General features: G+C 36.6%; 8 protein-coding genes across 12 annotated transcripts; 2 read left to right on the forward strand and 6 right to left on the reverse strand.

Annotated features, from left to right (window-relative positions):
- Window positions 1-1,207: 1,207 nt before the first annotated feature.
- Window positions 1,208-16,232, forward strand: LOC133863523 (ABC transporter G family member 24-like). Of its 3 annotated transcripts, XM_062299497.1 has the most exons (14): window positions 1,208-1,643; window positions 2,061-2,137; window positions 4,564-4,836; window positions 5,126-5,189; window positions 5,284-5,430; window positions 5,656-5,690; window positions 5,959-6,032; window positions 6,321-7,243; window positions 8,394-8,690; window positions 9,227-9,721; window positions 14,268-14,416; window positions 14,705-14,994; window positions 15,107-15,240; window positions 15,759-16,232. In XM_062299497.1, the coding sequence occupies exons 1-14, from the start codon at window positions 1,420-1,422 to the stop codon at window positions 15,913-15,915; spliced, it is 3,339 nt and encodes a 1,112-aa protein (XP_062155481.1). In that variant the 5' UTR covers window positions 1,208-1,419; the 3' UTR covers window positions 15,916-16,232. The 3 variants fall into 3 exon arrangements, 2 of the variants coding, with proteins under 2 accessions (XP_062155481.1, XP_062155482.1); XR_009899402.1 differs by lacking the exon at window positions 14,705-14,994 and having other exon boundaries at window positions 15,759-15,898; XM_062299498.1 differs by lacking the exons at window positions 1,208-1,643; window positions 2,061-2,137 and having other exon boundaries at window positions 4,742-4,836; window positions 5,045-5,189.
- An 829-nt stretch (window positions 16,233-17,061) lies between these two features.
- Window positions 17,062-22,084, reverse strand: LOC133864966 (ATPase GET3B). The gene is made up of 12 exons (XM_062301417.1): window positions 21,857-22,084; window positions 20,454-20,665; window positions 20,288-20,350; window positions 20,051-20,161; window positions 19,491-19,565; window positions 19,339-19,407; window positions 19,195-19,260; window positions 18,473-18,547; window positions 18,289-18,387; window positions 17,914-18,048; window positions 17,481-17,637; window positions 17,062-17,377 (listed from the first exon to the last, which is right to left on the reverse strand). The coding sequence occupies exons 1-11, from the start codon at window positions 22,041-22,043 to the stop codon at window positions 17,500-17,502; spliced, it is 1,230 nt and encodes a 409-aa protein (XP_062157401.1). The 5' UTR covers window positions 22,044-22,084; the 3' UTR covers window positions 17,062-17,377; window positions 17,481-17,499.
- A 692-nt stretch (window positions 22,085-22,776) lies between these two features.
- Window positions 22,777-25,370, reverse strand: LOC133863936 (uncharacterized). The gene is made up of 2 exons (XM_062300098.1): window positions 25,212-25,370; window positions 22,777-23,407 (listed from the first exon to the last, which is right to left on the reverse strand). The coding sequence occupies exons 1-2, from the start codon at window positions 25,291-25,293 to the stop codon at window positions 22,905-22,907; spliced, it is 585 nt and encodes a 194-aa protein (XP_062156082.1). The 5' UTR covers window positions 25,294-25,370; the 3' UTR covers window positions 22,777-22,904.
- Window positions 25,371-35,296: 9,926 nt separating this feature from the next.
- On the reverse strand, window positions 35,297-36,903 carry LOC133864636 (lysM domain receptor-like kinase 3). The gene has a single exon (XM_062301023.1). The coding sequence runs from the start codon at window positions 36,727-36,729 to the stop codon at window positions 35,476-35,478; it is 1,254 nt and encodes a 417-aa protein (XP_062157007.1). The 5' UTR covers window positions 36,730-36,903; the 3' UTR covers window positions 35,297-35,475.
- On the forward strand, window positions 36,900-41,659 carry LOC133864637 (protein YELLOW LEAF 1, choloroplastic-like). Of its 3 annotated transcripts, XM_062301026.1 has the most exons (6): window positions 36,900-37,134; window positions 37,774-37,841; window positions 38,348-38,568; window positions 39,101-39,179; window positions 40,057-40,250; window positions 41,370-41,659. In XM_062301026.1, the coding sequence occupies exons 2-5, from the start codon at window positions 37,790-37,792 to the stop codon at window positions 40,248-40,250; spliced, it is 546 nt and encodes a 181-aa protein (XP_062157010.1). In that variant the 5' UTR covers window positions 36,900-37,134; window positions 37,774-37,789; the 3' UTR covers window positions 41,370-41,659. The 3 variants fall into 3 exon arrangements, with proteins under 3 accessions (XP_062157010.1, XP_062157008.1, XP_062157011.1); XM_062301024.1 differs by lacking the exon at window positions 41,370-41,659 and having other exon boundaries at window positions 40,057-40,407; XM_062301027.1 differs by lacking the exon at window positions 41,370-41,659 and having other exon boundaries at window positions 38,402-38,568; window positions 40,057-40,407.
- Window positions 41,660-42,677: 1,018 nt separating this feature from the next.
- LOC133863603 (GCN5-related N-acetyltransferase 8-like) lies at window positions 42,678-43,633 on the reverse strand. Its single transcript, XM_062299627.1, has one exon. The coding sequence runs from the start codon at window positions 43,555-43,557 to the stop codon at window positions 42,856-42,858; it is 702 nt and encodes a 233-aa protein (XP_062155611.1). The 5' UTR covers window positions 43,558-43,633; the 3' UTR covers window positions 42,678-42,855.
- Window positions 43,634-44,534: 901 nt separating this feature from the next.
- On the reverse strand, window positions 44,535-55,379 carry LOC133862571 (lysine-specific demethylase ELF6). The gene is made up of 7 exons (XM_062298405.1): window positions 53,733-55,379; window positions 52,114-52,192; window positions 51,869-51,936; window positions 50,931-51,081; window positions 49,121-49,701; window positions 47,998-48,195; window positions 44,535-47,650 (listed from the first exon to the last, which is right to left on the reverse strand). The coding sequence occupies exons 1-7, from the start codon at window positions 54,880-54,882 to the stop codon at window positions 44,979-44,981; spliced, it is 4,899 nt and encodes a 1,632-aa protein (XP_062154389.1). The 5' UTR covers window positions 54,883-55,379; the 3' UTR covers window positions 44,535-44,978.
- Window positions 55,380-65,793: 10,414 nt separating this feature from the next.
- LOC133863558 (phenylalanine ammonia-lyase) lies at window positions 65,794-69,870 on the reverse strand. Its single transcript, XM_062299547.1, has 2 exons — window positions 69,322-69,870; window positions 65,794-67,688 (listed from the first exon to the last, which is right to left on the reverse strand). Exons 1-2 carry the CDS (start codon window positions 69,696-69,698, stop codon window positions 65,939-65,941), a joined length of 2,127 nt encoding a protein of 708 aa, XP_062155531.1. The 5' UTR covers window positions 69,699-69,870; the 3' UTR covers window positions 65,794-65,938.
- Window positions 69,871-70,059: the final 189 nt, after the last annotated feature.

Raw genomic sequence — 70,059 nt, forward strand, 5'->3', positions numbered from 1 at the left:
GTGTAAAGGATACTCTGGTGGCAGACCACTTGGTAGTGGTAAGTGGATCCTATCAGTGGGATGTCAGATTTTTTCGAGACGTACACGACTGGGAGGTGGATGTTATGGCTTCCTTTTTCTCCTTACTGTATTCCTCCAAGGTTGCTCAAGATGGGGGAGATCGGCTTTGGTGGTCCCTTTCTCACAAAGGGTCTTTTGATGTTAATTCTTTCTATAAGACTCTTGCTTGCAAAGAGGCTATTTTATTTCCCTGGAAAAGCATTTGGAGGACCAAGGCTCCATTGAAAGTGGCCTTCTTCACTTGGACGGCAGCGCTAGGGAAAATCCCCACCTTGGACAATCTGAAAAAGAAGCGTGTCATTGTGATTGATAGATGTTGCATGTGTAAAATGACCGGGGAGACTGTGGATCACCTTCTTTTTCATTGCGAGGTTGCATGCGCTCTTTGGTATGTTATTCTCAGTCGCTTCGGTCTGTCTTGGGTGATGCCTTTTCGGGTGGTAGACTTATTTGCCTGTTGGTGGCCGGGGGGACGCTCCCGAAGCGCGGTCGTGTGGAAAATGGTTCCTTGTTGTCTTATGTGGTGCTTGTGGATGGAACGCAACGATAGACAGTTTGAGGACAAAGAAAGAACTATAGAGGAGCTCATTTCCTTTTTTATTCATTCTTTGTACTCCTAGATGGCTGCGTATCTCGCACCTCTAGGGATTAGTTATAACGATTTCCTTGTATTGCTTTTTTCTTCTTCTTAATTGTCTCTCTTGTATACCCCCTGTATACTTGATTGTGCTTTGCGTTTTTTAATAAAATTCTCTTACTTATAAAAAAAAATAAAAATTGTCTCTTGAGATCAACAGTAAATTTATCTTACAGGAGTGAATACACATACACAATACCTTTCGTCGTTTTATAAAAAACAAAAACAAATGAAGTACTGGTTTAAAACCAAACAACATTCTAATTCCCCTAAATATTGTATACAGCTACAAACATTATTGACCTAAAATAGTACACAACCTTCCTTTAATTATTTTCTTTAACCTTCTTTCATCCGGAATCCGGATGCTTTACTTTATCCACTTCTAGTATTTTTAATTTAGTTCACTCTTGATTTTTGCTTTAAAAATAAAAAATAAAAAATAAATTTTTATAATCCATGTTTTATGTAAGGACAACAACTCAACAAGAACCGAACATGCGTCTGAAAGCCGGCGGAGGCAAAGTCGCCAGGACGTGTTCTTCTCGGTTGGTCCCTCCACACTCCCTTCACTTCTCTCTCTCTCTCTCTCTCTCTCTCTCTCTATGTTTGACCTCTGAAACTCCCCATTCTGCGGACTCCATTACCCTCTTGCGAGTTCAAAATATTTGTTTCATTGTCTCAATACTGGCCTCCCAATCCCCATATCTTCCATTGTCCAAATGAGCTTGAAAGAGAACCTATGGATAACTCTCGCTTTAGCCACTGTAGGCTTGAGTTTGGTGGGGTTGGTACGGTGCCAAGATGTGAATGACTACAATAACCAGTTTGACAACCCTGCGGCTCTCCGGCTTGTCACATCGCTCGTCTACAGCAAGGTTTCCAATCTGACAGCTGCCATTGGTCAGGATTTCAGCGACCGGTCCAGCTTCTGCGTTAAGGATTGGTGAGTGATTCGTTTTAACTTTGCCATATTTTTGGTTGCTCAGAAATGCATGAAAAGAAACGGAAGTAGAATGTTGAATCTTGTTATTTTGATTTCATGAACAGTCAACTCAAGTAAGCAGTTGAATTAGCTCATTTGGATGAAATTCTTGCTAATAATATCAGCTGGTAGAGAGTTGTTTGATTGATTGCATATTTATGAGTTTAAAAAGTATCAACCTTTTTAATTTCCTTTCTTCTGTTGCAATTTTTCGGCAACCTAACAAAGACTTGATTTTTTTTATTTTTTTTTTAATATGATAGAATATCGTATATCTCCATTATGTGTTTATGAAAAATAAATAAAACTAACAGTTTACAAGTACTATAGGGTTCAATTTTATTTGATTGGATTTTGAAGCTCACTTTATTGTTTCAGGGATGCTGATTGGAACCGAGCATTTAACTTTTCATCCAACTTGGAGTTCTTGGCTTCTTGCATTCAAAAGACGAATGGTATAATTAATTATTAAGAAAAAAGTTAATGCTGCTCTTTTGATTGCTGAGAAATGCAGGAAAAGGAGAGATTTTTTTTCCTTAGATTTGTGCGCTTCTAGCATTTACTCAGCTGAATAACATACAACCCATTTGACTCATCCAAACTGATATTTTCATTTTGTGGGAAAAACAACAGATCTTCAAGACCTTCTTTTATTCTCTTTTTACTTAGGCAATTGTGTACTTAGCTCCCTTAGTGATTAGCTTTAATGATTTCCTTGTACTTTTTTCTTCTCCTAATTAGGCGTTTCTCTTGTATACTTCTTGTGTACCTGAGTTGCATTTTGTGCTTTCAATGATATTTCACTTATAAAAAACAATAGATCGTCAATCGGCTCTAGATTCCTGTTTTCTTTTGTTTACCTCAGTTTTTTTGGCAACCAATTGAGGTGTTCATTTGTCAGCCAGAAGTTTCAGATTGTTAGAGCCTATTCAGGATTGTGTTGGAAAATAAAGTTTTTATATCCAAAAAGAGCTTTTAAGAAAAGCTTCATTTCAAGCTTTTTCCAAAAGTGCGTTTTGGCCATTTTTAGAGCAAAAAAGTCAAAGAAGTACTTTGAAAAAACTTCAATTATAACCCCTTAACTTTCATCACTTTTGCAATTAAGTACTCAAACAAGTGTTAATTTAGGGTGTTCATCTTTCAATTTTTTTCAATTTCAACCCCCTGTTAGAATTTTCCGTTAAATCCTATCAAAATTTTCAAAATACTCTTGTGCTTAATTTTATTTTTATTTTTTTAAAAAAAATTATAAATTTTTTCAAAGATTCAGACATGGGTGTTTTTGCAAATTATGTTAAATTCTGACGAACACCTAAATCCTTGCAATTTTTTTCCTAAAAAAAAGGAGGGTTATTTTGGGATTTTTGACAGGATTAACTGAAAATTCTAACGGAAGGTTGAAACTTAAAAAAATTGAAAGATAAACACCCTAAATTGACACTTTTTAAAGTTTGAGTACTTAATTGCAAAAGTTATGAAAGATCAGAGATTGTAAGTAAAATTTTTTCAAGTACTTTTTGAGTTTTTTTTACCTAACAAACCCAATTTTGCTTTAATAGCTTTCTATGTACTAAAAGTAATTTTTAGGGTGACGGTGACGCGAAAGGAAAAAGGGAACTTCTTAATTTGCAGAGTTCCATCAACTACGGTGACGCGAAATATCCCTCTAGGCGTAGGAATGCCGGTCGGAGGATTTGTCAGGGTTCGAACATGGGGTCGGACTTGGTTTCGGTGCCGGATCCCGTTCTTGTCACCGATTCTTCTCATTTTCCTCTCCCGGGTTCTTCTTTGGCTTCCTCAGAGGCTGGTCGGAAACTTTCTGTTCTTGAGGACTTAGGGAGTGGGTCAGAGAATTCTGCCGTGGGTCCACAAGTTTCCATTGAGATGGGCTCGCCGGTAGGGAGGTTTCTTCCTCCCTCCTCCCTGGATGATCCCACCTCCAAGCCGTTAATTCAGGACAAGTGTCAAGGAAGGAAGACAAAGCCGGTGATGGGTCAAGGAAATCAACTCCAGCCTTTAACTCCTATGGAGTTGTCTATGGCATGCTCTATGTATTTCGGGGATAAGGGGGATAGATCTTTGGCTTTCCTCTCTGCCCTTGATGAGGAACATAGGCGATGGGATATGATTGAAGATTGTGAGATTTAGGGGCTTAGGGGATTAGGGGCTTAGGGTTGGGTGGTTTTTGTGGTTTGTTCCTTGTCGGGTCGGTTGTGAGGCTGTTGCTTCTTGTATACTCCGTGTGTACTAGGGGCGCCTTACGCTGTTTTTAATAAAATTACAATTACTTATCAAAAAAAAAAAAAGAAGTAATTTTTAAGCTCCTTAATGCAACCCCGAATAGGCCCTTAGTGCATTGATGTGAAACTATGAAAGAATACTGATCTCATGGTCAAAAGATCACAGAGGTACAAGTTATTCATGGGTTTTGCTAGATCTCACAATTTCTTGTGAAATTTCAGTAATTATATGGCACATTGAGTTCAACATAATTGTCGTGTTGTTATTGTCATGTTTCACGCTCTCTTTAATAAATATTAACTTATCAGATAATAAAAAATGTCATGGTCAACACTCATTCAGTTTTTATATGCTACTAAAGATAGTTGATTTGCTCACCCTCAATTTCTTTTAGCTAGCAATTACTAAGGGTCTATCTGTAGCACCAGCGTGCTCCTCGTCCTGCATTGCCTTGGCAAGTTCATGCTTAGGCCAAAAGGACCATGTGCACAAGGAGGGTCTAAAAAAATCCATCATAAAAAATATGAGCAACTTTTGCAGTTTTTTCCCCTTGCTGAATGTTCTCAACCTACTACTAAATATTTTTTGGTTATAATTTATATCTTCTCATATGTTTGTGGTGGTATTCATTGTTCAACAGGAGACATTGCACAGCGGTTGTGCACAGCAGCGGAAATAAAGATTTACTTTAATAGTTTCTTTGAAGGATCTCAAAGTGCAAATTACCTAAAACCTAATAAGAACTGTAATTTAACCTCATGGGTTTCTGGTTGTGAGCCAGGATGGGCTTGTAGTGTTGGCCCAGATCAGCAGGTTGACCTTAACAATGCAAAGGTCATCCCTGCAAGAACTCTCGACTGCCATGCTTGTTGTGAGGGTTTCTTCTGTCCTCATGGTATTACGTGCATGATACGTAAGTATTTGAGAATCCTTTACATGCTTTCTTTCTTTAAAAATGATGGTAGCTTCTAAAGTGAGAAGCCTTCAAATGCTGATTCATTTCTAGACATCAATTGCCTTAATAAATTGATGATTCTAAGTTATTGAATATGAGGTTACATTTAAATTTTTACCCTTAGGATAAAGAACTTTGACATGTTAACTATTTTCCTGCTTTAAAGTGCAAGATGTTCTTGATCTTGGTTAAAAGATGTCTCTGATGTTTCTTCCGGTTGTTGCCATTTGCTATCATATTCTTGAAGCTTGCCCACTAGGTTCTTATTGTCCCCTTGCTACGCTCAACAAAACAACTAGCGTTTGTGAACCGTAAGTTTGTCTTCTAGCCCTAATATCTTTTTTTTTTTATTATCTTAAATAGTCAATGTGTATACCAATTACATATTTCTATATGTTTCTGCAGATATCTATACCAACTACCTCCAGGGAGGCCAAACCATACTTGTGGAGGAGCAAATATTTGGGCTGATGTTGGTAGTAGTAGTGAGTTATTCTGTTCAGCTGGATCATTTTGTCCAACTTCCACCAGCAGATTAACTTGCAGTAGTGGGTATAAATTTTTTCCTCAGAGTTTGTCACTTAACAACTTTGTTTAACGTTTTGCTAGTTGCAACCTTGTACCATTTGTTACATCATGTTTCGACAAGAAAGTCTGGATATACAAGAACTTTTATTTTATTTTATCTTTGAAGATCTTGTATAATAACATAATTGCTTCTTTCTGCTTCCATGATTACCTTTCTAATGCTATCAAATCGTTTTCATGAAATTGCAGACATTACTGCAGGATGGGTTCTACGTCCGAGAAAAGTAAGTTCTTTCTATTTCCCCCCCCCCCCCCCCCCCCCCGGTTGATAAAACTATGAATTAGTTACTTATGATAGTATAGTAATAATATATGCATGCAAGTGAAATAATTAAAAATATATATATTGTTCTCCGTGGTGTACAGGTGAATTTTCAGAATTTAAATATATCTTATTTTAATTATTATATCCCAATTACTGTATTTAGGAGTTCCATTTCGCTATTATGCTGGCTGCAAGGCATATTTAACACTTTACCAATTATCTTGCAGGCTGCTTCAAGTTGACTTCGTGTAATCCAAACGCTGCAAATCAAAATATTCAAGCATATGGAATTATGCTTTTAGTAAGTTGTTCACTTTACTTCTCAACTGTAAACTTGTTAATTGATCTTGGATGGCTTCATGGCTTAGACTAATTTTTTTTCTTCTTCTAACAAACTATGTAACCTTAGCTCTATATTCCCAGAAACCAAGAATATTTCTCAATTTCAGTTTTCATTCTCTTGACTTCTATCTTATATACATTCTCAGAACAAGAAGTATGCTGTTAGCTCTTAAGAAACCATGGTTAACATCAGGCCAAAAGAAAAAAAATGTCAGTAGAAATTAACGCCTTTCAATTACTTATGCAGGCTGCTTTAAGTACTCTGCTACTCATCATTTACAACTGTTCTGACCAAGTTCTAACCGCTAGGGAAAAGAGACTGGCCAAATCCAGGGAAGCAGCAGCCAGAAGTGCAAGGGAGACAGCAAAAGCACACCAGAGGTGGAACACAGCAAAAGGCGCTGCTAAGAAACACGCAAGTGGATTGCAAGCTCATCTATCACACACTTTTTCTCGTAAAAAAGAAGTAACTCATACCGAGAAACTTAAGTTTTTGGATCACGTTAAATCTGAAATGGATGATGATCCATTACCACCTCCACATCCAAGTACTTCAGGTGCATCTCTGGCTTCAAGTGCATTATCAATAGAAAACAAAACAAAACCCAATGACCTCATGCAGATGATGCACAAAATTGAACTTGAGCCTGATAGTTATCCAGGTTTCGATATTGGAACTGGAGATAAGAACAGGCAAGTACAGGTGCCACAGGGTAAACAAACTCATAGCCAAATTTTTAAGTATGCATATGCTCAACTTGAGAAAGAGAGAGCTCAGCAGCAAGAAAATGAGAAACTTTCTTTCTCAGGAGTAGTTAAACTGGCTACTAATCCCGAGATTAGGAAAAGGCCTCTAATTGAGATTTCTTTCAAAGACCTAACCCTTACCTTGAAAGCAAAAAACAAGCATTTATTGAGGTGTGTAACTGGGAAAATCAAACCTGGTCGCATTACTGCTGTCATGGGTCCATCTGGGGCTGGAAAAACAACATTTCTTTCTGCTGTAGCGGGAAAAGCAATTGGATGTAAAATGACTGGTTTAATTCTTATAAATGGAAAGAATGATTCAATCCACTCTTATAAGAAAATCATTGGTTTTGTGCCACAAGATGATATTGTGCATGGAAACTTGACAGTGGAAGAGAATCTCTGGTTCAGTGCAAAGTGCAGGTACACCTCATTTATCTCCTTGCAGATTCATACTGCATATCATATATACTCTTTATGTTATCATCTTCACTTGACTGATGGTAATTTGGTGCCAAAAATTTATCATCAAACTGCCATGGATGAAAAGTTTATCACCGAAAGGAAATAATCTTTTTTCTTTTTCCATACTAAATCCTCTGTAGTGTTACATGAAGTTGGGTGCACTTATGTTGGTGATTATGCATCATGCTTTAGGAACAGCTCTTTTGAATGGGAAATTAAAGCCAATAGCTTTACAGTTTTTAATTCAGTACGGATGCTTTTCTTCAATGTTAGAAATTTTCAGATTTTGAGTTTCTACTAACTATTTGAATTAGTTCAATCTTTTTTACTGTGTTACACAGCCGAAAATGGTGCTTGGTTTAGGAATTACAATAAAAGTGTGATTCAGATAGTAACATGTTGCCTGATGCTGCAGTCTTATTCCTTGAATTTCACATTTTATCATCACTGAAACCCAAATGGAGCATGCTGCTGTTGTTTCTGAGATTTCTGTTTGACTGGATGACTGCTTTGGGCAGTTTACATGCTTCCTACTTTTTGGAGTACTTGGATCTTTTAAATTTTTATTAAAAAGAAAAAATGCATAAATGAACACACTTTGGTATGTTACAAGCTTAGCTGTGCAATTGTCATCCCATTGCATATTATATAACTATATGAGATTGAAATCAGAAGTCACTATAAACGTTGGCAACATTTCTCAAAGCATAATCAATATCATCATTTATATAGTAGTTTCTTCTTTGCTATTTTAATTTTAGACTGAAATATGAAGTCACTTAATAGCCACATGAGTTGTTTCCTTAATCCCTTGTTATTTGAGCAAAGGTACGAGAAATAGCAGGTATCAATCCCAAAGAAGTATAACCATTACCCTATCCTACAGCATGGTAATAGAGTTGATCCAAAGTGCATTTAAATGTTTCCCTTCAGTTCTGGGTTTTAATACGGTTGCCTACTGTAGGATGTCATTTACTTGAGATTGCCTTTGCTTGTCTTGCTCTTGTGTACTCTGCTTAACAATGTTCTGCTTGATGATTTTTCTGTCAATCTTCCTGTATTAACTGCTGCAATTTTTTTTTTCTTTGTGGACTTCTGATTGTCGAAGACTATCCACTGCTTTGTCAGAAGCAGATAAAGTTCTAGTTGTTGAAAGAGTTATCGAGTTCTTGGGGCTTCAGACAGTGAGGACATCCTTGGTTGGAACGGTGGAAAAACGAGGAATCTCTGGAGGCCAGCGGAAGAGAGTAAATGTTGGATTAGAAATGGTCATGGAACCTTCACTTTTGATCTTAGATGAACCCACATCTGGTTTGGATAGTGCATCATCTCAGCAACTACTTAGAGCACTTCGACGTGAAGCTCTTGAAGGGGTAAACATCTGCATGGTGGTTCACCAACCAAGGTTGCTTCTCCAATCACAAATCTGCATATTTTGAAATCTCTTTTCAAATGTTTTTCTCAATTATCTATACAAGAACAAAAAGGCATCTTTGGTGGGCAAGGTGGGGCCCTTTGGTTAGATTCTTTCCATTAACCAATAGAGAAAATATCACCTTTGAGCACATAGCGAAGTGCTACCAGTTATTCTGATTTTTTTCACATGTTAAGCTTATTGATTTTGTAAGATTGGCTTGAAATTCACACTGGTGAGATGTCTGAATGGACGACTAAAACTGAAACCAATTTAGAACTTTTTAGAACTAGAGTCTAGGACTACTTTTACATCATAGCTCATAGAGGTACTTAAAGTATTACTTTCTACAGCTCATCAGGAGTCTGTAGGCTGAGCAGACATGACTAAATCTCATAAGCTATAACCTGGATTAAGAAAATTATATTCAAAACTCGTCTTAGATTCTATGGTATATTTTTGAGTATGGTTGATTGTAGGTTTACTCTTGTTCTGTTATTTATTAATGGGTGAAATTTTTGCTTCAGCTATGCCTTGTTCAAGATGTTTGACGATTTGATACTTCTGGCAAAAGGTGGTCTTACCGCCTATCATGGACCAGCGAAGAAAGTTGAAGAATATTTTGCTGGCCTTGGGATCAATATCCCAGAACGTGTAAATCCTCCAGACCACTTTATTGACATTTTGGAGGGTATAGTGGTACCTGGAGGCAGCTCAGGAGTGAGTTATACAGAGCTTCCAGTCAGATGGATGCTTCATAATGGGTACTCGGTACCCCCTGAAATGCAGCAGCATGCTGCTGGACTTGCTCGGTCTTTGATGGATGTAACTCCAACTAATGGAACAAATCCTGCTGGTGCTGGAATGGAGGAACAGTCTTTTGCTGGAGAGATATGGCAAGGTGTGAAAAGTAATGTGGAGCTGAAGCGGGATAAGATACAACACAATTTTTTGAAGTCCAAGGACTTAACAAGCCGGAGGACGCCAGGTGTACTCCAGCAATATAAATACTTCCTTGGGAGGTAAGCTGTAGCTACCTCCAAATATCACATATTTCAGATAATTGATTTGCTGAAAGCTCCAACATGGTTAACATTTCCAAAATTCTATGTATTTTATATGTTCTTCATCCGAATTGTTAAGTCCATAATGTGTGACATATTCTTTAGGACAAAAACACTGGTCTAACTCAGAGCCTAAGAAGTCATGTAGTTTGTGAAAGAAGAATCATTAAACATTGTTTGAGGACACCTTACATGCCACATGTTATAAATTTCAGAACTCGAAGTATTTAAGATGGTAAGTAACTTAGAAACCTAGGACTATGACCTTAGGTGGTTAGATTGGACATTGCAAAACCTAGGGTTGATTAAGTTGTGAAAATACATGAATAGTTAGTTTATAAACTTGAAAAACACTATTTTTGAAAAATTATTTATTTGCTTTTAAAAGTACTTTTTGCATTTGAATGGTAATTACAAGGTGTTGCACATATTATGTCGTTTTAAGGACATATGAAGCTTCGTTCGAATGGATAGGTAAAGTAGTTCAAACCGAGAGCACCCTTTGTAACCCATTCAATATTATGGTCGAACAAGAAGCTTTAATAGAAGTGTCCAATTGTTTCATTTGAAACATGTTTAAAAGCACGTTCCAACAGAATGCTTAGATCTTAATGACATATTGTAGCTTTCAAAGCGTTTTCGGTATGCTATTTGAACAAGACTCAAAAAATAGATCTCAACTTGGTTTTATTTGAAGCTCGTTCGAAATCCGTTCAAACCAAAACCATGTTTAACAACTACGTCCATTGGAACACTGATAAGCCATTTGATTGTGTTGGTAGGAATTTTATTCTTTTCACACAATTTTAGGATTTCTCATACTACCATAAATTCATATCATTCTCATGACTCAAATAAGGCTTTTCCGAGACCTCTCTTTACATATTCATTGAGGTTGAGTGATAAAAAGAGAGATGCTTGAGAGCTCTTGAGTGGTCTTCAAAATAGAGATGAAAGATATTATGCTATGAGAGAAAATCATTGAATGTGAGAAATGAAGAATTAATGAGTAAGATGTCATTATCACCATCATCTCTCCTAGAAAAACCTTATTAGAAACGATCCCACAAAGCCATAAGCCTTCATTGAAATTCTTTTACGCTGTTTTGTAAAGTCCAGAATACGAAATTCGAAGACTCTGTGCGGATAGCGTGGGGAGGATGTTGAGAAGTTGATATATTATAATCAACGAACAAAAAGAACGAGGATCATAGGTGCATCTATCGGTAAACAAGGGTAGGTGGTCCAGAATGTGTCTCTAGGTATTGAGTCAATCTTTAAGTCTATATACGCCTTGTAAGTCTTATACTCGTATTTTCTAGTAGTGATATCATTTGAGTTGGACTAGGTCTTGTGGTTTCTTCTATTTGGATTTTTCCACAAAAAATCTTGTGTGCATATTGTGCGATGATCTTTTAATTTCTTGTGTACATGATTATTTCCGCTCATTGATTTTGTTGAACATATGATATACTGGGCAATGATTATTCTTTATGTTGGAATATGCACATCCATCAATATATTTAATCTTATTGAATTGAATTCCACACTATAATCGTTGAAGATTAAATATCACATTGGACATTCTCGATTGTTTGGATTTTTTTATTTTTATTTTTAAATTGTATATTTTTTCAATAAGACCTATTTACCCCTCTTGTCTAGTAAATTGTATACTATCATTTTCCAGAATAACTATTTTATGGTAAATTTTGGTTCATTACATGACCTTCCAAGTGGCTTTGTTTGGTTTTGAAAGTACGAAGGAAACAAGAAAAAATGTTGAAACACGCCCAAAAACCCCAACTTATTAAAAATTACACCAATGTGAATAGGTGTTTGCAGATAAACTCAACCGGTTAAAAATTACACAACCACAATCACAATCACCAAAATTAAATAAAGCAATAAATAAATTTTACACAACAATTTTGGTGATGAAGTAGAAACATTTTGAAGAACTCTTCAAAAGTAAAACCACTCCGGGGGCAGCCAACCCCAGGAAACTTATCTATTATAGAAGAAACAATTGCAATTAGTTTATACTTGCAAAACATTTGAAGTAGAAACTTGACATTGTATCCAAACAAACTACCTATTTGTCTTTTACCGCAGTAGCTCAAGAACTCTGACCTTTCTTCTATAAAGCTTCTTCTGCAACTTGGGACTTTGGTGGCTGAAGATTTTTGTGTGGTTTAGTGAGGAACGAAGAGGGATTTGATATTCAATTTAGGAAGGTTTTGAATCTCTCCAAGAACAGAGTTTAAGTGCGTCCACACCTTATAAAAATTGTGGCTCAATGGTCTTATATCGATGTGGAGAAAACTGAGGCTTTATGAGTAAGTCGGTTAAGAAATTAAACAAGGTACGACTGTCTCGATTGAACGAGATTCAGTCTTGTTCGAACAAAACCTAGGGTTTCACAAAGATTGCATAGTGGCAATCGAATGAGGTTTGATCGAGGCTACCATCATGTGTTTTTGCTACCATCTCGATCGAACGAGGTTCGATCGTGATTGCAATTGGGGCTTTCTGTGAAACTATGTGAAACACTTCACTTCAACTTGGTTCAAATGAGGTTCGATCAAGCCTTTTTGGAACTTGAACATTAAAGCCTTGAAAACTTCGATCAACCGAGGTTCGATCAGGGCATTGTAGAACTCAATTTTGAAAAGTCTTCATGACCTCATTCTATTCCCCTTCGATCGTGCTTGTGTTCGAGACGTTCTGATTTGCATATTGAATTTTGAAAACTATCTCAATCAAATAAGCATCAATCTAGGTTGCGATCGACTGATTCTGTTTCCGCAAATTTCACCGAATCTTGAACCGCATTTTTAAGACCTATTTCAACCCCAAACCTAAACTTACAACTCAACTAGTTTTGACACTAAATTTGCCAACACTAAAAACCTAACAAATGTGATGAAATTCTTCCTTCTTAAGCATTGTAAAACAATTACAAACATTTCTCTTCCTTTTCCCTGTAGTCATGTGTCGAAAGTTTGTTGGTCATTCCATTCAATCAATATAATACAGAGAATACTTGGGCTTTTACTTCTATATTTCATAGCACAATTGTTTTCGAAGTGTAGAAATGTATAAAGTAAGAGAGAGAGTGGAAGCAGAGAGAAAAAAAGACCTACATCATTAATATATTGAAGTATATTGAATTGTATTACTATTTATAGAGGAATTAAGGATTGGTGAGCAAGAAAACCTAAACTAAATAAGGAAGGGAATTAATCATAGACCTATAAGGAAACCAATTCATAGATAATATGGAAATTATTCTAACACTACGGCCTTGTTTGTTTTAGCGTAAAATATTTTCTGGAAAATGTTTTCCGTATTTTCTAGTGTTTGGTGCGATGGAAAATGATGTTCAAAACGAAAACATTTTCGGTTTGACCAGAAAAGCTTCTTTAATCTTTGGAAAATGGTTTCCATTTTTTAATATCATAAACCATTTTTCGAGTTTAAGCTTCTCCTTTTTGCATACATTCTCTCTCATAGTTTATTCTCTGACGCCGCTGGAGGTTTCTAGAGATCGTTGGCCACTGCCCAAGGTTGCTTGAATTCGGACGGAGTTATCAGACCTGTTTTTGTAATGCAGTAAACTGCATACAAATGACAAGTCTAGAATGAAACCACAGTCCACCTGGCAGAAGATGTTAGTTTAACCTCAACACCACAGTAAGTAGAAGTTCATATCCAAACAAGAAGGGAATCAATCATCCAACACAAATGACGTTTTGGCTGAATTTCCAAATTGGTTGCAGGCGAATGCTGATCTTAAAGTCAATACAAAATTAACAAAGATGAGGCTTTACTTATATTGCAAAAAGTTTAGTCATTACAGACAGCTATATGGAGAAGCTTGATCCTCAACTGGTGAGAAATTAGTAGAACAATGAAAATAAATCCCTGATAGGCAGTATTTAATAAGTCAAAAAGAGACAAGTAAGAACTATAACGTATCCCCCAACCAAAAAAAAAAAAAGCTCAGCAAAGCTTCAAGTACTTGTATAGAAAAACATCAACTATAGATTGCTGCCTATGAGGACCATACTTTATCTGTATCCAACCTGCGCGGTTGGATCTTCAGAAACTATTTGTATGTAAAAGTAGATATATTATCATATATCATATATAAAAGCACAATGTAACTCCATATCCGGCGGGAAGAGATCGCTGGTGTTCGCCGGCTGCCGCACTGGAGGTGCCGAAAGTTGCCAGTCATTTTTGGTTGTCACCGGCCATTGTCCGCCATCGCTATTTTCCGTACGAGCCAAACGCCGAAAATATTTTTCTGTAGAAAACATTTTATGTCGAAACAAACGGAGCCGTCTTTAAAACTTAGTCACATGTCATGCTTCTTTGTCCCTCATATATCTATATAATATATATTTTTATAATATGACCATTTAGAATTACCCAACCATGATAAATTCCATTGGCTTCGAGCATCTTTTTCATCTTCTCTCTGCCCACGGCATTTCAGGGTTAGTAAACAGCGACTACGGGAAGCTAGAATACTAGCAATGGATTATCTGATCTTATTACTTGCTGGAGCTTGCTTAGGATCAGTTGTTAAAGTGAGCGATCAATCCTTTGGTGCAGCTGCTTATACTTATACCATCATTGCGGTTTGTAAGTCCAAAAAATTCTCAGTTGCTCATTCCATAAGGCTTTTTTTGAATTTGTATTTTGGTGATTTATGAACGCAAGAATTTCAATAATAGTGGTAGATACTTTTGCCTCTACAGACACTTGTTTTACTGGTACTACTAAAACAACAAACTGCAATCTTTTTTGTATGGCCTAAAATCAGCGTCAAATTTGGCATTAATGAATTAGTCTCGCTAAGTCAAATAATACCACCAAATATCCATATGCTCAAAGATACTTCCTTACTGGGATCCTTCTTGCTGTTTTCAGCTCTTCTATGCAAAATTGCGGCTTTGAGATCATTTTCTCTGGACAAATTACACTACTGGAGGGAGAGTGCCTCTGGCATGAGCAGTTTGGCTTATTTTCTCGCTAAGGATACAATTGAAAATTTTAATACAGTGATCAAACCTGCAGTATATCTCTCTATGTTTTATTTTTTCACAAACCCAAGATCTAGCTTTGCAGATAATTACACTGTCTTGTTCTGTCTAGTGTACTGTGTAACTGGTATAGCCTATGCATTGGCTATCGTTTTCGAACCAGGTACAGCCCAGCTGGTGAGTAATAGAAGTACACTTTGAAAAATTGATAGCTTACCAATTTGACTTTTCTCTTTTTTTTAATATATATTTCATTTAGTTCTTACTGAAAAGGTACCCTTTTTTGCAGTGGTCAGTTCTTCTTCCAGTTGTTTTAACTCTCATTGCAACACAGCCAAAAGATAGCGAATTTATGAAGATTTTAGCTAATTTGTGCTACTCTAAGTGGGCTTTGGAAGCATTTGTCATTGCAAATGCGGAAAGGTAAGGCAGAATCACCCTTCCTCGGAATAAAGTAACTTTCCAATGTGTATGATGTAGATGTTGCACCCATTCTATCTGCAACATGCTTGTGGTAGAGTCAAACTAAAGAAATATGCGAATTAAAGTAAAAAGTTCGGGATCAAGAAAACCTGGATTAATAATTGCAAAGAACTTAGCACACATCTCAAATAGGTTATGAATTTCTATATCAAGCCTGGGATACCAGTTAAAAATTTGTGTTTGTGGTCTGAACCTAAATAACAATAGTTTTTTTTTTCTATAAATTTTTTTTTTTTTTTTTGGGGGGGGGGGGGGGGGGGGGCGGGGTGTGGCTTTTTCTTGGATGGAGGAGTGAGATCCACAAATCTGGGAATCAAATTATGAGTAGTATTCATGAGCTTGGAACCAAATCCAGATAACAACCTTTAGATTGTTTAGTTTTCGTATTCTTTTTTTTCTTTTTCTCTCCCTAAAAGATTGCAGTTTCGATGATGTTACTTATCATCTTTGCCCTACAGGTATTATGGTGTATGGCTGATAACTCGCTGTGGTGCGCTTCTGAAAGCTGGATATAACCTTAATGATTGGACTCTTTGTATAGTCATCCTCATCCTCGCCGGGATAGTTTGTCGTGTGATAGCATTTTTTTGTATGTTGATCTTCCAAAAGAAGTGAGATTAGGCTAATAACAATTCTTTTGCTGTACTACTTATACACACATAGCCACTGAATGCTGCTTTGAGAGGATTGTAGTACCAAAATGTCTCGTGAAAATGAGATGAAGATCCTCGAAGTTATCAGTTTAATCTTGGCTCACATTGAGAGAAGAAGAAATCATGTAAAAGGCGTTTTACCAAATCATTTTGAATGTATATAATGTAATTTAATGGTGCAATGAGGTTTTGTAACTAGTAATATTATGAATTTGTTGCATCTCTAGAGAGTGCTTTCTGTGGGAAGTTCTGCATTGAAATCCAGTTATGTTTCTGTTTTGTGTTTGTAGAGATAATGGTTTGAATTCTCTATTGAAAATTTGAAACATGGCAAGGGAGTGTGACTGCTATTGGCTGCGAGACCTTATTATACAAAAACAATTTTGAGTCAACTCAAAATAACTTGCATAATTTGCATTATGCTATTGCTATTATATTCCACCTTCTTCCATTATTAATAAAAGCTATTTTATTTTTTCGCGTACCAAACGTATCCTAAATGTTAAGTTTTCTTCCCGAGTGAGAACTGCAATAATAACCGGTTCACAAGAGTAAAATAAAAAAGTGGATAATGGTGCATATTGTAGCCTTAGTATGAACACTAGGCTGGAAATTTTTGGGTAGTTTCCCTGAAAAAGGAATACTTAATCCATAATTGAATAGGCATTTCTAATGAGCATTCACATGAAGCAGGGGGAATCAAATTTCACATGCTTTACATGAAGTATTTTCTTTGCTTTTTACGTAATAATGAGATTGTAATCCCTCACAAGAACCAGGACAAAGTATATGTTCAAGCCTTTGAAGAATAATTAAAGCTTATAACTCTAATTCTATGATGCATTTTAACAAGCATTTGATGTGCAAAAAAATAATCACACTTCAATTACCAATTGATGTTGATCGGGAGCTTTCAGCCATTTGCTCAGCATGTATTACCTCTTTCTCAGGATGACTATAATTAAGATGGTTTAAGCAGAAATAGAAACTACTTTCATGACAATTTCAAAATCATGAAGTACTAATATTAATAATGTAATCGACTTCACCTTTTTTTTTTGTGTGTGTGTGGATACGTGCAAGCCTTACTAGTTATTAGCCTCATTTGCCCACACAAATACATGCAAATTGATTGAAAAAAGAGAAAGAAAAAGTATATCCAAGGCTAAATAGGAAAAGAAACCCGTTCTATACACGTCTCAAAAGATTTTTGGGGCAAGAATGGTGAGACCCCATCCAAATTTATACTCTGGGTGGGGGGGTACAACCCAGTTTTCTGGCATCTCTAACTCTAGATTTCTTGTAAACTGACAGCTTTTGTATAAGTTGAGTCCTCACTACATGAACTTGCCAAGGCACACAATCATGAGTGATCAAACGTGCATTGTCATTGCAGCTGGCCATGTAGCAATTCTTCAGTTTCACTGTAGGGGGAAAAAGAAGTTCACTGAAATGTGGTTCTCCCAATTTCTAAAGATTAAGTTGGATCTTAAATGAAGGCTAACAAAAGATTAGAGGAAAGGTTACCTAATCATTGTGCAGATGGTCATTTCCAAACAATATCTCCCAAAAATTTAAGAGCTGGAACACCTCTGATCTCCACATCAACTAGTGGTGCCTGTACCAGTGTCAAGCTGGAGAGTTCTGGATCACTCCGAATCATATCAAGAGAGCGCATCTGATCCTGAAATATTTGAAAAAAAAAACATTTATATACTTTTCCAATCCTGAAATATTTGGAAAAAAAAAAAAAAAAACATTTACATACTTTTCCTTTCCGCTCCCACCAGAAGATATAGCTAAATATAGAAAGAAAATATGTTTCTTCTTGTGTTAATGACAAATGTTCACAGTTTAGATTGTTCATTCAACAGGTCACTGAACTCAATGAATAAGAGTTATGCTCATGGTGCAACTGAAAGCATATGATCTGCCAATAAGAGAGTATACTGATTGATACCTTTCTTTTCATGGCACAAAACTTGCAGTCTGAGGCAGAAGGAGGAAGAATCTGATTAACAATAAGCCTCTTCACAGGAACATTTTCCTTCTTCAAGGAGGCACGCAACCTAGACGACTCACTAACCGCCATCACCTGGTAAAAATACAAAAAATGTGAATAATTAAGATAAGAGGCATGTAGCCCAAACTATTTTTTGCCACCCATGGTCAATCATAACAAGCTAATCAACTATCCTATAGCCATATCAATTATCAACCAACATTGCTCTCATTTAAGGTAAACTCAAAGTAAATGGAAGTACAGCAAAGCGCTAATATACCATTTAGAGGACAAACAAACAATTGGTATAAAAATACTTCCAAATGTTTTTACCGTGGGGATTGTTACTATAACAAACTCTGTTGAATCTGCATCACGAAAAAGCTCACGCACTTTTACCATCCTCTCCCGCAGTCGCTCTAACTTGTCACCCTGTATCAAAAGGCAACATCAGAATATTTTGGAAATCTATATCAAAAGAGAGCACAACACCAATTCCAAGTGATATCAGGCTTACAGCATCCTGCTGTGTTTGTTCTTGCCCAAAAACAGATTTGATGGCTGAGGTGGCTGATGCTATTTTCTGTTTAAGCTGCAACAGCCAATGTGAGTGTAAGAACAATGTTAATGGAAATGGAGAACACCACTAGAAGCACTGCACCGAGTAGTTTAGAGAAGTGGTTTCAAAATATACTTATGACTTCGTAAGGATGCTCACTTTTAGATAAGAATAGCCATGATTTTACTGGCAGTCTAATCCAATCCAATATGGCACAATCAAGTGATGCAAGCAAATACAGAACATAAGTGAGTATCTACACAGTTATGGTCAGACCTTTGAAAAGCAAAAGAAAACAATACCTAGGGATCAGCATTTTAACTGTAAAGTCCTCATATTCTTTTAAAATAAGTAATCAAAAGCTATAAAAGCTGAAAACGAGTTGTTTTGTTGCTTTGCCATGACAAGGAGAGCCTGAAACAATCCTTTGTCAAGCAATATAGTCAAGTTGAATATAAAACTTTTAATGATGGGTCAAAATCCGACTATGAAAGTAATAGAATTATGTACAAAGACATTGTATACACAATCTATTCTGCTGAAAGAATTAAGACACTGCAGAAAATTTGCATTTCTTTCTGTTAGTGATAATTAGACTTTATAGTTGTATCATGCATTAATTTCTAAGGGGGGACAAAAACATTTCTGTACGTTTTCTTACTCTCCATTCACATCCCCACCTTCAATATTTTTCCTATGGATGCATCCAAGAAGTCTGGCAAAGACAAAAGCCGCAAAGTGTGACCCTGCCAAAAACAGCTCATCAAGTTCAATGGATAATCTAAAGACTTTAGTAACATAATACCATTTCATTGTGTGCTCACCGTGGGTGCAGTATCAAATACTATACGAGTAAACATGCTATACTCTTGTAATTCAAGAAATTGGATCACCTGACAAAAGGATTGTAGTTAGTAAGGAAGCAGGGAACCAAAAAGACGTAATCTGCAAAATAAGAGCAGCACATAATACATACCTTGGATATTGCAATAGCTTCATCCAAACCAGGAGGAGGTGTGTCCAGCAGCTCTCCTAGTTTTAACTCTCCTAACTTCATCAATCAAAGAAACTAGGGTTCGGTCAGTACATTCTCAGATTTCCACTTTTTTCCGCTTTCTTTCTTTTTGTCTTTCCTTCTTTTCTAATATTAATTTTACGGACAGATAGATCCTAAATTGCTAGGAGGAAATTTCTGAAGGAGAAAAAAAAAAAAAAAAAAGAGGTGAGGGAGAAGAAAAGGACTTTTCTGGCTTCTATGCGGCTCTAAACCCAATCTAATTTTGCACCGTAAGTGAGCAACTCCAGTAGTGCATGTGCGTGCAACCAACCACTTAGGCAGTTAAAAAAATTAAAAAAACTTGGAACAACCAATCAGTTCAATACTGGATAAATGCAATTCTGAAGTTGTTTATGACTGTTATACAGGCTCAACCATTGATTTGAGAACATCCATGGTGCATTGTTATGTTACTTTTACCAGGGGAAGATAACTGTTAGTTCAAGTTGCAATGTCAAGAATTGTAGAAAAAGCTTTACCTGTTCTGCAAGCAGTCCGAGGCCCATACCATCCATGAGATCTTTTACTCCAGTTCCACCATTTTTCTGAGTTGCAGTGCGGAATTCTTCTCTAGCCTTCTCAGGGTTTATCTGTCATAAAACTAATGAATTTAACTTACTAAGCATAGGAGACCACAAAATCATCAACACAAACACCAACAAACGTGAATCACAAGAGAGAGAAAAGAGTAATCACACAGGAAGCTTTTTATATACCTCAAGAGCAAACAATGGAGAATCAGGTCCTTCAACTGGTACCAGAGTCCCTCCAGTCAAATCCTGGGATAAATAACAGACAAACGCACACTCGATACAATTAGTTCAGTGCTACTTGGTTGGCAGATATTTCAATGCAGAACAAGCAAAAAAAAATCTTTTAAACCTGCGCAAAAGAATCACTCAAGGAATGTGCCGGATCAGTGGAAACCACTAGAGTGGGATGCCCATTATTAGCAAATTTAACTGCAAGTGAGGCAGCACAACTCGTCTTCCCTACACCTCCCTTTCCACCTAGCATGTAATACTTCCGCTCAGTCCCAGAAACCATGTCATCAAACACAGAAACACCTTCTGCAGCAGCAGCCACCGATCTCACTGCCAAAAAGTTGTATACATTAAATATTCAAGACACACAACTTATGTCCTCCAAAGTTGCACAAATAGCATCAAATTATTTTCTCTTCAAAACATTATCCTTTCAAACTCCTGAGGCTCATAAGATGAAGCAAAACTTGACCCATCACATTTATTGCCTTCTAAACAATAATAACGGTTGGACTTCCAGCAAGGAAAGCAGAACATTTCATTTCCTTCATTTCATCTTTATACAGAAACCAAAAGTATGACTTCTTTCTGTTTGTACAGAACCTTTTTTTTTTTTTTTTTGATAAGTCTGTTTGTACAGAACCATGAACTTAAATCATGGTGTAAACTTCATATGCCAGTGATTAATCCAGGTAGAGTAGCCAACAACTTTCATTCAGGTTTAAGAGAAAAAGAAGAGGTGATCAGTTTGAATGCTATGTTTCTCTAATTATATCTGAATCAATAATATATTGTGCCCATCTCAATGAAAATTGTTTGAAAAAAATGAAATTTTATATTCAAAACTCAGTTTTTCTGCCTTTCCATATATTGTCTCAATAACGGACTGAGTGTTAAGAGGAAAAAAAAAATCGAAACAGGCTACCACCCCTCCCCCAATTCAAAAAATTCAGTTTTTTCCCCCCTTCTCCTATATTTTCTCAACAAAAGACTGAGCGTTAAGAGCAGAAAGAGATCGAAGAACAAACCCCAAACCCATGGAAAAAGTTGTTCCCTGACTCGCATTCCATCAAAACGTTATTTTAGCATAAATGAGACCGTTGTGGTCTCGCGGACGAAAATAAAAAAACACACCAAAACCTCAACGAGCATACTGCATAGCAAACAAAAGAAAAGTTTGCAGTTCATAACAATCTTCCATTCTATATTTTATTCTCTCTTTTCCCATTAACCATTAGTTTCCACATTTCTTTCTCCATCTGCTTTGTGCTTAAACAATCCACTAATCACAACCAAACATAGTTGTGGTTGAAAACAGACAATTGGGTGCCCATCAAAACTGTCAAATTTCATAATCAAACCCCTGGAAAACTCATACCCAGTTAAAATCTCAGAGAAAGTTTCAATCTTGGTATTAGTATACACTCATATATGTTAGTATTTTACAAAGATTTAAAAACCAAAACAAAACCGATGAAATAAATCAAATAAGTTAAAAGAACTAGCATTGAAAAAGATTACCCTGGAGTGATTTTGTGAGAGATTTTCTTGTGGCGGAAAGAGAGATGGAACTGAAACTTTTGGAGATAGAGAGTGGCTTGAGGCTCTTGGGTGAGCAAGAGACCAAACCCACCGTTGCCATGGAAATTCTGGCGGCTAAGCCGTGAAGAGGAGGTGAAAAAGTGGAAGCAACACAACGACTCGCCATTAGTTTCTGGTAGAGAAAAATGCCTTTGCCCCTTTGGGATGGATTGATTGATTTATACTAGTAAAGAGAACACTAGCTACAAATTTTACTCCATGGAGCTCACATACCCATGTCCGACCCATTAACCCGTTGCCAACTTCATGTTCATTGTGTATGCTATAAGCCGGTATACGACCATCGCTGTGGACAACTCTCCCTTGTACGACAGTCGTTTAATGCATTAGGCTGCCCTCTCAAGCTCCGTAGCTTTTTCCACGTGCAATCTAATCAACACGTTTTTGTCTAATCACTTTAAGCAATGTGGCCTATCGAATGAAACGTTTCCTGTCATTTTTAAAATATTTAAATTCCCACGTGGTAGTAAGAAGTGTAAGAATATTAATTAAATTATTAAGTTAATTATTTCATATCAATTTAACATTTTAAAATAAGTAGTGATTTAACACTAATTATCATGTAATCATATGTAGAGGCCTTTCGCGCTAACACAAGAGTACCATCAAGGTAATTAGCAATAAGGTTTACTTGGAAAAGATATCTATTGGCAATTGCTGCAAACTTGTAGGGTTCTTATTTGCAGTATCTTCAAGACTTCTCAAGTAGATTTCAAGAAAGCAATTAGTGTGGCATTAAGTGTAATCCTCAAGTTGACATTTTCCATCTCTGTTCAACATTTGCAATAGGTACCCAAGTGGAAAATGCTGCGCATAGAGCATTTTTAAGTGCTTTGGAATGCATGAATATGTCACTTGATTAAAGAAAAAAAAAACCCTTTTAACAAAACAAAATAAGAATAAGGTTCACAGATAATAGTAATACATAACTCATCAACCTCATCTGAAATGTTGCTACATAAATATTTCAACATTTGCTACCAGCTAAATCTTCAAGCGTCAGATTCAGGGTATCAACAGAACCTTTCTTCACTTCTTCGCCACGAGCAGCCAGGTATTCTTCAACACTTCCTGGTTCTCCAAACCATCCGAGACGATCTGCAATCAGGTGTAGATTATTACATCCGCCACACCGTGCCACCACCACCCCTTTCTCATATGATTCCCGACACACTGTTTTGACAGATCTTGTTTCACAGACCTTGCAAGTAAAGATCATGGCAAGATCATGCCTTAAGGATGCTTTCAGGTTGGAAATAGCAGAATACTTCACAGATGAGCTGTCATTACTGTTTGTATTGGAGGGAACATTAGCTGCGTTGCAATCAGGCTTCAAAGTGCCAGCTTCATGATTTTCCAAATCCTCATTAGCATGGCTGGTAGGATTTGTTTGCGTCTGAATCGCTCTTTTACAAAATTCGGATCTGCTCAAGGGTGCATTTGCATAAGGAAGAAATTGCCAAAAAGGTTCTGCCACCAATAAGCACACACATGCACACATGACTAAGATACCAAGCAAAAATGATCAACATTCAAGCAGGAAAATATGTAACCAGAGGAAGACATCCATGTGAAACATATGAATGACAAAAGGAAACTTGGCTCAACCAGTAAAGTCAGAACAAAGTCTTGTGCAGAGAGCTAATATACATATCAATAAAAAAAACTTTCAACATTCTTGAAGTGCTCATTTCCACTTTAACTTCTATACCTCCTAGGTCTCAACATCGTCGTCACTATTAAGAGTCTCACATTACTAAGGTATACTTGAATTGTGGGCTTTATAAACCTTGAACAAACCTCTTCCCTTAAGGTACCTTTTGTGGAAGAGTAAGGCCCAATGGACTTTATCATAGTATCAGAGCTTCAGGGCCTTGGACAATATTGAGTCTTCCCTCCCGTTGTACACGTGTTTGGACAATAGTGCCACACGTGAGGGGGCGTGTTAAGAGTCCCGCATTGCCAAGGTATACTTGGGTTGTGAGCTTTATAAGTCTTGAGCAAACCTCTTCCTTTAAGGTGCATTTTGTGGAAGAGTAAGGCTCAATAGACTTTATCAGTCACCACTCTATATTTACTAATTTTAAGTAAAATGCTTCCTTAATGCGGTAGTCACCAAGTATTATGAACTTACTACATGACCATAGGACAACACGTGGCTACTATAATTGATATCAAGTAATATGTTTCTTAGTATGACGGTAACACAAAACCTAATACTAACATCAATACTTCATCCATCCACTCCAAGTTCAGAGCAGCATCTCAGATTTAAGGCTATAAACAGAGAAATCAAAGATTAGTTCTAATTGCAATACAAACGACGATCAGAACATATTCAAGCATATCCTTGACATTAATACAAGGATATGTCTTTCTTGACCATCACAATTGATTGGTAATTGCTGCTAGACTGATTATGGTAAGCAGTCAAATAACTGCTAAAAGGGTCCAATCAACCCCCTCAAGAACATCACTATTTATTACCTCAGAACTTCAAGATCCATGACCATAGCATATCTAAATTTAAAAATTTTTTAAAAAATGTGAAAGCATGTCATCCAATCTTCAGAGCATTCACATAGATTAATAATGTCAAAAGAATAATAAGCTAATATTCCATAGTTTGCTCTCCAAAATTCAAATAAGATGTGCTATGTCTGATTCTCCTAGTTGGCCTAATCCATCAATGAAAAATGGATCTTACAACCTAGCAAATGCTAAAGACAAAACATTGAAATGAAAAAGATATTGCCAATAAACCTAGAAAATGCCAACAATGATCAAAAACCGCAGGATAGTCCCGCTTCCATTTCAGGTAAGAAAATACCCTTCGAGTCTGCTCATTAAGGAAATTATCAATACATGCCTCAGAAAACAAGAATAGGAGTTTATGAATACCTAGGAAAAATGCAAACTTGAAGACTAGTTTTACATTCAATCTTCAGTTCCATTCTACTCAAAAGTTAAAATTAGGTAGAATATTGGCACTGATAACACTTCTGAGCAGAACCAAACACAACCGACAACTTAGCTACATGTTCGCAACATTCCAACTCAATAAAGAAAGTGCAAAGCCTTCAAAATTTTAGTATACACGTTTCAATTTCCTCAGTTTTCTTGGAAATCCAACATAGCATACGAGTCTTCAACTCACCAAGACCCATAATCCCCAAAGACCAAGATAAAAGAACATCATGGTTCCAAACACATCAATCATAGCGAGTATAATTTCTTGGGTTTTTGCATGAGGGGTAGAGACAGTGAGACGCACCTTTAAGGAAACCGGTCTGAGGCTGAGTCTGGTTACGGACGAGGAGTGAGAGTAGTCGTTTCGGCAACATCCTCGCCGCCATGGTCGGTCACAGCCCAAGTTCGCAGGTTAGAGACGCAGATAAAATCCGAAAATACCACTTGTGTCTTAGATATAGAGAAAATTACAGTGTGCCCCTTAATTTTTGGGATTTATATATTTCAAGCCAAGCCTGTGTTTTTTACCAGCCGGGCACAATTTATCCTTTTCCTGCGATCCCATTCTGCTTGGTAAATTTTCTCTACACTTTACCTATTTCTTTATTCTTTTTTGGGTTAAATACATATTTGCCCCCGGTGCTTTACGACCTTTATTTTTTGTCCCTTCAGTTTCATTTTTTATCAAATTTGGTACCTGTGGTATATGAAAAGACGGAAATGGTACCTCTTTCTGATTTCATGTCCAAAACTAACGTCCACCCACGTCATTGGGTACCTAAAAATTTGAAGCCTAGAACCCAATTCTTTACACATCGTTTCCAATAATATCCAAACAACATGACAGAAAATGCCATGGGTGGACGTTAGTTTTGGACTGGAAATCAGACGGAGGTACCATTTCCGTCTTTTCATATACCACAGGTACCAAAATTGATAAAAAGTGAAATTGAGGGGGCAAAAAATAAAGGTCGTAAAGCACATGGGGCAAATATGTATTTAACCCTTTTTTTTAGCTATTTGCTTTTTTAAAACATATACATCTCCTTTTGTATTTTAATTACTTACTTTTACTATTTTATGTAAATATTCTTTATTTTATAAAGCACCTATATTTTAAAATCATGTGCCATGTGTATATATATATATATATATATATATATATATGATGAGCTACAACTCCCTAAGTTTTTGGTTAAAATAGCTAACCAGATGAAACTGTGCGCATTTTCACTCAAATTTACATCTCGACTAGATAAAATAACATTTGACTAACAAAATGTAAATGTTATTATTGCAGCTCTTCTGTGCTCGAATAGGGGTGGAGCCCACTTACCTTCTCACATTAGCCTCTCTTAGTAAGAAAAAAAAACTAATGGATAGGTAACGGCAGTTTGCGGAAGAATGTCGTCAACGAAACAGGTATTCGCTCATGGTGTAAATTGTGAGTGCTAACAAGAGAACCTATAAAATTTAGTTCTTGATCAGCTTCTGAGAGACTAAGAGGTATGTATATTTACATCAGATGATGAATCTCCTTATAAGGTGGTGAACCGGATTAGACGTTGAAGCTCGTGTTTACTATTTGGATTTGAGAAATCTAAATTGACCAAAAGGACTCTTCGGAAGGAGCTCGATCTCCGAGAAAGAGCCCCAATATAGACTAAAGATCTGTTGTAAAATATCCATAATAACAGTGGCGCGTGAGAGTTTTACGGAGGAAGCTGGTTTCAAAATGGGAGACAGTATTAAAGCCTCTGTTTTGGATTATAATATTTAGAGATACAAACAAATATGATAAATGTTGGTAGTATTTCAAACAGTCAAATTCCTACCAATATCGATGAATTAATGTCATACATGAACATCGGTGGTTTAATTCTAGCCAAATTAATCTACAAGTTTGCTAATGTCTTGGGGAGAGAATCATTACCGATAGAGTAATATTACATATTACACAAATATTTAGTAAATTGTAAGAGAATGCTTTTAATAAGGATGAACGGTAAATTCTTCATTTTACATCAATTAATTATAAGTAGACTAGTCGTCAAAAACCAAAAAATACAATAAAAATAGAATAAACATGAAAACGCCATATCTTTTCCCAACTCATATTTGTTCTTCTCTTAATCTCCCATGGAGGAAGCTACTAATACTACCAAAGTTACAAATATTGGTTTTCTGAGGGTAGGCAGTTTTAGTGGGTCTTGGGTGATTCATGAACCAACCCACAAACCAGTGGGTCATCGCCGGAGGGGAGGAAAACACCAAGAAAAGGTCGGTAAACCGAGAGAGAGAGACTAACCAACTGAGAAAATAGAGGACCCGATCCTCTATGGGTCATCTTCGGCTGAACAAAAGGCGACCTCTAGTGGATCTCAAGCCCGATTTCCGGCCGATCGTTGGTGGGTCAACGCCGACAAAGCTGAGGGTGTGATTTTCGGCGATTCATCTCATGACCAATCTCATTGTTTTTCCAATGGATTTTTTGGATTCCTATGATTTAGTGATTTATGGCTGATCGGATGTTTTGATTATTGAATTGGTGGTTTTGGTTGTGTGGTTTTGGATTTGGTGCCCCTATGTTGGCTGAGTTTCTATGTGTGGGTGTTTCGATGCGTTGCCAGCGACTTTGGGTTTGGTTGGTCTGGTCGGAAACCACCCCACCACGTGGCCGTCCTAGTTGAAGCGAGATCTGCCGGCTAAAGTCATGGTCGGCGAGATTTGACGAGCTGTCGGACTGTGGTAGTGGGAGGACGGAGATGGTGAAATAGTGGTAGTGGGATTGGCTGCTTTTATTCCTATTCTATTTGGTATGTGTAGCTGATATGTCAAAGTTTTATTAGAGGCTGTAAATAGGGTTTTTATGGTTGGCCCGTATAGAAGGGGCTCTCAAATTGTAAATATTTTACAAAACTAATATGGTAAAGTTTAGTAGTCATTGAATATATACTTTTGTTTAAGAATGGTTGATCTAAGGGCTACTAAATCTAACATGGTCAGTAGCATTACTCTTTAAAATACGGTCTACAACTATAGCTTCCTATGGATAGAGATACCCTACAGTTTATTTGAAATGCAAGGCAATTCTTCTAATCCAAACAATTTGTTATAAATGAACAACTTAAATTGAGCCACGTTAATAATAAAATAAAATCAAAAAAATCAAAAGAAGGTAATGGGTGGTCAGACCACCCTTTAAAATTTGCCTACCCCAAGTATGATTGGGGTGGACAAACTGTTCCCCCAACCTTTGAAGGTGATTACTAGCCACCCCGAAACTTTAGGGGTAGTGTGACATCTACCCATTGAATGACCAAACACCACCCTCAAAAGGTGAGAGGCGGCTAACCACCTTCAAAGAGTGGAGTGGTTGCTAACCCCTTAAGTGGTTGACTGCCTTAATAAATAGATATATGTTAGCTGCACAACAATGTTAATATTTCTAACATTTTTAATTTTTAATTTTTTTAAAAAATATTGAATACGTTAATATTATTATGCAAATAATATATCTCTAAGGAATAGAATGATTACAGGGTGATCAACCACTTGGGGGTGCAGACCACCTTTAAAAAATATTTTCTAAAAAAAAAAAAAAGGAAGAATATTAGATCCGCTTCCTACTTTATAACGTGCAGACTGCGCGTGGTACAAGGATTATTCGATACGTCATTAGTTGTCGAAGCCTATTACGTCATTCACCACATCTTTTTCCGTGTCTGATGATTATTTTGATGAGCAAAGTTGGAAAATATGAATCAAAAGAGAAAAAAACTAAACATGACACTGATCGTCCGATGAAAAGTCCATGATGATTTTTGCTTCTGTACGTTATGACATTGACCATTTATTCAAAGATATTTTGATTTCTTCTAAAAATATCGACCAGGATAAGGTAAGCATTATCCTAGGCATTAATAATTACCCGATGAAAGAGGAAGAGGGTGTTACAATCTAGTCTATTGTTTCTTGGGCATCATTTTCTTAGTGCATTTCTACCTGTTTTTTAATCATTTTTCTTAAATATATATAGGAAAGAAGACCAGCTTCTTTTTTTCTAAAAAAAAACTATTATTTTTTGTAACATTAAAATATTATTTTTAATTTTTTTCGTTTGTCTTTTTATTAATTTCTTTTCTTCTCTCTCGTTGTCTCCGTCTCTCGAATGGTGGAAGAAGAAATCCTGAGCTCCAAAGAGGGAGACACAGATCAAACCCATCCAAGAATGCAGACTAAAAGAAATTAGCCAAGATCCATCGTCCTCCTGAAACTTTGTCCAAATCCCAAAAACCCCATATGCCAAAGCCACTCCTTGAAGACACAAATGCACAGATTTCTTGGAGTACTGGAACCAGGCAACCATGTATTTACCAGAATCGCTAGAAACAGAAAATACAGCATCAAGCAAGCCCCATTACCTAAATTTACTCTTCATGCTCTAATTTCTGGGTTTCTAATACTGAGTAAGGTTTCTAATTTTTGGGTTCTTTCACTACCTTCTCCACTGACGAGAATAAAACCAATCACCAGAAAATGACCAGCACTGCTACCGCAAGCCTTGAGACTCAGGCGAAGAAGAGGCGTGGGCAGGGCCGGCTCTTCCATTAGGCGACTAAGGCCCCCATTGGAAAAAGGCCCCCAAAAATAGTATTGCTCTATAGATATAGATATGAAAAAATTAAGACAGATTTGTTTTTCTTTTTAAAAAGGCCCAATTATAGTGAACAACGATTTTACTAAAGAAAGGGAAAAAAAAAAATGCATTAACTCTAAATCTCATGGATAAGTCAACCGTAAGGCCCAGGAACACAAGATTTTGCCAAAGAAAAATAAATACAGTTCCTTTGATAGATTAAAGAACCCTCACATAGAAAAACCAACTGTCAGATGCCTAGGAACACAAAAGGTTCGTAAAAAAAAGAGCAATCTCTCCATTTGAGACTCTATAACTCCCGCACAGAAAAATCAATAGAAGAAGCAAATAACACTTTCTTTGTTTTGAAAAAAAAATACAAAACAATCTCTCTCAGTAAATTACCAAAATCACTCTCTAAAATGTGCTGCAATTTCCTCCGGCAGCCAAGAAGTAGGAGCCTAGGAGGTGCAGGACACTGCTACAAGCTTGCCCGCTCGACCACCAGCCAACTCTAACCTCCAGCCTCTCTCCTACGCTCCATTCGTCAATCTCTTGCACACAGTGGTCCGCTATCTCTTCTCCACTCGGACCACTCCACTCTGGCTCTAAGAGCATTCACAGTGGGTTATGTATAACCCACTGTGAATCTATAATAGCTAACAAGACTCAAAAAATGATGCTCCATTGGATTACCCATCTGCACGCTAGGATAGATTGAGGCTGCATTGGTGAACAGTACAACGCTATCTGTAGCGTTATACTGTTCACCCATCTATCTTTTTTTTTATTGATTATTTTCGGCGCCAAGTTGCTTCTTTTTCTTTCTCTTTTTTTTTTTTTTTTTTTCCTTTTCCCTCTCTTCTCTCGTCTCTGCGTCTCTCTGTCTCTCAAGGTCTGCTCCTTCCCTCATCTTCTCTCTATCTCTCAAGGTCTTCTCTCTGTCTCTCTCTCTCTCGCATTATGGTCTCTCTTCTCTGTTTTCATCCAAGACTCGTGAGGAAATCGTCAAAATCAGCTGAGTTTTGTCAAAATCATGTTGGTCGCAGAGAGTGAACCTAGTTTTTAGCCGTATTACCCATCCCCTTCCCCGCCCCTGCTTCCCGTCGCACCAGAGAGAGAGGGAGAGAGAGAGCCAAGAGTCTGAGAAGAAGAAGAAGAAGAAGAAGAAGGTGAAAGGAGTTTCAACCCCTCTCTGTTCGTTTGCATCTTATGTAAGTTTTTGTGATAAATGTTTTCTTTTTTAAGATTAGTCCATTTCTTTTTTGGCTTATTTTTGATCTATTTACCAACAAGCATATAATTTTTATTCTGGGTACTACTTCGATGCTTATTTGCTTTGCTGAGGAAATGTGATGGAAAATAACAGAAAAGTTGCGTATGAATTTTAGTTTCATTGCGAATAAATGATGGTATATTAAATGGTTGATACAAAGAGATCAAAGAGGCCTGTTATCTGTTTGATAGTATGTCATAGAGAATTTTGTGAAAAAGAGAGCTGAGTATGAAAAATATTGGCCTGGTTTTAGAAAAGGAATACAAAAATGCACCGAATTTGTTCATATTGGTTTACCGTCGTGAGAGGAGATAGGTAAGTTTTGCGTCCTTGCGTCTGAAGAGGCTCTTGGTTGACTGAAGAACCCCAAGATAGGATTAGTAATGGCATGCTGCTCTCTCATTCGATTGCTCGTGCTGTTTTTCACTCTTTCAGGTTTGTTGATATTTCGTTTTCTTCACTGCTTTGTTGTATTAGACCGTTTGGTTCCTGAGAAAGTTCGGGGAAGAAAGAACGGATAAAAGGACGCAAAGGATAGTTTAAGTTCTTGGGTGTTTATTTGCTAAAGATTATGCCCATCTGGGTGCAATTTTTTTTTTTGGTTGAAACACAAGCAAGTATAAGCAGAGTGGGTGTTCTGCTTTTCTATCTTTGCCTCTGTTTTTCATTTTAATTAACAACTTTTTTTTTTTTTTCTTGAAAGGGAGTTTATAGTTTATATAATTGGTTTTACGTTTGTTTATTTGTTAATTTTCTGTCAGTTGGCTTGTGTGCTTGTTATTTCTTTTTGGAATACATTCTGAATATATATTTCGATTTCTGATCTGGTGATGTATTGCTTATTGTCACAGTTTCTTGAGAATTTTTCCTTTTAATGCAACAAAATTTACTCTACTGGAGATTAATGCAGCTCTTTAAGAAATAGGATGTCATCTTTTCAGTTGGAAATTTTGTCATCTTCACTAATTCAAGCCAACCATTTAAATAGTCATTTAATAATTTTATGAACATAAAAACAAAGGTATGAAAAGTGAAACAGCCACACGGTCCACATCTTTGACAAGAGATGAAAAGGTGAAAAGGTGTGGCTGTTTCATATAGCCACATCTTTTCTTTGTTTTTACTTTTTCTTTTTCGGTCATTTTTCCATGCGAAAAAGTAACCTCTTTTTTTTTTTTCTTTTTTTTTTTTTAAGAAAAAAACAATAAGGGAAAGGAGTTACTCTACTTATAAAATAGTATTATTATTTTTTTCAACAAAAACTTTTATTAATAAACTAATATTAGGCATATGAAATTATGAAAGGATGCCGGTTTATTATTTTGTCTGTATAAATTAGTTACTAATTATTAAAAAAAAAAATGTCTTATACAGGTTAAAATTGTTACATGATTTTATTACAGAGCGAAGCATCTTTGATAAATCAGGTTCTATTTTATTATTCTTTTATGTCACATTTTTATTTATAATATTTTTTAGTTATAAATGTATGCTAAAAATATGATTAGTTATGACTTATGAAAAGCTTTAAACATAGAAGAATAAAAAAATAATAATTGAATCTAAAAAAATTCTACAAACAAAAAAAAAATTATTACTAGCAATAAAATGTTAAATCTTAAAAGCAAGAAAATAATTACTAAATATATATATATAAATTAAATATAAAAAAGGCCCCATCTAAAATTGTCGCCTTAGGCTCCACAATATATCGAGCCGACCCTGGATGTGGGGCTAGCCATGAGTGTTTGAAAGATTCTGAGAGCAGAAACGAAGAGGGAGATGTGAGTTTTGAGAGATGGGAGTCTTCTCACCTTCACTCTCTTTCCTTCGACTCTCTCTCTCTCTCTTCCTTTGTCTTCAGATTTTGTTTTTCCTTAACAGAACTCGATTTTTCTTGTTTATTGTTTTTTCTCTGCAACAGAAAATTTTAGGAAGGTGCTGTGAGTTACTTTTTCTAACTTTCTTAAATTTTAAGAAAAAATTTAAGTAACAGATTCTCTTTAGAGAAGCCGTTGGGAATGCTCTTACGAATCGTTTCAATCATAAATTTTACATCATATTTGTATAATTTAGTACTAGGGTCCATCTTCATATTTAATATGAGATCGGGCTCAATTCATTAATTTTGAAATTAAATGAATTGCAATTTTTGTAGTCGAGTCATGCAAGAGAATAAGAGATGATCTATAGGCTGTATTAAAATTTGTTGGTATTATATATGAGCATAATATTAAGTTATTAAATATTGATAGATGAGTGAAACCGCAAAAAAATAAATTATTATCATCGGGTCAGCATTGATAGAGTTGGTCGCCGTGAACGTCGGATACGGAATGTGATAGTCCCAAGTTCACCATTTAATGATGATTAATTTAAAATTCAATAATTTTTTTACTGTCACATCAAAGAAAATAGCATATGCCTAAGAACGTGAATTCGTTGAGTGCTTTTTTTGGTGTTCATTGTTGTAAATGTCATACTCAAATCAATAGGTACATCATGCCGGTCGTTTCCCAAACACTCATGGCTTGTTTGGCAAAAACTTTTTTTTTTTTTTTTTTTTTCCAAAAAAAAAGGAAAAATTAATTTCAAAACATTTTATTTTTTCTATTACATCAATTACTTGTTAACAATTGTTTTTTTTCACTTTTTATTTCACTCTAATTACTATTTAACAACTTTTCTTCACTTTTCCTCGCAAAATTTTAATTTTTTTTTTTCTACTTTATATCGTATCAATAAATTCTTATTACTCTTCTTGTGTTTTTTTTTTTTTTTTTTTAAAAAAAAAAAATCTCAAAAAACTCTATGAACGACCTTCCATCTCATATCTTCATTGGTTGGAATGGAATAAATTTCTCTTTGACTTCAACAATCAATCATTCTTTGGTCAAGTCTGAATTCAATTATTGTTCCTTAATTTGTCATCCTTCCAAATTTTCCCCAAGACAGTCAGTCAACACATAGATCTATACCAGACTGGTCGAAAGATTGTGCATGTTAGGAATTCTCGACTTATCATTTATCCAACAAATTATTGGGATTTGTGGGGGGAATCGGATCAGAATCGTATATAATTATTTACTAAAATTTTGAAGAATTTAAGTAGGTGATAGTGAGATATCACTTATAAAACTCACATAACCGGATAAGTGGTTAGACAACCTAATTTTTATTTTGCCAGGTGAATTTTATAAATGGTCTATCACATTATCTGTCTGAATCTTTTTCAAATTCGAACAAATAATTTGAAAAAATTCTAATCCAATTTGTGGTTCTAACTTCGCAAAGAAAATTTGGTTCATTCAAACTAGTCAAATTGGGCAAATGCATGGCTTGGGTGCTTTAATGGTAGTCTTCACATTCAAACGTGTTTTTGTTTTTGTTCTGAAAATAAAGGTTTGAGGTGATATTAAGGTTTTGAAAAATAGTCTTCACATTCAACATTGGACCAACTCTCTCTAATTTTTTTTCCTATATTTTTTAAATTAATAAGTTAGCCTCTACAATTAAAAAATTAATTAGTTTCTTAAAATATTCCTATAAAAAAATGTGCAAATTGTTGAAAGTATTTAAAGTTTTAAAAAGTATTTTATCTTTTGAATTATTTGTTAATAATTTTGAGAAAATTGTGTTTTCAATTTTGAAGATTTTTTAAAACCATTACAAACTGAGGCCGTAAATTTATCATTAGACACTCAATATCTAATCTTGGCAATCGAGATGTATTGCTCGTCACCTTCGCACGGCCGGATAAAGGTGCATCACAATTTGATGGGAGTGGGTCTCCTTGCCTGTGATCACCTGATTCGGGTAACAGCGGCCATGTGTTATTCGCAGAAGTACTTACTGGACCCAACAGTGGCAGAAGCTTTTGGCGCTCGATCTGCTGCTGAATTTGCTTGTTTCACGGGGTTCACATCAATTTCGTTGGAGGGCAATGCAATTGGATAACGGAGGCAGCTGTCCTTTTGGAAGTCTCATTTTCGATGCTAGGGAAATCTTGAAGCCTTTTATATCTTAGGATATTAGTTATGTACCGAGAGGAAGGAATGTAGCTGCTCATCAACTTGTGAAACTTGCTTGCTCAAAGCAGTTAAACAAGATATGGGTTGACTCCTATTCTTCTTGTCTAGTGGAAATTATAAAGAGAAATACTAGATAGTTTAATATCATTACAAGTTCTTTTTAAAAAAAAAAAAAAATTTGTATTGCTCTTGATAGTTTTCCTGTAACGTTACAAAAGAATATATATATATATTTTTTTAAAAAAAAAATAGTATATGCTCTGGGAAAATCAAATTATTAAATTTTTAAATAGTTTTTCTATTATTTCAAGGTTTTGAAAAAATAGAAGTATTAAAAAAATATTTCTTTGCTTGTATTCTCTAAGAACTGTTTTCAAAAACAATTTTTAGAAATCACAACCGAAATAACAAAATAAAAAGAGCACCAAAAAAAATAACAAATGTACGCCTCAAAAACAGTTCTCGTTTAGTGTTATTATATACAACATTCGTAAGCTTCTGTCAACATCCTTAAAGTGTATTTAAAAAGAATTAACAAAAAACTCTAAAACCTATAAAATAATATTTCAAAAAAAATCAAAACAAAAAATTAATTCTACCAGTCTGTGACAATCAACGGACGTCATCGAGGGGCCATCGAAACCGAGAAGTCCGTGGGGATGCCGATCCGCTCCGCCCATTGCTGAGATTCCATATACAACTTGGAAACCAAAAGCGCGACCCGACCCATATCGGGCCGCTTATCCGGATCCTCCTCCACGCAGTCCAGCCCCAACCGCACCATCCTCTCCGCCACCTCCACCGGGTACGAGTCCCTCAGCCTCCTATCCACCCACCTCCTCACCACCCCATCACCACCGCCATCCACCATCACCTCACGAGCCGTGTCAATCACGCTCACCCTCCTATACCCACCACCCTCCTCCTCAAAGCTATACTTGAGCGCCTCCTCTCCCGACAAGAGCTCCAATACCACCACACCAAACGCGTACACATCGCTCTTCTGCGAGGCGATGCCAGTGGACTGAAACTCCGGCGCCATGTACCCTCTCGTCCCCTCGACCTTCATTCCTCGACTGTTCGATCTTTTCAATTTTGCTGAATCGGAGCTCTGGCTTTCGGAAATTTCTCCGCACAGCTCCGCGGTGCCGAAGTGGCAGATCTTCGCGTTTAGAGACTCGCCCGTGACGATGACGCTGGAGCTCTTGATGTGGTTGTGGACGAAGCCTGAGCTCAGCCCCGTGCAATGTTGGATGTACTCGAGGCCGTGCGCGAGGTCCGTGGCGACCTGCATGCGCGAGAGCCAGGTGGAGAGGACTGTGAAGCTAGGGTTTTTTGGGTTCCGGAGGCACTCCGCGAGGTTCGCGCCGTCGACAAATTCGTACACGAGGTAAATGTAATTCCCGGAGATCGACGCGCCGAGGAGCTTGACCAAGCTGCTGTGGTGGCTCCGGCCGATCATTAACACCCGGTCCTGCAGCTCTGGCAATTCCATTGGACGGCGGAGCTTCCGCTGGAAGACGATGACCTCCTTGCTCCGAAGGGAGCAGCGCCATCGGGAGGAGGACGAGGAGGAGAATTTATTGGCCTTGAAGTTGTTGGTGGCGGCGCGGATTTCGGAGAGCTCGTAGACGTGAGGGTTTTCAGGAAGCGAGTCCTTGAGGCTAGACAGAGACGCTCGGCTTGAGACCGAGGACTTGGAGGAGTAGTTCTTGATATTGTCGCTGGAACCGGTGTTGGGGAAGTTGGTGGTGCTAGTGGAATTGTTGGCGGGCAGGTCTGGGATCGAAGAGAACGAGGAATTAAAGGACTTGCGGGGTTTGGAATCCGCTCTCTTGGGTTCGATCGCGTCTGTGCTCTTCTTCGTTTTGCACATTGGAATTGCGAACGAATTGGTGCTCCGGGCCGGAATTGATGGCTGAGCTAAAGTGCGCTGGGCGGTGCTGGCGTACCATAGCAGATAATACCTGCTCGTCTTCTCTCTTCTGTTTTGGAATTGCAGCAGTTGGGCTCCTTCCTTGTCAATGTTGCCAATGACTCTGTCACTTGCCACCGGTGACCTCAAATAAAAAAAGACAAATAATAAAAGAGAGCATCAAGGACAAATCCGGAAATCCAATTTTTTTTAAGTCGGTCTTTCCACATTGCGTCTATTTCCTTTCTTCGGCTCACCGACCCTCTGCCTCTCCAAAAATAACAAAAAAAAAATCGATATTTTCGCATTCCAGAGCGTCCGAGAAACCCTATTTCTCTTCCACCCAGCGATCACCACCACTAGCAGGTGCTCTCTCTCTCTCTCTCTCTCTCTCTCTCTCTCTCTCTCTCTCTCTCTGTGTATGTCTGTCTCCCATGTAAAGGCAAATATACATAGATATGTATGAGTGTGTATGTATTTATATGTACATGTATACGTGAATTTATGCGTTGTTCGTGCATTTTAATATAAAGGTGAGAAATGAGAATGATAATGTTGCGGAAATTCGGTGAAAGATTTGATTGGTACTTTATGCGTTAATTCATTAGATGTTAGCATTTGTTGCAATTCCTGTGGCGCGACCTGTTTGGCTTTTCGGTTTTGTGATTGAATTATAAGGCGGTGCGTTCGATTTTTGAGAAAATAGGAATTGGAACTTTGGATATCTTATCTCATCACTAAAGAAAATACGAGATAAAAAGATTCACTCAATTTTCTTTGCTTTTTGAGAGGGAAATACGTCAGATTTCTAGATAAATACAGTGTAATCAGATGTGCAACGAATATCTCTGTTTATTATCATTTTTTTTTTCTTCTAATTTTTCCTTGGCTTTTGAATTTATTGGACTGCTTTAAACGCATCATGTTACTCTTTAGTTTAAAAATTTAATTTATTCTTCTCATTATATATATATTATTGTTTAATGCAAACAGCTTATCTTGTAGGTCAATTTCCATAAAAATGTCGATCATGATGGCTAGGAACCTTGCCACATTACCTCTATTAGCACCAGGTATATGGCTATTGATCACTACTTTGAGTTTAGCAGTGATGAATAAGATTATATGTCCTTAATTTGATTCCCATCACTACAAAATAGAATTTCTTAGCGGTCACTAGAAATGAACATGAAATATGATTTTAGATTTTTTTAATTAATGTGGTGATGGGCAAATGAATTGACACACCCAAGATGTGTGAAGTGCCTGTATATTGGACATACCATGGCTTGGTTATGGGTGTGAGGTATATTTATAAGACTTATCGCTGATTGGTGGTCCAAAAATATGTTCTACTAAGGAAGACAAAACATTGGTTTTAGCTCACTTGAAGTTCTCTGAAGAGGTGTAAAACTTGAGAGACATGATGCAGTTTGGTTGAAGAGATTATTTAGATTTTGACACTAATGAAGTTGCTTAACAACTTCTATACATGGAAAGCGCATTGTCAGTGCAGATTTTGATTTTGATAATGCTACTTGACGGGGCTTTTTTTTTTTTTTTTTTTTTTGTAATACAGTTAAAACAAATGGTCAGTCCATGGAGCGAAGTAAGCTAACAAGATCTAATCTAGGTGGGGCCTGCATGCGGTTTCAACCTTCAGATTATAGCAGGGCACGTCTTCAAATTGCTAAATCTGGAATCAGGCTTTCCAAGCCATTCTCACATATTGATAGAAGAAGGCCCAGCACGTGTTCCACTCAAATGCAGTCTACTTCTGTTATTTGTCAAGCTGCTTCGGTATGTTTGTTTCTGCATGTTACCTTTATATGTGTTTCTTTTCTTCATACTTAAAGATGTGATTCTTTTATTCATATCTTCGACTGTAAATCTTGTAGATTAGTCTTCTGTCACAATGTCTAAAGAAAGTGTTTTTTGCAAGTAAGTTTTGATTGCATGTTACTTCTATTTATGAGATTTCATACATTTTTCTTATGCTATTGGTTAGAATATAACCTTTTGCATTAGGTGATTAATTGCCTCTTATAGCTGTATAACTAAAATTTGCTGTGGCAAGCCCAAGTTCAGAGCTTTATCAGATTCTATCTGGATGTTTATTTTCTAATTTTAATGTACTAAGTTGGTTGAGATTGATTAGTTTTAGCATTCGAAGAAAGAGTTGGTGAAGACATTAGTCAATTGGCCATCTGATTTAGGAGCTAAACTCTGATGCATAGGAATTCTGTTATTTTAGTATTACTGCTACAGCATATTGTCTAGCAATTGGTACGTGAGTCTCTAATGTCTTGTTCTCTCATTCTTCTATCTGCAGAATGCAAGAAACGCTGCTGCTACTGCAGGCCAAACCCAAACTGTTACACGGAAGGCTCCAACAATTACTAGGATTCCTGGTAATTGCTATTTCTCAATATTATTTACTTGCCAAATATACAGTTTAGTCAATGCATTGCTGTCCTAGCCAGACCACTAAATGTGCCCTTCTCTCGTGCGTGAGATTAGCTTTGTAGGGAGGCCTCATATAGCAATACTTATTTGTATTTCAATTGTACTTTCGATTGCCATCCACTTCGACTCCTAGTCTTGTCTCCTTTTCCATTTCTAAGTTTATTATTTGTGAGATGTTGTTCTGATGGTTGTACTTTTCGCTCCACAAAGTGTATTCTAGAATCTCACGTACTCTATCCATCAATATATATATGTATGTGCGTGCGTGCATGGTTTTGAAGTTTTATTTTGTGGCATTTGTTGAATTGTGTTTATATTGCATGATTAAGTCAGCTCTGCATTGGATATGTTTTATGGAAATTTAACGAAGATAGTTATTAAGACCTATGTCATAGACAGACGATATGCCCAATAAGGAGCCTTTTATTATACAGGAAAATTTTCTAATTAATGAGGAGATTATCATTGAAGGAATAATCTACTAATGTGTCTCAAGTAAATTGGTTTGGATGGTTAAATTTTTCCACCAATTGATTGCGAGAATGATGCAGCTAATAGACCTCTGTTTTTCTTGGATATATCGTGGTTTGAATTTTTGCTCGTGCCCTTGGGATAGATGTTTGCTACAAATGAATTAGAGCCATATTTCTCCTTATTTTGTAGAATCCTCTTTTATTGGTTTTTGATATCTCTGTTTGTTTAAGAATTTACTTGGAGTTATTGGGACAAATACAGCTTTATTTTATTTTAAAATTCTAATTTTCCTCTTTAAATTTTATGAGATAATTTCAAATGACATATAGTTGTTAAATAAAATTTCAGGCAAGGAGAAGTCACCAAAACTCTATGATGGTGGATCTGGTTTCCCACCCTATCATGACGGTGGTAGTGGCGGAGGCGGCGGTGGTGGCGGAGATAAACCATCAGGTGGATGGATCCTTTTTGCTTTACTTGGCGTCCTAGGCTTTTTAAAAGATAAAGAAATTCAGTGGCGTAATCGCAAAGATGAAGGATGAGTAAGGATTATCATCAATTGCTAAATTCTTGTTCTGTTGATGAATAAATTTTAGTACTTAGAAAAGGTCAGCTTGAGCCGTGTTTATTGACATTGAATTTTGTTTAGGGTTAAATACATATATATAATTGCAACTTGTGGTTTACTTCTTTGATAAAGCTGCTTGAGTTTTAAAAAAAGCGACAAAATTGGTACTTGTGTTTTATAAGTTCATCAATTTGACCATTCGTCCATCAGCCATCTGAAAAGCTAACAACTTTTTTGCCACGTGTATAAAAAGCTTTGTAAGACCAATAACGTGTTATCGGGCTTGTTTGATGGGTTAAGGATCAGAACACCATAGTGTTGTTACTGTTTATATAATTTTATTTTTTTTTTCTTCACTTTTTTATATTTTCTATCACCAATCAATATTAAAACATTATCACTTTTTATATCACATCAATAATTTTTTATTACTATTCAAATAAAAAAATTTATTACAATATAAATTTCTTTTCACTTTTTTATACAAATTCTTTTTATTTTATATTCCATCATTATTTTTTACTAATTTCAAAATTAACAACCCACTACTCTGTTCTGTATATGTCTTTGCCAAACAAGCCCATCATTTGTGTGAGGGCTGGTCTTCCCTCTGCCATTTGGGGTGATTACACCATTCCATGACCTTGCGTCGGGGAAGGGGCTTGGCCACCCTTGAAGGACGTTTCCATGTTTAACCATTCACTTGTTGTATATTGAATTCGTGTCAGATTTTCTATTTTCTATTTGAGTATCGATTCAACACCATTTAAAGATACAATTTTTTACTGCCTTGTTTATGTGGTAAGGTAATTTCTCATCACCTTGTTCTAATGTTTTTTATTTATTTTTAAGTGAAAAATCACCGTTCTATATGGATAAAATAGTAAAAAGTAATATTTTGAATGATGGTGAATCATTACTCTATTCATTTATTGTGCTAAGCCATACAATGCATGTCATGATTTGCCGACAGAGCTTTGGGTCATATCCATGTCTTTCAAATACAACCTTTTATTTATTTTTTATTTTTTTTGTCGTTTCACCGATTGTGTCCTCTTTTTCTATGCATTGGAACGAACATGGGCCTCTCTAGTTGTCAAGAATTGGCTGCATTCAATAGGGGAGGGGGAGCTCCTGGCCTTCTCGTGTTGGGCCTTAGCAGGACGCCTTGTCCTCCTCATCCTCACTCACGGACTCAACTATTGGTTTTGCAAGGGCATTCATGACAATATGCCTGACTTCAAACGCCCAAGTTGGATCGTCGGACTTATTGGTGCCTTTCAAGAGGCCAAAGGTCTTTTTGATCACACACTGGGCGATCGTCCATTCGATAGCTTGCCGAAACTTATAGTCATGTTCTGGCTACCGTTATGCACTGTTGGGTAGGAGTGCATGGTCACATACTAACCAATTGCCCGATGTGACTTGGAATGAGTGTTAAATTATTAAATTTACTTGTTTGTATAAGTTTAAGCTTTTTTTTTTTAAAAAAAAAGGTTAATTTAACATGATATCAAAGTTAGAAGTGATGAAATCGAACCTCAATTTCATTATTTACTCATCATTTTAATTAATTATTTTACGTGTTTAATTTTATCTATTAAAAAAGAGTTTTAAGCTTAAATGCCATATACGAGAGTTAAAAGTATTAATTGGATTCCCAAAAAAGCAACTCTCAACATCGGGTAAAACTATAATTTTACAGTAGGTCAACTTATCTCGATTGATTGTGACAGTTTTCATCAAACGGCTAAGGACAAGAGACCGTTTTCAACAAGTAATTTAACCCGAGAATCTTTAAGATATTTTTGTTATCCAAATGATTAATTTGATACAACCGTAAACCCTATAAAATAAAAACTAATTACATGTTTCAGCCCTCATTAGTGAAGAAAGAAACAAGGTTAATAACATTGGATTTGTTGGCCCAAACCATGACCCACACTTTTGGACTTTGACTGACTGGTCACCACTGTCCCATATTCAAGTCGGTTTCAGAGCAGTTTGGAAGCCTTTGGACCTCCCGAGAAAGCTCAATTTAGAACCCTCAAGATGGTTCCACGGAATCTGAATTATGCCTTGACCTTTTTCTAGGCAGTTCCATTTAATGGAGTAGGCCTTTTAATTGTTGTAGAAAAATAAAATAAAATAAAATTGGATCCAAAAAATTTCTTCCAATTTCAGTCCTTAAAACTTTCTCATATATTTTTTAAGCAGGGAAAAACCCCACACACACACATGTATATGAAATCATTTTATTTAAAAATCATATGCTTAGAACCCATGAAAATTTTCCAGTTTAAAGGAAATTACAAAGGTGTAACCCCAATTTAACTAGTTCTAAATCTTCTTTTCCCAATCAATGATTTATTCCACCATATCAGAAGGAAAAGATCATCTCTATCAAGGAGCAAGACATAGGAAATTTATTATAAAGCCTAAATATGCTTAAAAAAAGAGAACCAGAACAGTGAAGACACCCAGAATTAGAAGAACTTGACAGGCATAGCAGTGAAATTACTTTGTAGAAAACATCAGGAAATTAAAAAAGAAAAAAGAAAAAGGGCAGGCCTTTTCAGTTAATTATGAGCATTTCCATAGGCTTGGAGAGCTTCACCAGTGAGCCGGCAAATCCTCCATTCCTGCAAGATCTTAGCACCCATTTCCTCGTAGAAACTGATAGCGTTCAGGTTCCAGTCCAGCACCACCCATTCCACCCTCCCGTACCCCATCTTCACCGCCTGCGCCGCCACGGCCGAGAGCAGCATTTTCCCAAGCCCCTTCCTTCTATAACAATCCCTCACAAACAGGTCCTCCACATAGAACCCCGGTTTCCCCAAGAAAGTCGAGAAATTAGGGAAAAACAAAACAAACCCAGCAATCACAACGTCGAGGCCGTCGCTGCTGTGGGATCTGAAAGTTTCCTTTTCTGGGTCGTCGATGGGGACGTCGAGAGGGGCCATTCGAGTAATGGGTGAGAAGAGAGGGTGGGAAGGGAGAGCGGGTGGGAATGGGTTCGGGGAGACCTCGAGGATGAAGATGGTGAAGGACTGGAAGGGAGGGGAGGTGAAGAGGGTGGAGGAGAGGGAGGCCTCGGTGGCGGAGAAGTGGTCGGTGAGGCGCTCGAAGACGGCCATCTGGTGGATCAGCTTGTGGATGTGAGGGACGTCCGATGCTGTGCCCAGGCGCACGCGGGCGAACAAGGGGTACCTCGTTGGGGTTGGGTCTGGCAGCGTTATGGCCGCTGGGGTCGGTGGCGGCGGTGGCGCGGCGGCGGCCATTTTTGTTTTCTTAAGAGAATTGGGTTTCTAGTTTGTAGTGCGAGTTTGGGTGAGTATGGGAACTATCTGAGCCTGAGCCTCCGAGGGGTGGGATTTTATAATTAGAATTCTTATGTGGAAATTCAGGGTAATTCCGTAAGTTGGAAGAGTGTGTATTTTTCTTAATTATGTAAAAATATGTAAATATTTAACTGAGATAAAATATTGTCCTATCAAAATATGAACAAATTTTTTTTTCGAACCGGATAGTAAGAAATTTCATACAACCCATATACAAAAGTAATATGTATTATTTAAGAGAAGCACATATTTTTTTTATTAATGCTATTAAAAAAGCATGTGACAAGTACACACTATTAAAATAATATATGTTTCTCACATGTTAAAAAATACATGTTAATCTTATAAGTAGGTCGTATAAAATTTCTTAGAAAATCAATTTGTAAAAAATTTATATCATGAAAATATTTTAACAAATTGGGCTAATCTTTATTCCAGATTTGACTTTAAGAAATTGTGCTTTAAACAACCATGTCAACCAAGGCAAAAATGATTTGTCCTTATCCCGTAGTTGTCTCTGAAATATCAAAATCATTCAATGAATTTGGTGCTAATCTTTGTTCAAGATTTGACTTAAGAAATTGCGTTTGAAGCAGGGAGGCAAAAGTGATTTGTCATTCTCTAAGACTAAGGGTAATCCTATAAACAAGGCCTATAATTTTTTACACCGGCGGCGAACTCTATAAAAACTCAACACGAAATTAGCGAATTAAAATTAAAAAATTTGACTCGTTTAATTAAATAGTTCAGATTAAAGTTTAACTTATATAGTCTTATACCTATGCGTCAACATAACCAGAATCCAACACGTGACATTAAAAGCCGACGATTTTTTACACGACTCGCAAACCCGAAATGGAATTAATAAATTAAGATTGAAGGGTCTGACTCGTTTAATTAAATTAGTGTGACCAAAGTTTAGCACATTGAGAAGCTTGAACCCGCTCAATAACGCTGATTGATCATTACAATCAAAATTAAACAATGTAATTCCAGTTCTCATCTACTTCATCCGTCTATCCATTTACCGAGGGAAAACAGAGAGCATCTCAGTATCTATCTTCACTTAATTTGGCCACAAACGTGTGGCATCCTTTTGGAGAGCTTCCTCTCCCGATGATAATGCTGCTGGATCCTACCACGAAGAATCCAGAGAGATCAAAACTGAGAGTTTTCAACTATCAGTGCATTCCAAAGAATAGAGAATGCTCACCTACAAAAAGATCACTCTATATCCTACCCCTACACCTAACCAGAACATTGTAAATTACACATGATACTCGAGGCCCCTTTGGCCTCAGAAACACCCACTTGCTCCTACGCATATATTACAAAATCAGCGTGATCAAGAGTTCATATCTTCAGGCGGGTGGGTTCACATAATGCCCGGTTTTCCGTCTGTGCCGGCTGAAATCTGATACGAATCTGAAAGAAAGGCCACAGCCCTCGACTTTGCACTTGTATGGGCGCTCACCGGTGTGCACCCGTATGTGCTCAGTCCTAGCCCATGCCCACTTGAATGACATGGAGCAACCTTTCCACGGGCACTTAAGGGGCCTGTCATCGTCATGGACACGTTGGTGAAGCATTGCATACTTGTGGGAGCTGAACCTCTTCCCACACCCTTCATGTGGGCACCTGTTGCGTTTGTGCAAGAAAAGTTCTGCCTTCGTTTTGAAACTCATGCGGCAGCCTTCAAGGTCACACCTGTGAGACTCCTTTGTGTTTTTATTCTTAGGAGGAAGAGAAACACCCGAATGTTTCCTCACCTTCTTTCTCACCGACTTTTCGTCAACTGTTTTACTGATGTCAATCCCACATCCACTGGTTGCATCCTTCCCAGCCCTAGGCCTCAACCCTTCACATGGACCTCTGATAAAGCCACTGCAACTGAACTTGTTTTCTGTTATATATTCGACTTCCCTTTTTCTTTTTCTTATTTTTTCTTTGTTTGGCCCAGGGTCTACCATAGTGGACTCAATGCTCTCCAGCTCTATATCATCCTGTGATGAACAAACTTCACTGCCAAGTAGGGGTTCTGCAGCAAGGGTCTCTCTTTGAATTGTCGAACATTTCTGGATTGAGGCAGGATGAAGTGGATTTACATGTGTATCATGCCCAGAAAGCTCCTCATTATTTTCATTTGTCGGTGGCTTTTTTTGTTCCACTTCATTATCTACAGTTGCTCCACCACTCACGTTTTCCTCAGCATAGGTCCCCCGTGGAACTTCAGAGCATTCTACCCCTGAAACAGTTACAGGCTCATTTTCCACTTGCGTATTGAATCTAGAGATGGGTTCCCCCTCATCAGTTCCATTTCTAGTCTGGATTGCTTGCTGCACTTCAGTGTCTAAAGTCACGCCATCATGCAAGTCTTCTTCAGCAGAGATCCCTACTGGAACTTCAGGACATTGTTCCACTGATGCACAAGAGGGCTGACTAACTTCCATTGGAGAAACAGAACTCGAGACAAGTTCCTCATTTTTTGTGTCAAGGGACTGGATTTCTATTGATGTGAGAGTAGGCTCATCTGTTGGTCTAACATAACTTGAAATTGGTTCATTCTCACTACTTCCATTTTTCGTTTTCCATTCTTGCCCCACCACATCTTCTGCAGGCACAGCAATGCTAATGTCTCCTGCAGCACAGATCACTCTAGGACCTTCAAAGCCTTCTTGAATTGAGGCAAGATTAGGCTGGTTTCTCACTGCGATGTTACAAGAAACATCTTCGGTTGAGGCAAGACTATGCTGGTTTATTGGTGCAACATTACCTGAAACAGGTCCAGCATTTTTAATTCTGCTGACGGTTTGGATCTCTTGCTGCACTTCATTATCTAAAATCACGCAAACACGATCCTCACTGTTGACACAAGATTCCTCCAGAACTACATTTAACATCTGTGCCTCACCATTTCTCACAACTGGATCAGCAACATGTATAATGGTAGGGTTAGAAAGATCAGAAACCTCATTCATCAAAGCATCCCCTTCAGCTGAGACATTGCACTGCCCTTCAGAAACCAGATGACAAGACTCAATTGTGATGCTGATTATTCCCACACTTTGATTCTGTTCCTGCATTCCAAACCTTTCATCGGTTGCAATGATAAGTGGAGAAGCACATTTTTCAACACGTGTGACCTTTTCCTCAATGGTTTCATCAGTGGCCTTGACCTCGTGTTGCATCTCAGAACTACCCCATGTTGCTAAATTACAAGCTTTGTCATCCATGTCAATACCATCCAGAGCATGATTCTCACCCTGCACTTCAGCATTTCCTACTGCTAGCGTAGGAGAGACAAGGGAATCTTCAATTCGTGAAGGAGCAGAGATCAAACTCATACCCACACTAGCTGCAAACAATCCGGTTTCATTTTGCATTTCAGACATTCCAGAAGCAGTACACAAAACCAAACCTGCAGATTCATTTTGGGAATTTCCTTTGTCAGAAGCCTTTCCACTTTGCTTATCAAGATCTCCATAAGTAGCAGCTGAAACATCTTCTGACAAATTCTTTCCATGACATCCATGAGCCATACTTTTGCATGTGGAACCACCCAGTTTTGACTTGAGCTTCCTTCTTGAATATTGAAGAAGTTTTTCTTCTTTTTTGACAATGATGCCATCTGACCTTCCCTCTAAAATTTCATCCTTCTTTAATTGAGTGCTGTCACATGTTTTACTATGGGTAGAACGATTTAACTTTTTTGAGCGTGATCTTCTGGATGGCCATTTGATGGTCAAGAATTCCAAACCGGGACTTCTGTCAGAGAACAATCCACCCAATGTCAGTGCATGCTGAACTTGCATAGACGGAGAGTTCTTTCTGACCTTGACACAGTACCGTAAATTGATACCCAGTTTTGAGGTCCAGTCTTCTCCACATTCATCATGCTCTTCATCATCAATTGCAAGATCTATCAAGTTAAGATCTCCCTGGGATGCAGTATCTAATGGAACCTCATTATAACTAAATGGTCTACCAATTTCCTCTGCAATGAACATGGCATGTGCCTTCATCTTCTGATAGTCTACATAGATCAAAAAAAATTGAAGAATAATTATTGTCATAATCTAGATGATACATGTGTACACTCATAATGGTTGGTTGACAAATAGAATGATGTGTGCGACAGATAACAGAAAATGGGTATTAAGGAACAGTTGATTGTGCTCTTTGGAAATTTTAATTTATTTCAAATTCATTCAAAAACCTGGTCTATTCTTGGGACAAAGAAAGATGAAGGGAAAATATATATATATATATATATATATATATATAAATGGATAAAGTGATTTAACTTTAAAATTTGGGGTGAGTATACAACTTATAATTTGCAGCCGCCTAAATCATGGATGGATTTAAAGCCTATCTTACCTGAATGGCAGAGCACAAGCACATTTGATCCACCTTTTGACCGCAAGAGCTCCACAATCTGTATGGCATGTTCCAGGCAGAAAATCCGTGGCCTCAGAAATTTACTAGAGGCGTTCCATCCCTTGTCAAACTTGGTTAATAATGGCATTTGCAGATCCTTTGGTGGTGGAGAAACATCAGGAACAGGAGGGAGATTCTCTGCAGAACAAAGCATAAATTGATTTATTGCAGCACTTAAAGAGGCCAAGTTTGGTGGTCAAAAGGATTGCTCCTATTCAGTTTAATGTTTCATTTGCCTTGATGAGAAACTACTAGCATCAATTGAATATAACTCTATTTTATAAAAGTCAAACTCCCCCATGGTTGTAAACTATAGCCCATGCACACGAAGATATTTCCTCATTTGGAAAATCTTGGTCTGCTAGTTCATCTACAGAATAAGATACGAACCCAACTTATATAATGTTGAGACTTAGAGACCAATTCTTTGTATTCCTCTACAATTCCATTTACTACAGTTTAATGTCCAGCATAAACATATTAGAAGCAGCAGTAAACATGTGTAGATGCAAAAACTAACAACAAATCTAGTCAACATTATGTGGCCCACAACACAATGATGAACATCAAGGCATGTAATAAAGAACATATTAGGATGATTGGCTGTAGTTATGGTAGGCATCTCCATACACCACAGTACTTCCTTGTAATTTGGCTGTCTACCAGGCATAGAACATCACCAAACTCCCAAAGATACGCACATTGAAGCCTATTATGTGGGAAAAGAGCAACTCTTTTAGGGTACTAAAACATTTTGCAATGGTCAGACCAACATATAAGAGGTGCTAAACTGGAGGGTGAGAACTTCGAAATTTCAATTATTTTTTTTTTGGTGGTGGAGAAACAATGTGATAGATTCCAGAAATAATGTGAAATAATGTGATTTATTCCAGAAATTATCATTCCTCCTTGTGTGCCATGTCCATGGCGACAGATTGAAGTTAGGCTTTAACATATAATCCACGATAATTATATGACTACTTTTGACAGAATAGGAATCAATATCAGAAGTGATTGAGAACAAGACCAAATTACCAGGTAAGAAAGTATGCAGAACAAATACCTGAAATAGAGCTCTTAACAGACCCATCAAGTTCTGGAGAGGATCGAGTATTCTCAGGTCTTGAGACTCTGGGTCCTTCTTGAACCAAAAGATGATCTGCAGGAAGAAGTTCCATTGATGCTTTTTCAGATGGTTGTATCACACACATAAATGGAAACCCAAGGATTCCACAAGCCACGCAAGCCAACGTCCCCGAATCAACTTGAAAGTCACAAGACAAATCATCACCACCCAGATATAAATCATCGAGAGTCTCCATATACAAGCTCATCTCGTGAAACAGATCATTTTGACTATTCTTGTTAGTTTCAGAACAACTATGGGAAGCATTTTCTCTTGGTGAGGTAGGATCGGTAGCAGACATGCTGGGCAATTGGGAATCTCTGCTTGGAAATGGCAGTAAATCGGCATTCCATAAAACAGTATGGCAAGTTGATACTTTTCCAAGAAGATCAGATAGCATAATGTTTTCATTTAACATATCTTCTATAAAAGCCCTCTTTACTAACAACTCTCTTTCTTCCTTTTGGCGATCTCTCAGACGAGAACTCCGCACACCTGGCAGTAAGGATCTTGGCACTCTGGCATCAAAGCAGTCCGGCAATCAAACATAAGAAATAACTATAGATTTGGAGCACACTTGATATTTTTATGGACAATGAGAAAAGATATTATATAAAAGCAGTATCTAAGTGTGGAAGTATGGGTAAAACCAAACAGACAAGGGATCAATTTTACCAGTTCATTAAATTAGTGGTGAATGTAAGCCGATTAGTCCCCTGATGGTCTCTGAAATGGATAACTTATCTGCAAGGGGATTTAACTCATAGGAAGGTTTGCAGTAGAATTCTGCCTACTTGGTGCTGGTTATTCTTCTATGACCTTAGTGATAACTGATATGCTAAATTATAACAATAATATCATGCACAGAAAAGCTCTCACAGTTTCACCCCCACCACGAACTCCGTCTAACTAAAGAAAAGAAATTGCAAAACAATTCTTTATTTTGTTTTATTATTATTATTGTTTTTTTTTTTGGGGTGTGTTTAGGGTACAAAAGGAAAATGAAGCAGTTTATACTTCTTTTGTCTTTCCCCTTTCCAACAAGTACTACACAATCCCTCAAAAGAAATGTTATATGAAAAACGAAAAGTAAAACAATCATGCTCACTTTTCAGTTTTCACATGATGTGAATTGAAACCCAACTCATTCCATTATGACTGGTCTCATTATAAAGCCCAAGTGAAGCTAGTCAAGGTATCAGGTTCCCAGCCCATATAAATTAATGCATATTTTCTTTTAAAAGTATATATAAATTAGTGCATAACTAAAACTAACAAAATCGTAACAAGAAAACCCTCTCAAAAAGTTTATGAAGCAACACATACAAAATCATAAGCACATCCATAAACGTATTTTAAAATACTCAAAGATATATTTTCAGTTTATCCTGGAAAAAATCAAATTTACGTGTAAACGTGTTTCAATTGTGAACTGCAAAGATCCTTGGCAGGAAACTATAAAGGTCACAGATGCCTAAATCTGGCCATTGAACATCAAATATTTGGGGAGAGTATCTGATCTTGTACCATAATCAAGCGAGATACTTTCATTTCACTGCAATCAGTAGACATTCAAGAGAATTATATTTTTTTCTCCCCTTTTTACATATATCATTCATGAGAATTATCTTGTATAGATCTTCATAGAGCAAGTCTATGAAGCAACATGGACAGGATTTTTCAGTCATTAGTACTGCTCAACATCTTAGGGTTAATAGAATATTTGAAGGAACTATAATAAGCTAACCTTGAGACAAAAGACATGGTCAACAGGTACAGCAGCTGCTGATGAGAGAGCATGGGAAGATAATTCATAGCAGCTCTGCGCACTGCAGCTTCCTTGGCTACTTTAAGCCATTGTGGAGTTCCAAAGTTAGCAGCTTCCCCACAATTAAAACCTAGTTTATAGAAAGAAAGGCTATAGCGATCAATTGAAAGAATCAAGATAATTTATTTATTTTTGATAAGTATGAATCAAGATAAATAAAATGCGAAAAGAAAGATTCTCCCTTATTTTTTTTATTTTTTACCTTTTATAAGTTTTGTTACTTTTTGGAAGAAGCACGGATATTTTACATACAAAGGGGGTGCCTCTGTCACTCATCTTTCTTCTTCTGTAATCTTGTCTAATGTTCTTTTCACTGTTCTTATTAAAAGGGTATATAACCCTAATAATACGTCAGCCATTACACAAATGAAAAAGGAGTATGCTTATAGCACTAGATCATTTCTCATAATCCATTCAATTAAGTCACTTGGCAGAAGACTTGGAGGGTGCCCTATTAATTCTTTTGAATATTTAAGCCCAACTAAACATTTGCAAGCCAAAATGGTCCTTGCTCATAAAGAAAGTGAACCCTCTGTTTCTTCTAGGAATAAAATAAATGGTGATTCATTTTTTTTTTTTGATAAGTAAATAAATGGTGATTCATTGACATCATATAAACCACCATTCGCTTCAAATTTTTGCAGAACTTCCCCATCTTCTAAGTTCTTTCCTATTTTGGCCATATCCATCTTCTTAGTTGAGTCTTGGATTAACATGTAATATTTCCATGTACCATACACCAGATGCTATGCCTTCAACACATTAAGAGCAGTATCTTCAGGGCATGAGTTTCTAAGTTAAAACAATCATTTACTCCAAAAAAAATCTTGAAAATATGCAAACTATAAAGCAATTACCGTGGCTGAATCCCACATGGTAAGCTCTTGGAAAAGTCACAACAAATTCACCAGGGTTCTGTATTAACCTAAAGGAACAACCAGAATAGACATGAATAGAACTTCAACAAGGAAATTAACAGAAACAACAATACCATTCTCAGCACCACAAATCAAGCCTAAACATTTTGAACTACAGAAAAATATAATCTTTACATAGATTTTTACGAGAAAGCTCTTAATGAAATAGAAAGAAAGAAACCTACCTACAACAAGGAATGCCTGATGCAACAACTACCTCAGGTGATAGAAGAGTTGTTTTCTCGCCCAATAACGAGAGAGCAGCTGGACATAAGAGAAACTGGACCAGAGTTACAAAAATGCTATGGAAGTAATCACGTCAAACTAATTCAGATTGAAAGGAAGTCAACTTAAAATAAAGTAAAAAGAAGTGCTCGTATTAAGAATTATGCCCCAAGAGCAATTCTTACATCATTGAAAATTGTCAATTTTTGGACAGTTAATCCCAACCAAATCAGGACACAATTCCAAGTAAAAGATTTTTTGAAATTTCCAAAAAATCAAAATTACTTGTGGGACCAAGTTTTGATAATGCTACACCATCTTTAATTACTTACACAATCACCTTCCCTGCAACTGGCAGGTCCAATTTGGAACAATCTAATTGAATTTTGTTTCAGCAAGGTACTTCTTTGAGGTATATTTTTGAAATTCTATTCTATATTCTCTTTATATTGATATTAATTATATTCATAAAAAAAATATTGATATTAATTATGAATAAGTAAGAATCAACAATGAATTGCTAAGACCCCAGAAGTTTACTAAATTTTTATGCATGTACAGTTTCTGTTTTTTGAGAATGCTCTCAGATAAGAGGTCAGAGCACGCTTTTGAAATGCAATGATCATCAGTTTGACTCCCATAGCCAGCTTTTCTTTATCTGTTAGCTTTTTGACATAATCCAATTCAATAAGAGAATTTACAAGTCCAGCACCATGGACAAACACACTATCATTTGGTGTGCTTTTAAGGGCAATATCCCAGCATTCAATACCACCCTAGACTAAACCTAGAGAAACATTGGTTAGAAAATTTTGGGTACTCACCAAAATAATACAAACTGGGCAAATTCTAAAAACTGAAAACCCTATTTCCACAACAGATGAGTAAAAGGGCATGAGTGAACACAATACATATTAGTAGGAACCAATAGTTAAGCAGCAGAAATCCACAAAGCAATATTTTTTAAAAGGTGAAAAAGAAAAAAAATCATTTGCCATTGTTTAAGCATCAATAAAGCTATCATACGGAATGATCAATTGAAAAAAAGAAAAAGAAAAAAAAAAGCATGGGAATATCAGTCACAGAAATAATATATTCAATGAAAAGATAACATCCTGGCTAAATGCACTATAATAAACAAAATACAATTACATTTAAAGGGGGTGAAACATGAACTAGAAATGCTTCAAAATCCTAATGGCAAAAGAAATTTCTGTTTCTGCAGTGGGTCATCATTTGAAAGCTAATGAAGTCCTCCCAAGTCAGCCACTTGTGCTTGCTGTCATATCACATGGAGATAATGTTGAGGCATACATATGCAGAATTCAGTTATATCTATTGACAGGCAGCCATGCAAGACAGGTAATGCCAGCAGAAACAAGGCCGCCTGTCACTATATAAACAGCAGACTCCTCTCCATCTTTATATAATATAGAGATACAGCCTTCTGTATTAAACTATTTTGCTTCAAGAACACCCAAAATTAACACTCTAAGAAAATATTAGGCAAGATTGAACTACAGTTTTGAACTCCCAAAACATTTTATCAAATAATCATATAATAAAAAAGTCCACATACCTAAATGATCAATACTACCACCATAAGCCTCGCAGCAAATGACTTCCTCAAACGTATGAGCATAATCTCCAGGGACAGCATACCAAGTCTTTGGCGAGCCAGTGTGAAGAAAATTCATACTGTGAAGCTCATGATCTTCAACGTGCCAAGCAAACCAGCTGAAAAGCATACCAATGTAGATCATAGGAGAAGTAACACCTGGAATATCATCCGGCATGAATCGAGTCAGAGAGCCAGGTGAGCGAGCAATGGTTTGTAAGTTCCATGGACTGTTTGAGAGCTTCCACCCCGCAGTACCTTCCATCTCATTACTAGCATTTGAACTCTTTCGCCTAGAACAATGTGAAGTTTCATCTGACAATATTGAGGAAGTAGAATATGGCTTCGGTGTCTCCAAAGACATATTTGGTTCATTTTTGGCAGAAGAATCTTTGATCTTGTCATTAGGGGAATCCGTTACATTATCTATCACATCTTTCTTGCAGTCAGAGCTCTCTTTATTCCTCTGGTAAAAATTCCTCTTCCTCCTCCTTCTGTGAAAATAGCGAACCTGGCCCTCCGGTTCTCCAAACCCAGACCCAGGAACGTCATTTGCATACTCCACATATATAGGCTTCTCAGAAGCTGCCTTCCAAAACATTGCTTCTACAACTAATGGTGAAACCTCCTTAATCATTCCCAATATGCTCCGCGCAAAAGCCTTCGACTTGGATTCAAACTGTTCCAATGTATAAATCTCTCCACTCTGCCATACTTGCTTATGAACACCCAACTGCGGACTTTGGACTGCCCCTTTTGTTCTCTTCACAGTCTGACCCAATTCTTGGTGCCTTGTAGTAAAAACAGCCCGGACCTCCCCCTCATTACCACAATCCTCAGAACTCATTTTCGGGGAAGAACAAACACCCGAAGTATTTACATCAGAACCTAGTTCTGGGCACTTTGAAAGCGACTTATTTAAGTTGCAAAATACGTATCTTTTAGAAGGTTTAGGCAATGGTGGGATAATCTTACAAATACCAAAAGCACTAGCTTCTTTCTCGATTTTCGATATATAGGCAATTGGGTCAGCAAATTCAGTGTCAGTTGGGCGAAACTCAGGTGCCAATGGCAACCCTTTTAGCCAATTGGGTATTTCAACATTACCCATTACAACCAAGATTCACAACCAATATATACTACAAATTGAATAGTATGTACCATATAGGAGTACCCAATCATATACAATTATTTTCATTCAGATTAAAAACGAGCATTAAGGTCTTGAAACCCTAGATTGAAATATTTTGGGGAAATTGCACATGGGTTTGTTGTGATTCAAACCGCATTAAGCATAGAAATTAATGAAATAGCAGAAATGTAAGGGCAATTGAGGAAAGAAATAAGCAATAGAACCTGCAACAGCGATGGGTAGTGTATATGAAATATGATTGACCTTCAAAAGCACCTCAGAGAGAGAGAGAGAGAGAGAGAGAGGGGGGGGGAGAGAGAGAGGAGGGAAAAGGTGGGGGTTTTGCCTAGGTTTTGAGCAACATTCTTAACCGGCGCAATATAGCATTCTCTGTAGCGGTGGACTTAATTTACGCTCTGAGGGGCATAGCGCACCGCTTAGGTCGCTCGGTTCCTTGGCCGTACGATTGCTGTGGGGTTTTTATAGGCGAAGCAGGTAAGCAAAGTTCGGTGTATTGTATTATTGTATACCCAGCGGAGCAGGTTAGCTCAAGCGGTATCTGAAGTACAGATAGGGACGTCTAAGGTGTGAAACAGGGGTACGTTATCTAGTGATCGATGATCAAGATCTTATTATCAGATCGCAGATATTTTAAATTTTTATGGGTTCTACAATAATTTTTCCAAAATTATTTTATTTCCCATTTTAGGTGTACGTGGCACTGTATCAACCCTTTGGATGATGCCTTCATCTCATGCTTAAGAATACACTATTGCAAGAAAAAAGACTTCTTAAGTTTGGCTTGTCCTGGAATTTCGCGGGTAAAAAGTGAGACTTTAATTATTTTATATTTGATTATATTTTTAGTTTAATTTAATAATTCAATTCTTATTATAAAATAAAATTTTGTAAATATTGACAATAGTAAAACTAGTTTGACTTGCCTTTAATAAAAAAATTATTGAAGATATTTTTGAGCAAAACTAAAGGATGAAGATTACCTCCAATAAAAAAATAAAATAAAATAACTGAAAATTAATCTTAATCTTATAATTTTTACCATTTATTTTCATTTGATAAAGAGTTTTGTGGTAAATTTTTTTTTAAAAAAAAAAAAAATACGTAGCAACAAGAAGTGACGATCTGATATATAAAAGTAAAATGTTATTTGACTTATTTTTATGAGAATTTTTTTTTTTTTTTTTAAAAAAAAAAATTGTTTGATAATAAAAAGTGAACATAAAATGTTGTCTTGGGAAGTAATGGGCCCAACAAGAAAAGTTGGTGGGGGGTTTTATGCAAACAGTAAGGATTGATTTGATGGGTCCAATATGATGATAAAAAAATAAAATAAAAGAAGAAAAGTACATGGTACACTGTTGTATCATCCTCGAGTGAAATTGGAGATACCCCCTTCATGCTTAGTCCATCCAAATCTCATAATTACTACCTACATTTCCACCTTAACGAGCATTTGCTTTCGTATCGCCACATTTGAAAAAGAGAGGAGAAATAATGGGGGAATTGGTTGATTTGATATAAAGTTAAAAAGAAAAAAAAAAAAAAAGCTTTTATAAAAAAGAAAAAGAAAGAAAGTTGTTTAATAACACTAATTTTTGTTTTTTTTATCGGGGTGACAACACCACGGGTCCAAACCTCTTTTTGCTATAACCCGTTTTGCGTATATATAAGTTCATAGACAATCCCATACACGATATCAATCGGAGTAATGCTTTTATGATTGTAACGATCCATCGTTGCTTTAGAATGATTCAACGATGCAATTTTATATCGACTAAATGCAATTTTTCACAGGCTGTGGCTTGTTATAAATCCCATTAATTAATAAGCTAATCATAGGGGTCGATCATTATATATTCTTTAATATAGAGTTGGTAATTAAAAAGCACATTATTGATTATTCCAGTTGCATAGAAATATATGGACTCATAAAAGCAAAGAAACAGGTTAATTGGTTAATTATGACCATTAATTTGACTAATGGCCTTCACTCTCGAACGGCCATGGCCATGCCATACCATCGCTGCTAGCTCCATGAACTTGTTGACATTTACCTTTGCAGGCGTCTCCACATTCAGAATTAAGGGTTGCGCCTTCCGCTTGACTCATGCATGAGAACATGCATCCTTTTGCACATTCCGATAGCGCTTTGATAAGAACTCTTGATAATTTGAACAGAATTAAAGATATTTGATAAATACTGAACTCCTTTCAGGTAGGAGAGACCACAAATGAATCTACTCAGGGTTGGATACAAACCACAAATGACAAATGTCAATACAATATTCAATAATTCCATTCTTTACAATCTAGACCTTGTTTTATACTAGAGCTACTAACACACGACCACTATATGAAATATAACTATCCATTAAGTTAATGCATGTAACTGCCCATTACTATTGAATATAACTTATACTAACCTATTACAATATAATTTTTATTAACTCACTGACACTAACTTTCCTCAACCTCCTCCACGTGAAGATCATGGGCCATGGGCTGCTTTGCTGCCACTACTAATAGCAGTTGAGACAAGTTGCTGCCACTACAACAATCAAGTAAGTGGGTTAGCTTGGGACTCAATCACGCTTCAGTACTCCCGTTTGCAAATTCCATCACACCCGACGAAGAGCAAGACGACAATCGCTTTCTCGGTGGCAGCCATCTTTAACTGTTCGATCTCTTTTGGTTCAAAAGAAAATGAAGCAAGTTAATTGGGGTACGGTGCTTTTGGATTTACATTTATATATATATATATATATATATATATATATATATATAAAATATGGAGGGATCGATTTATCATACTTTCTACATGCATTTAAATATTAGGGTTAAATACCTTTTTGAGACTTGTGGTTTGAAAATTTTATTTTTTGGTATCTCAGTTTCAATTTATTTCACAGATGGTACTTAGGTTTTGGGAAAATACGGATTTGATATCTCCGTCTATATATTTTTCAGTAAAAAATTTAACGGACTGCCACATGTTTACTCTAAGATGTTGACACGTGGCACAATCTAACAAAAATTAAAAATGTTTAAAAATTAATAAAAATAATAATAAATAATAAAACTTAAAAATATTAAAAACTTTTTTAAAAAAAATTGAAAAATAAAATAAAAAGACGGAAGTACTAAATTCGTCTTTTCCCAAAACTCAGGTACCATATGTGAAACAAATTGAAATTGAGGTATCAAAAAATAAAGTTTTCAAACCACAGGTACTAAAAAGTTATTTAACCCTAAATATTATTTTGTATGGAAAAAAGTGTGAAAGAAATAAGGAGAGAGAGAAAGATAAAGAAGGAAAGGGAGAAAAAAAAAAAAAAAAAATATCTCTTTGTAGTGTGAATAGTAAATAGCATAACACTAGAAGGAAAAAATATATTTAATTTGTCTATTTTACTGAAGATGAAAAATGGCTCATAATAATCAAATTTGATTATTATGAACCATTTCACTATTATATATGTTGGAAATGCTCAACGTCACTACAAGAATTCTATAGTACACCTATTGTTTAGTGAGTGGTGAGTATGGTTGGACAACCAACACGAAGAGAATCATGAAGACAATGCCTTGAGGGATAGCCTGGCCTGGGTGTTTATTTGGGTTTTGGAATGTTATAAATTTTTCTTATATTAGCAACTAATTAATGTCAAGTTTTCATTTAAGTTCAATGTTATTGATGTCTGGTGTATATTTCTTAAATTTTGAACAATAAGAAATTGGGTTTTGATTAAAAAAATTGTTTTAATGAATTTAATTCCTTTGCAATGATTCTGTTTAATGAATTTTCTATGCATAGGGCAGACTTGTGCGCCTTCTGTTTCCTCCTCACCATTGGCAATTGGCATTTGGCAATGTTTAAAAAAAAAAAAAAAAAATGCAAACTTATGAGTGACGACTATAATAATAATCATCATTGATATAGTCCTTAAGACATAGCTCAATTGGCTGGAGACCACACCTCATGAAGCGGAGGTTACTAGTTCGAATCTTTGCGTGAGGTTCTGTCTCTCGCTAAACATAATTAAGAGTAGCAAATTGCATGAGGTTCGACCAATTATGTAATGCTTGGAAATCGTGCTGGTGAATGAGCACCAAGAAGCCAATAAATAAATTAACCAAAATACAATATATTTTCTGTTAAAGTGTTTCACATCGCTAAGAGATATATGATCTGGGTACTTTATAAGCCATGATATCCCCTCCGCTCTCAATACGTCTTTTGAGAATGAGTAATGCACATAAACTTTTATATGGTCTCAGAGTAGGTTTCTTAGACGATGAGTGGCATTTCCTTCCGATGTTGAACACGTGTTTGACCAAAGTTGTTATACATGAGTGGGTATGTTAAAGTGTCATACATTACCAAGATATATATGACCTGAACACTTTATAAGTCATAGTGTTCCTTTATTTCTCAATGCGTCTTTGAAAGTGAATAAGGCCTGTAGACTTTACATCTTCCATAGGTTCCCATTAATAAGCCAATCAAAATTAAGGGTCGTGAATTAATATTATATTTTTTTCTAAGCCAACAAGGGAAGGATTGCAATAAGAGGCCTATATGCACTACAAATAAAGCAAATAATAAAGCAACAAACAACATTCCATTCTTGCGATCGATGTTAGCTAGCACAATAAGGGCTTCATCGATGGCGGCAGAACACAAGGCATACATGTTGTGGAAGCATGAAAATTACCATTAAAAATTCTAACAACAATAACTGCGACAAAAAGTCCTCTTTCAACTGCAACCTCAAAAACATACATGCCATGAAACCATATATATATATATCAGAGAATAATATAGAGTTGGTAATTAAGCACATTAATTATATTCCAGTAATGTTAGAAATATTGTACGAACTTGCATAGAGTGCACATATATACTTGATGAAAGCAAAGACGAGAAGAAACAGGTTTAAGTCACATTAATTAAGAATGTTGTTTAAAGATTGGGAAACCCCCATTCCCGCCGTCTCCAGAAACTTGTTTACAATAATCTTCGCAGGCTTTTCCGCATGAATCACGGGTTGCGCCGTCCTCTTTCAGGCAAACGGGCATGCAATCTTTGGCACATGGCGACAGCGCTTCACTCACGTTGGCACATCCCATCGTCACAACCAGCACGGAGACGAAGAGCACGGCAATGGTTTTGATCTTCCTGGCCATCTTAGTTTGTTATCGATCGATCTTTTATTTCTTCTTTGTAAGAAACTGCAGAAGACGAAGCAAGTTGGGTTGCTTTTGGATTTGCACGTCACGTACGTTATATACATAGCCGGGCGGCGCCTAAATGTTTGCGCCATTTATGCTTCGCCACACATTATTTTAGTGGTTTCAGGTTAGTTTGGAACAAAAATATGCGGGGACATGAGTTTGAGACGGAACCTAATCAGTTTGTGGATGCCTAGTCAAACCTCAAATCAATATTATTTTCCGTTTGTTTCGGTGTAAGATGTTTTTAAAAAGGGAAATGGTTAAAATATTCATGGTGCACAATGAGTATACTGTGTGAGATCCACTCTATTGTGCCTTGTAGTAGTGCACTTGTTGTGCACTATGAATGCATGTATCATTCCCCTTTTAAAAAATATTTTAACATTTATTGGTATTTGGTGATAACGAAAATAATGGTCGTCGACAGAAATCATTTTAGTTTGACCGTAAAAGTTTATTTAATTTTTGAAAAACGATTTATGGTTAATTTTGAAAACTGTAAATCGTTTCCTAGATTTAAATTCTTTATTCTTGCACGTACGTTTGTGAGAATCCGCCACTGCTAGGCATTCGAGTTTGTTGTTAGCCCGATTCTACTGCCGAAGATCCTTGAATTTTGGAATCAGGTTGCTAGAATTTGACAATTGCCGCCAGAATCTGACCAGTACGGCCGAAATTTGAAAAACTTCTGCTGGATTTCGGTGAACTAGATTCTTGCCAAACTAGTCAGAATTTGACAAGTACAGCCAGAATCCAACCAGTACAGCCAGAATTTGAAAATTCTTGCCAAACTAGGCTTGATTATGGAGAAACTGGTCAGAATATGGCCAAAATGACATAATTCTTGCCGTATTGATCAGATTCCGGCCAAGAATCTAGTTCGTCGGAATCCAGCAATGGGGGTCGGATGTCGCCGGATTCTGACAACGGTTGTTGGATTCTGTTTTACACCGTTGGTAATTTTTTCATACGAGCCAAACGCCGGAAAAATATTTTCAGAAAAATCATTTTTATTTTTTTTTTCCGAAAAAAATGATTTTGTTGAAAATATTTTACGACGGAAAACATTTTACGTAGAAACAAATGAAGTAATGAGCATTAAAGGAAAATATTTGGGAGATATATATATATATATATATATATATATATATATAGTATCAATTTAATTTACTATAATTATCTTACTTACAAACTCACGTGGCAATTCATTCATATATAATGAGTAAAACAATTAAGAATATATGGTTAACAAATTAGTCACTAACTAATTAAATTTATAAATCACAAATTTTACATAATCATTTCACTAATTATAAGCCGTCACAACCACTAAATTGTTAAAAAATACTTGTAGTAAAATTGATGCAATAATATCCCTAACAACACTCTAAAATAAAATATAGTCTTTCTAAGATACACATTGATTTGTAGATGATTCATTAATTGGATAACTAAACAGTTGCAAATACTTTTGAGTCCTTCCATTTTTAACTCAACCTCTCTCATACGTGATGACAAGTAAATTAAAAAAAAAAAAAAAAAAGTAAAAAATTGATTACCCATAAAATTAAAAATTGAAATTAATTGTATCTATTGGGCTTAGAAACCCAAATATTTGGCCCACTTAATATGGGGTCCAAGCTTAAAACCTATTTAATATAAAAGACCCACTAAATTAAAACAGACCACCACTGACAACCATCAAATGAATCTAAAACTGCCACGTGACAAGCATCTAAAGCATCTTATTCAGGATCTTCTTACCATAAAAGGGACTCCCTCCAAGCAAGAAAGCCTCACTCCACAAGTTCAAACGCATGACAAGAACAATTTTGCTTGATCTCAAAAGTCAGAGAGCAGAAGTACACTACTAAATCAAAAAGATAGAGCAGTCATAAGTCGGTTGAGGGGAAACCTATGGTGTGAGTATGGAGCATGGAGCATTCATATGTACGTGTACCCCTCCCAACCAATTGAAGCCACCTATCCAACAAGGTTCATTTCCCATGATCAAAGCCAATTGGTAAGTTAAAAAATCTGTGCTATATGTTATTTCCAAATCCCAAGCCTCTAATCTTCTTATACATTATTATTTTAACACATTCAATGGCAACCATCTCTCAAAAATTAGGTTCCTCCATTAAATTTCTGTGCAGACATGAGAGACTCTTTGTCAACCAAATTGCTGTTTCTCTAGATGAGACAGCATCTTCTCCAAATGGTCTTGGCACACCAGAAAGTTCTTCAAGTTCGTCCTGCATAAGTAGCAGAGCACATAGCTCAAGCAGAGACTCCAGAGCATCGGCTCTTTCCTGGCCTTGATTGTCCCACTCACTTTTTGTTTCATCACCATTGACTGTGGTAAGTGCTCTCGATGAGGTGAGAGGGATCGGAAGAATGATCTCTGGAAAGATACAGAGAGAAGAGAGGATTGAAAAAGCAAGAGTATACAGTATTCTCATTATCCAAATATGCATCGGATAAGGGAAGTGGGGGGTAATTGTTGAAAATAATCATACTCCAAGTCGAATTGGGGTATTGGGGTATTAGTCCAAATCCGGATCCAATAAGGACTCTTTGAAGAATCTGGTTAACAGTCAAATTCCTAGTTGAATGAAGATAGGACTCTCAAAACAAATCAAACTCTAGACACTTATAGTTTAAGTGAGAATAGTAAACTTAATTCAGGTTTGACTCCACTTATTTGCCTATAAATAGGCTCATACCTCAGATATAAATGACAGCTGATTATTTTATGCATTAAGCATACAGAGTGAGTATTGTTTATTTATTTTATTTATTTTTAATTTAATCACGCGAACTTTTCGTAGATGTAAAAATTAAATATTACAATGTTCATCAATTATAATGTCAAGAATACTAAGATGACCTCCTTCCATATGAACTTGTTCGTCCATAAGAAAAAAACGCTTCCTTAGTTAGCCTATAAGCTAGTCCATTTGCCTTCCTTCTAACATGATTTACTCTCCATAACTGCAAACTATTAAGCATAACTCAAGTATCTTCAATCAAAAGGCCATACATACACCAACTCTATCATTCTTTATTCGGAGTGTGTACAATCTAGATAGCATCACTTTCTAATTCTACTTTTTGATGCCCCAGCTCCTTTGCAACAATTGTTGTCCTCATAGCTCTAACTGTAGCTTCACCTGTCTATTGAGTATTATGTGTAAGATTAATTTTCAGTAATAGGATAAGCCACATTTTTATCTCATAATATTAATAGAACAGTTTTCAATCGACCTTTAATTTTTTTATTTTTTATTAATACTAATCCAATAATGGTTTAGAATTGACCTAATCTTATAAAATAAAAATATAAAACGACCACACAAAGAGGAGAAAAGTAGTGGAAGCCCCCTAATCATGTAGACATGTAGGTGAACCCCACGCTCCAAGCCGTCTGAAACAAGCGGAATCCACACTCTGGCAGCCTGGGACAGAAGGGCCCCAGTCCCCAGCCTCCAGCCTCATCTCTAGGAGGTTGGTTGCCCGGATTAACTGCAATCGCCGACCATAATCCGATTATTCTATTATACTACGATTTGCTTTTACTGCATGTGACCAGTTCAGAAAGTTAGAGCGAAGTCTGACGCCGTTCATACTGGACAGCGCATGAACCACATTCACGCGAATCACGCGATAGACCCAACAACCTGATCGGCGCACTGCCTGAGCTATTTACTGTGTCACCTACTTTCTGCCACTATCGACAAGTTGCTATTCATGATTGAGACCGTGAGCTTCGACGACCACATACCCCCCAAGAGTTTTGTCGGGGGTTGATGACAAGCTCATCACGAGTTTGTTTTTTTTTTTTTTTTTTTTTTTTTAAAAAAAAAAAACTAGAATGCTGGTTTTGTTTATGGTATTATATGATGTGAAAGTAGAATATTATCTTGAAAAATTGTGGTATATGGATTATTATTCTTTTTTTTCTTTTCTTTTTTTTTAAAGTTCAATTTTTTGAAGTTTTCTTTTATTTTATAAAATACTTCTTAATTTTAAATTTTTGCAACAAAAATGATATCTAACATTTTTCAGTTGATGCTCAATCCATCATCGTTTCCTTTTTTATTCTTAATTAAGATTGGTTTAAAGGTAAATTGAGTATGTCACGTTAATTGAAAATGCTATGAGAATGCTTGAAAAATGCTAAATAGTAATTCCATTTACAAAACACTCTTAAAAAAACTACTAAATCAATTTTTACCAAATTCATTTTCAATTTTTATGATTTTCAAAACTCAAAACACTTTTAAAAAATTTACCAAATGGTCCTCGTCGTCCTTTTTCTTTTTCTTTATTATATTTTTTTTCTTGTTGGTTTTCTCGCTTTGCCTAGAAAAAAAAAATAATAATAAAAAAAATTATTAATGCCTTAAGATAGGATGTTCTGTTTTAACAAAGTCAATAATTATTCAGCATTTTAACAAAGTCATGGGCGTAAGATAGGATTTTCTGTCCGTCCTTAATGCCACTCTAAACTCAAAGTAATTAAAGAAATATTTGCTTTGTTTGATAATATTTTCCTTTTCTTTTTCTCTTTTATTTTAGACAAAAATATTAACAAATAATTCAAAACAGGAAAAAATATTTTTTTAGTAGCATAAATTGTATAGGATAAAGATTCTCTAAATTGAATTGGAGTTGTTTTTTTTTTTTTTTTTTTAAATCGAGTTAAAAGAAATTTTCTTCGATCTAAGCTATTAAACTTGGGTGTTTTAAATGCATATAATTTTCTCATTTATTTTAAACACGTATCAGTTTAATTAATAGAGTAGATAGACCAAAATTCCTAAAACCCAACATGAAGAAAAAGTTTGTCACATACGTACAAATGAAGGGAGTTCTAGAACGAAAGTAGTTGAACTATTGCTCTGTTTGTTTGGGCGTAAAATACTTTTTCAATTTTTTTTTTTTTTTTTTTTTTTTGTATTTTTCGGTGTTTGGTGCAATTGAAAATGACGGTCAATGGAAATCATTTTCAATTTGAGCTAAAAGCCTCTTTAATTTTTTTTAAAAAAACCATAAATCGTTTTCTGGATTTAAACTCTTCATTCTTGCACGCACGTTTGTGAGAATCTTCACCGCCGGACATTGGAGTTTGTTGGTAGCCCAATCTACCGCTGAAGGTCCCCAAATTTTGGTATTTGATTACCAGAATCTGACGACATTGGCTGGGTTCTAGTAATTATCGCCGAAATTCGGCAAACCAAATTCTGGCCAAACTAGCCAGAATTTGGCTATTGGTGTCGGATTTCAGCCACCTACATTGGAACCCGGCTAACCCAGATTCCGGCTAAACTGTCCGAAATCCTGCCATTGCCGCTGGATTCCAGCCTCCATTTTCGGATTTTGGCAATAGTAATAAGAATCCGGTAAAAGTGACCGAAATCCTATCAGTCAGTAACAAAATCTCGTCACCGGTTTTTTTTTTGCCGTTCTAAGTTTTTCATAACAACCAAACGCTGAAAAATATTTTTAAAAAAATAATTTCGTTAAAAATATCTTTCCGCGAAATTTTGTTTTTATTTTAAAAACAAACAGAGAATATATAACACTTCGATGCTGTACTGAACTCAAAAGTAGAAACAAAGAGTAAATTAGAGAGAAAAAAAACAAATAGCTAGCATAGACATTTATGAGTTTGATATATTACATATACCACGTGCGTTTAAAGAAACCACAATTTACTGTAAAATCAAAAACTGAAACAAGAAAAGCAATTTTAGTTTTACAAAACAAAAGCATCTTAGTTTATAGGAAGAGGAGCACCATTCCACTCCTTCAGACAATCCAGCATAGGATCAATCAACTTCCCTGCACACATTGCCGAGAATACCTTGTCGAATTCTTCCCCCGGCGATCGGGCTTTCTCACCGGTTAGCAAACCTGTTCCCAGTTCTTCTCTCACAAACTTGTATAATGGGTAGGACCGGCAGTTCTTAATCAGGTTAGGAATGACCGCCTTTTCATTCTCCAACTCTGTTCTAGCGCTTTCCACTTCTTTTGGCAAGAGGACCTTAAGCTCCTCCTCGAAGGATCCAATCTTTTGGAAAATGGATGTGCTCAAGTTCCTCTCTTTCTCCCCGTTGTTCAACGCGTGCTCCACCAGGACTTGCCTTAGCTTCTGCATCAATGGATAGGTTGCGCTGCAAGGGTCGTCGATGTAGGCAAAAACGTACTCTCGGTCCACAACTTTGAGCAAGTCTTTTTCACAAAACCTGGATGGGTGAAGCTCACCGTTAGAGCCCATGGTCAGGACTCTTTTGGCCACCTGACTGATTGTATTCTTCACAGTGCTCTTCAAGTTCTCCTCCAAATGCCTCAGATCAATGGCTTGGCATAATGCAACCAAGAAAGTGGATGACATGAGCTTCAAAATGTCCACCGCCTCGGCTGTCTTTCTCGACGAAATCAACCCCAAGGAGTTCACATCTTGGTTATGTTGCTCAGCGCTTTGGACGTGGTTGGTCACAGGATTGGCTAGGAATTGGAGTTCGGAGCAATAAGATGCCATGGCAATTTCCGCGCCTTTGAACCCATAATCCAAGCTTGGATTGCGGCCTCCCGAGAGATTCGAAGGCAACCCATTGTTATAGAAGTCATTGACAAGCTCGGAAAATTGAGCAAACATCAATTTGCCAATTGAAGCAATGGCCAGGCGGGTGTTATCCATAGAAACACCAATTGGGGTCCCTTGGAAATTCCCACCATGTAGAGCCTTGTTCCTCGACACATCAATCAATGGGTTATCATTCACCGAGTTAATCTCCCGCTCGATCATTTTGGTTGAAGTCCTGATCACTTCAATTTGCGGTCCTAGCCATTGGGGGGAGGTGCGAAGGGCATACCGGTCTTGTTTAGGCTTCTGAAGGGGATCAGTCTCGTGCAATTTTTGAGCTGCTTTAACATAAGCACTTCCATCCAAAATGTGTTCCATTATAGCCGCCGCCTCTATTTGGCCGGGGTGGTGCTTCAGTTTATGCGTCAAGTGGTCTGTAAATTCAGGCTTTCCTTGCATGACTTCAGCAAAAATTGCTGATATGATTTCGGAGAGAACTGCTTGTATGTTGGCCTCGAAAAGAACCATGGAAGCTAGGCCGGACCCAACTGCTGTGCCGTTGACGAGCGCTAGACCCTCTTTGGGCTGTAACTCAAAAAACCCACCATTGATTCCGGCCAGCTCGAATGCCTTGGTGGCGTCGAGGGACTCTCCGTTGGGCCCTATGGCCTTGGAATTGGGCCTGCCCGTCAAAAGCCCAGCTATATAGGACAGAGGAACCAGGTCGCCCGATGCAGTGATTGTACCCCGTAGTGGCAAGCAAGGGGTGATGTTGTGGTTGAGTAGCTTTGTGATGGCTTCCATGACCTCAAATCTAATGCCGGAGTAGCCTTGGAGGAGGGTGTTGATCCTCACCAGCATGGCCGCCCTGGTCGCTGTTTGAGGTAATGTGTGGCAAGATTCAGTGCCATTCCCAAAGATTCCTGAATTCAAGAATCTGGTGCAACAAAATTCAACGAAGACATATTAGCAATTAAGATTCAGTCAAATTGTGAGCTAGGCACTTAATTAATTTCCCAGTACTTCTTGGTTTCTTTTTTAATTTCATAAAAAGTAAGGAAATAAAAACAGCCAACAGGCATTAATTAAAGTATGTGCATAAATAATAAATAGGGAATAAAATATATATATATATATATATATATATATAGATCTTGGATCGATCACCAGCAAGAATAAAGAAATTTGTTTGCTTGACTTGCATTCTTAATTCGAGGTTATTACAATTAAGCAATATCATTCATCCGGCCACATGATCAGGGACGGCCAGAATATATATATATATATATATAAAAGAATGCCAAACTGGATGAATTAATAATCTTTTGTAAGAGAAGTCAATTATAATATTTAATTTATAAGTATTTTTAATTTCCATTTTATCCTCGATCTCTACTTCTCAAATGATGATCATGCCGTCCACGTACAAAATCACAAAATATTGTTCATTATGGAGATATGCATACTGTACTAATAGTTGTAAAAGCCTGTAGCAACATATTTAATCCAGATATATATCTTGTCGACCCAAAATCGATAAGTGAATTTTCTAGGAGTTAATTAAATAATAATTTATTTGATTGTGAAAATAAATAAATAAATAAATAAATTATTATTTGGTTATCTCATAGATATGTGGACAGTGAAAAGAAATATACATGTTTTTTATAGGCACATCTAAAAAATAATTAAAAAAATATTTTATGGCCAAACAGTCACGATATATATGTACAAATATACATCATTGTTAAGTCACTTAATTTCTAAATGAAATATATTTTTTATTTTTTATTTTTATCCATAGATATTAAGTTATCATTTTAACGACATAATTAATCCTTGAGACTTACTATATATACACTAATTAACTCGATCGGTTTTTATTTAAGAAAATTGAAGGGGTCCACTGGGACAAAATATTATTTATATATATATATATATATATATATATATATATATATATATATATATATATATATATATATATATATATATCCTCTGAAATAGACTAAAACTATCATGGTAATATTAGATTAGGCCTGACAGAAATATTCAACCTTCCGGATTAAATTAAATCATCAAATAATTTTTAGTTGAAACATGTGATCGTGCTTTAATTTGATCATAAGATATCTCCTTGTTCCACGCCATCTCATACTATTTATATATACGAAAAAAAAGAAGAAAAAGAAAAAGGAAAACAGAACGAGTGGCAGAGCATGAACCATATAATTTACAATTAAGGACGTACATCCCACATCACAATCCAAAGGTATAGTCGTTGGTCCATTATATATCAGCTATTAATCTACAGTGAATCTCCACTTGATAAGAAGGGCTACTAATTATAATTAATGATCATAGCTATATATACGTTGGGGCAACAAATTGTAATTAGTGGTCGTAAAAGTAATTAAGGTCATGCAAGGAAAGGAAAGGTGGAAAAAGAATTGAAAGAGGCAGAAAAGTGGATCACTGAGAAACCACCTAATGCAATATTCATGGAATTATTAATTAACTGACCTAAAAAGTAGATTAACAACTTGTATAGCAACTAAGTAATTCGTTACCTAATAAGCTCCTTCTGAAGGGCTCCGCCCTGCTTGGTCCTCCTATGTGAGGTTGCACCAAAACCAGTGGTGACGCCATAACTGTCGGTCCCCTTGTTCATGCTGTCCATGACCCAGTCACTGCTCGCCTTCACACCGGGTCGGGCCGCCTCGGAGAGCTCAACTTTGACGCCGGCGTCGTGGGTTGCAATAGCTGCCACCTGAGAAATGGTCAGCGTCTCACCTCCGAGCCGGACGACCGGCTTCCGGAACTCCTCCACCATGCGCTTCACCTCGTCCAGGTGACTGCCATTCAGTGCCTCCGCAGCCGCTCCCCAGTTCAAGGGGTCACCGGTGCAGAAGTTCGTTGCGGCGCCGTTGCCATTGCATGCTGCCATTGTTTCCCAGAAAAAAAAAATATGATGAAATTTATAACCCAAATGAGAGAAAAGCTCAAACTGGGTTGGTTTGGTTGAGGTGTTAAGATCAGAAGTAGTGCATATATATAAATGAAGGAGTTTTGAATGGGTACTGGGAAATTGTTAAGCTTGGCCGGAATGAAAAATTCCTGATATTGTTCGGCTAAAACTGGGTTTCTTTATATAGAAGGCGTGTCAGTTGTCATATTGAGTGTTGGGTGGGTAGGCCGATGTGTTAGTTGGAAATTGCACGTGGCCGTTGGATCATCACAATTTTGGACGGGGATGATGTGACCATGTGGCGCGATTGTGGTCTGTGTGACATGCGCAAACGCGGGCT

Source organism: Alnus glutinosa, chromosome 3 (genome assembly GCF_958979055.1).
Source record: "Alnus glutinosa chromosome 3, dhAlnGlut1.1, whole genome shotgun sequence".
In the NCBI taxonomy this organism is placed as follows: domain Eukaryota; kingdom Viridiplantae; phylum Streptophyta; class Magnoliopsida; order Fagales; family Betulaceae; genus Alnus; species Alnus glutinosa.

Coding starts and splice junctions, on each gene's coding strand:
- LOC133864636 (XM_062301023.1), bottom strand. CDS start 36,729: ATGTGCAAAACGAAGAAGAGCACAGACGCGATCGAACCCAAGAGAGCG.
- LOC133864637 (XM_062301026.1), top strand. CDS start 37,790: ATGTCGATCATGATGGCTAGGAACCTTGCCACATTACCTCTATTAGCA. Junction 38,569..39,100: donor TTATTTGTCAAGCTGCTTCG/GTATGTTTGTTT, acceptor TTCTATCTGCAG/AATGCAAGAAACGCTGCTGC. Junction 39,180..40,056: donor AACAATTACTAGGATTCCTG/GTAATTGCTATT, acceptor ATAAAATTTCAG/GCAAGGAGAAGTCACCAAAA.
- LOC133864966 (XM_062301417.1), bottom strand. CDS start 22,043: ATGGCGAGTCGTTGTGTTGCTTCCACTTTTTCACCTCCTCTTCACGGC. Junction 20,666..21,856: donor TCTCACAAAATCACTCCAGG/GTAATCTTTTTC, acceptor ACTTTTTGGCAG/TGAGATCGGTGGCTGCTGCT. Junction 19,261..19,338: donor TATTTGATACTGCACCCACG/GTGAGCACACAA, acceptor TGTTTTTGGCAG/GGTCACACTTTGCGGCTTTT.
- LOC133862571 (XM_062298405.1), bottom strand. CDS start 54,882: ATGGGTAATGTTGAAATACCCAATTGGCTAAAAGGGTTGCCATTGGCA. Junction 52,193..53,732: donor TGGTAGTATTGATCATTTAG/GTATGTGGACTT, acceptor TCTTATGTCCAG/CTGCTCTCTCGTTATTGGGC. Junction 51,082..51,868: donor CCATGTGGGATTCAGCCACG/GTAATTGCTTTA, acceptor TCTATAAACTAG/GTTTTAATTGTGGGGAAGCT.
- LOC133863558 (XM_062299547.1), bottom strand. CDS start 69,698: ATGGCAGCATGCAATGGCAACGGCGCCGCAACGAACTTCTGCACCGGT. Junction 67,689..69,321: donor CTTCAGAAGGAGCTTATTAG/GTAACGAATTAC, acceptor TTGTTGCACCAG/ATTCTTGAATTCAGGAATCT.
- LOC133863936 (XM_062300098.1), bottom strand. CDS start 25,293: ATGGCGGCGAGGATGTTGCCGAAACGACTACTCTCACTCCTCGTCCGT. Junction 23,408..25,211: donor TCAGACCGGTTTCCTTAAAG/GTGCGTCTCACT, acceptor TATTGGTGGCAG/AACCTTTTTGGCAATTTCTT.
- LOC133863603 (XM_062299627.1), bottom strand. CDS start 43,557: ATGGCCGCCGCCGCGCCACCGCCGCCACCGACCCCAGCGGCCATAACG.
- LOC133863523 (XM_062299497.1), top strand. CDS start 1,420: ATGAGCTTGAAAGAGAACCTATGGATAACTCTCGCTTTAGCCACTGTA. Junction 1,644..2,060: donor AGCTTCTGCGTTAAGGATTG/GTGAGTGATTCG, acceptor TTATTGTTTCAG/GGATGCTGATTGGAACCGAG. Junction 6,033..6,320: donor CATATGGAATTATGCTTTTA/GTAAGTTGTTCA, acceptor TTACTTATGCAG/GCTGCTTTAAGTACTCTGCT.